General features: G+C 37.7%; 1 protein-coding gene across 1 annotated transcript; it reads left to right on the plus strand.

Moving 5' to 3' along the window:
- Positions 1–18264: 18264 nt before the first annotated feature.
- Positions 18265–53296, plus strand: MACC1 (MET transcriptional regulator MACC1). The gene is made up of 5 exons (XM_064675551.1): positions 18265–18389; positions 39574–39688; positions 40581–42619; positions 45045–45233; positions 49178–53296. Exons 1-5 carry the CDS (start codon positions 18387–18389, stop codon positions 49391–49393), a joined length of 2562 nt encoding a protein of 853 aa, XP_064531621.1. The 5' UTR covers positions 18265–18386; the 3' UTR covers positions 49394–53296.
- The last annotated feature ends 18793 nt before the right edge of the window (positions 53297–72089 follow it).

Here is a 72089-nt window from a genome sequence, read left to right on the forward strand (position 1 = left end):
CCCCATCCTAAAGCTTCCTCAGGTCTTACACACACTATTTTTCACATGTTTATGTTTGAGTCTGTTACAAAGAAAAACTGACTTTGCATTTTTTCTTTCTTAAGTTCAAATCAAACATAGGAAACAACAAACATAAATGTTGAATTCAAGGTTTTGCAAATGCAAAAGTTTAGACATAAAGCTAAATAGTAGCAATATTTTTACAGTAATCTTAATAACTACTGAGAAGTTCAGTCTGTTTTTTGTATGAGAGGCTGATATATTGATGGTAGGCCAAAGCACAAAGCTTAATATGCAGGGAATTTGTAGTCTCTTGTTCTAGGGCTAAAAATTACACAAGAGTCTTGGGTATTCTGCACATTACCTGTATGGCAAATGCTAATTCACCAGGTAAATAGTATGTTCACTTTATATTCTGTTCTAACCTAATAAAATTCTCAATATACAAGATTATGTTTCTAAACAATAACTGTGATTTTGTTATAAAACATGCGCCTTTAAACCTTATGAGAGATTATTATCACTTCTGAATCTGCTGAGCTAAAGGAGCAGCAGGGGTCGTGCAATGTGCAAAGCCGTGTACAAATGACTGGGACATCTTTCACTTTCCTTTTATATCATTTATTTCATTTTGGAGGGACAGTCTGTGAATTGTACATTGCATTGACAGACACTATGACTGTAAACTATCACTAATATGTATTCTCATGATTATAATGCACTTTTCTTCTTGCCCCATGTTACAGGCTGAGTAGTCATCCAGGTGACTGGGAATGACTGCTCCTCTTTTGTACACTTAGGGAAGCCTGAGCATCAAAAGCTTCTCTCCAAGGTAAAGCCACTCTGCATTATTTTGCACTCCACTGACAAAAGTAACCTGGAATTTAATTTCTCTTTGAAAACCCATTTTGTATATTACTTCCTTTGATGCAGTCTTGAAAAGGAAAGTAAGAATCTTAGTCAAAGTGGGTTTACAGAATCACAAAATATTCTGAGTTGGAAGGGACCCACAAGGATTATCAAATCCAACTCCTAAGTGGACGACCCATACAGGAGATTGAATCCATGGCCTTGGTGTTATTAGAATCAAGTTTTAACCAACTGAGCTAATCTCAGGGTCTATAGCAAGTTTACTTTTATGCGTGGTCTGATTCTAAACAGTAAAAAGTGTAACACAGTCGCCCTCATGCAAAACAGTGATATTATACTTCAATCAGAGATCTGCCTTCAAAACCTTTAGCAGCTCTAACTGACAACTGAATTTTTGGGGCTGAGATTTCTGGATAAAAAAGGAAATAGCAGGATGAAAAACTGCAAATGAAGACTAGGAGTGGAATAATTTTCCTGTAAATGGAGATGTTTCCAAGTGTTAATTATACTGCACATTTTAATTGTACACCTGACTTGTTACCATCAGCTCTCAAGACCAACACTTCCTATTTCTAAGTGACAAACTGTCCTTACAGAGCACACAGTAACCAGGTGGAGTTTTTTGTGTTTTTATTTGTTTGTTTGTTCTAATAAAAATCAAACCCATTTTTTTTACTGCCAATAATGATGAGAGACATTCCAGTTTTACTGTTCTTTTTAATTTTGCCAGTATTTTAAAGCACAGATTCCAGAACTATGGCTACAGACTACTGGTGGCCAATAGCTGTCCATACTGAACACTGAAATATAGATACAAGTCACATTTTGGTGCTAAGACTGCTGATTTTCCATGAGAGACTTGCCAGACTGACAGCAGTCACTTGTCCTGAACAGCACTTGAAAGCTCTATTTACCCAGAGCGGTGGAGGATAAACAGAATAACCAAGAACCAAGGCCATCTTAACTATTTTCCTGAGAACTTTAATGTAACCTGAAAGGGATGCTTTCCTCTCCAGGGTCACTAGCACAAGGAAAAGGTGCTACAATTCACATCCCATAGAGACCTGGCAAATACCTCATTAGAACTGTGTTGCCTCCACCTAATTAAGACCATTTGTGTGCATGCTCAGTCACTGTAACCCCAAATATTTGTAGGTTTTTCTGGAACAACACTTTCAGATTTTTGCAGTGTATCTGGCAATGATCAAGTGTGAACCCTTGAGTTTTATCTTCAGTCAATATTATGAAAAGAAATCACAGAAAAGCTGCTCTGGAACAAGAAGAAAGATTTTCTTTCTCCCTTAAGACAAAATATGCAGTCTGAACATCAAAGACAACTACTCAAAAAGAAGCAAAAGATGCATAAACTCTGCTAACTTATAGATGTTTAGCAACATTACACTTGGATAATTGGGTGATGTCATTAGCAAAACCCACAGATCATTTCCATTTAATAGGAAGAGAGTACTATGGCAACAGAGCTTCAGCTCTTGTTGTCCTTGGCTCCTGAAGCTGGTGAGGTTACTTCAGCCAGTCAGCCCTGCCACAAGACCCTGGACCACACCTCTTTGCCCATGCCAGTGTCATGACTTCTGCAAAAACCTTCTCGTGTGCCTTCTGTGTTCACCCTCTTTGGTAACGAATGATATACGTGGGAGCTAGTGATAAATTATACTCAGGATGATAGTGATGCAAAAAAATCAGCCTTCAAATATTTGTTGGAGTTGTGTATTGTTCTCTGCAGACCAACAGGATTTAAAGTGGGTCCCCAGGCCCTTTTAAATAGGAAAAAAAATAAAATTAAAAATCTGCCTTATTATTAATCACTGCATGAAAATTGTGTTATCAAGAGAAGTCTCCATAACAAGCCTTTTCTTGATGCATCTCACTCAGTTAAAGTTATCACGTAGCCCTAACAGGGCTTTCTACATCTTTCATCCCATTAAAAATTCTTTCAGCCCTTTCTCCCAAACTGTTCAGCTGTGTTAACACAGCATTACAAACCATCTCTGGCCTGCTCTTTGTAGTATATAAGGCCATTCTTGGCTCTATACATTTTCTTCATAGGCTTGCCATATCTTTGTCTCAATACTTTTCAGAAGTTTATTGGATCCTTCATTTTTCATGGATCATAAAGGTAGAATGGACTGTTGAGGTCATTTGTTTTGCCCTCCCAGGTAAAACATTCCACATAATTTCTCTGAAAAGGATTGCACTTAGATGGAGCTGCCCCAGGCCTATCTCACAGCTGTAGGTAGGTTTCCTGTCCAGAAATGCCAGGCAAATATTTTGATAGAATACTTTCACTTTCTGGGCTCTTGTCTGCTGGCACTGTTTCTGATAAAATCTCAGTAGTACAGATCTGTGTAGAAAATTGCAGGGTTTCTCAATGGTGGCAGGGTGCCAGGACTGCTGGGTGCTCTGAAGGTCATCACCTGCAAGCAATTGTAGCATGCAGCATGTCTGTGCACTCTTAAAAAGCTTTGTTCCTGGAACAAAAGCTGGAAGGCACAAACATGCCTGATTTACATTTGCTTTCTTAATTTTGTGTCTACAAATAAATTGGAATGTGTAAGCCAGAGACAGATTGATTGTGGGTTTTTTAGTACATTAATAGGTGAGCTTTAAAAGAATTTTATGTAAACTAAATCAAAGCTTCATTAGGTTTTGAAAATTTTAAGGTTTTTTAGAATATGCTTTATAAACTTCTTTTACTTCTGTTTTCTTCAATAGTATTTAATTCTATATCTAATGATAAGCACAACATTTTTATTTAAAATATGAATTCATTGACCAAAATAGAAATAAAAGCAAAATATATTTTTAGTTCTCATTGCATTATCCTTTTACAAGGAGGCTCCATGGAAGTACACATGCTTTTCTGGTGATTTAGTACACTGTTTCCAGCCTTGTATTTCATGGGGAAAGCTCTGCTGTTTCCATAGGGGAAAAAAAATAAGAGAAGCTGGCAAAAGAACATGTTCTGGAATAGAATTATTCCACTATCAAACTAATGTGAGTTTCCAACCATTTTTGTGTGTGCGTGTGGAATGGAGCCCTGTTATAGCAGCTTTTTTATTGCAAAGCTTTTAAAATATGACTCATGAGTGTTTTGTCAGTGGAAATGTTTGTAAAAGATGTTAAGAGCATTATTTGTTTTCAAATTTTCGGTTAACTCTGATTTTAAATGTTTATATACGGATCACATTCAATAATCTCTTGATTCAAATCATCTGAACATAAGTTAGTGTGGATAAAAATCACTTCATCATATCTTTTGTGCATTTTTCCATACAATATCTGTTAAAGAATAGAGTTTGTTTCTTAAAATGATGTGTGTTACTGTATAAATTGGACTAAAACCACTTTTTTTTGTTTAAATATCCAACATCAGAAAAGCACTTCAATTGAATAGAAACATTTAATGTTAAATATATAATCAAGAACTTTTATGCCCAAAGGGTAAATTAATAATAAAGCTATCAGTACTGCTGTGAATTCAATGACTAATTGGAATAAAATGTCCATAGAAAAAATAACAACCAAAAAATTTATAATATTAAGAACATCATTAAGGTATACATAAAGTCATTATGCATGCTGAAATAAGCATTTGTTTTATTACTAAACATGACAGTAACATTGAAATACTCATAATCAAAACCTAAATCTCTATTAACTCCTGAACTTATAAGACAATGTAAAGGTTTTTTTATCTTTTACAAGTGTATTACTGCTGGTCTTCATGGTGAACATTGACTGAGGAAAGGATACTTGAAAAATAAATCAAAAGGAGAAGGAAAGGGACAGGGAGGAAAGTATGGAAATCTTTTTTGTAGTCCTCTGATATGGCAAAATAATGTTTTATCTCTAGCAAAATATTCAGTTGAAGACACAAAAATATTCTGTTGAAACTATGTTTTGGCAGCATACTTCTATCTTACTTCTGTCTCTCTGATTCATCAGTGTTTTGCTGATGTTTAGAGCCACAAAGACATATTTCACTTCTGGTGATATTGCTCTTTGTCATGAAAATAGACCTGAGGTATTTGGTAGGATGTGTCCAAAAGTACATAAATAGTAAGGAGGTTTGTTTGGAAATTTTTACCAGATATAGCTCTTTTCCTGGTTTCCTGTTTTTCAAAAATCCAATAAAAAGTAAGAGCAAGTGGCATTAGCAGGAAGGCTGGTACTTAGTGGGAGTTTGTCCTATGTCATATGGGAACTTCATATGAAGCACTGAAGTAAAGGTGAATCTTGTGGTGGGGTTCGACTACGAGTAAAAAATCTGTATCACTTTCCCAAAAATCTGTGTGTGATTTTAGGATGTTTCTTAAATGGAAGAAGAGATCAAACTTTTTAAGTCAAAATCTCTACCTAATTTTTTTTGCTATTGAAAATACTTCTAAATACAAGTATTTTTATGAAGTTCACAGTCCTTTTAAGAAAAAAAGGATTTACTGGAAATGTTTTTAACCTTTTTTTTCTTTATCTAAAGTTCTGTTTTGACAAAGTGTTCGCAAATAGTTACTTCAGAACCGGTCAGAACCAGGAAAAGGCACTTCTTCTGTAGACAAGTATGAAGCTAACTTTTTGACTCTCCCTTCAACATTCTGTTCTGCCTCAGATTACTTTCTGAAGAATAGTTAACAAATAAATCCAAATTCAACTAGACAATTTCATATGTCAGGAGACCTATATATTTTAAGAAATGTAATAAATACTTATTGAAAAAAATAATGACAAAGTTTAATGTTTTTCTGAAGATAAAATGAAATACATATAAAATAGAATTTGTTTTAAACACCTTAATTGAAAAATGGAATTATATTTCTGACAAAAAGTGAACCTTTTTTATTGGTGTAGTAATTGCCTGTACTAATCAGCCCCTGAAAAAGGGGGCTGAAACAAGGAAAAATGTGTGTTATCCCAGGAAAACAGTTGAAACATTTCATCAGAGACCACTAAAGTCTTTCCTTCTGTGCATCTCTGGGAAATAAAACCCTTTCTCTGCTCACTGTAATTTGAATGTTTTCAGGGTTTCTATTTCAAAGTCTGTAAACACGCACTCCATTTCTCTGGTCATGTAGCTTTTAATTGAGAATAACTTCTGATTAACTACTGAGATGAAATATTTTTTTAATAATGGTCCCCTAATCAGAAAAGAAGTTTGATGCACCAAAGCTCTTACTCTTCAAGCAACCACAAAGAATACCACTGACTTGGTAAGCTTTCAGTATTCACAGGGTAATGAAGGAAAAAGGAAAATCATAACAAAATTCTAAGTTGTATTAATCATCCTGTAATACAAAGATTTTCATTGCAAGATCACTGTACCGAGTAAGCTGAAGACATGCCTACCCCTCAGAAGCCAAGTACAACTTGTTACAACTGCTTTTTGCAAGCATATGTGATACTGGTACTTTACAACTGGAAAAGAGTCAAAACAAATGCACAACTCCAGTAACTCAAAATGAGATAAGAGAAGTCATGGATCTTAAGTCTGTTCTCACAGTGGTTTCTTGTAAACAATATCCAGTGGTTGATGATACACCAAAATTCCCCAAGAAAAAGTAATTGACTTTATTGAAGCACACATGGATAATGCCAAAAGGTTCATATAGAGTCCACAAGATTACTCAATGTGGAGAAGTTGTAGTGATAAATTTACAATATTTTATTTGGTCCTGAGGCTCAGCATTTGTCATGGAAACTTCTGTTGGGATTCCAATGCTACGGAGAGCTTAATACCCTGGGTAGAAAAATGGAGAGCAAGAGCTCTGTTTACTCATTGTAATGCCCATACTTGGAATGTGGCATGGCTTCAGACTGTAATAATATTGTATGTGATAACTGTAGTTGTTTACCAAACTATAAAACTTAACTCAAATACACAAATGAGATGTTATTTTTCAGGCCAAATAAAAAAAGTCACGATGTCATCATAAGGATTTTGACCAAAAGGATAGCATATGCATGGAGGAGCACTGATTTTAATTTCTGAACTGACTAGAACATGTTACAATAGGAAAACTGGGAGACATACAAAGAACGAATTTAAAATGATTGTTTGAACTGATTGCAAAGTGTTGTGAGCCTTAGAAATCCCCCTCTTTCATGCTATTTATATGGAAGAATTCCAGAGAGGGTAAATCTTTCCAATTCACGTTGCAGCAAAAGAAGACAAATCTTTCTCTCCACTCACACTGCTGAAATCTAGAAATAAAATATCAAGCAAAGCTTAGCACCTTGTAATTCAAATGGCAGAATGGAGCTGCAGGTTTTTCAAAGTACAGTTTCAGATTATGTATGCAATGAGAAGCACTCATTTGATATGTTATGCTAGGAGAGCTCTAGCTACAGAATCCTTGGCAGAGAAGCAAGGATAAAAATCTGTGAAGGGTGTAATTTCTGAACTGTCACAGACATTTTGGCAGGAATGATTTGTCAAGGGCAAATCCACCAAAAAGTTGTGAAGTTAGAAATTCTTGAAGGTGCCTGAGGTTCCAAGGAAGAAGAGAGTTCCAAGGAAAGTGTGGTTAACAAAACTAGACACTCAAACTCATGAAAGTATTTTATGATATTTTTAATTGGCTCCTAAATACATTTCACAATGTCCAGCACTCAGTCAAACTTTGAACGGAAGATGCACCAATATAGAAGATCTGATCATTTGTATGACCTTAATAGAAACATGCATGCAGACATGCTTTGGGTGAATGGTTTTAAATACAACTATGATTGACAGATTTTACAACTTTATTAGTATATTTCCTGTCAAGATTCGTCTGCTTCAATGCATGAAAAAGATTCTGCATAATGGAAAGGGGGAAGTGAGACAGATCTGAGTTGAAGGGGCTGACATGGAAGTAGCACTGTATTGACCAGAGAAATGAGTCCTGGAAGAAATTGTTTCACAGGGGCAACCCAGCACACTCCTCTATTATGCAATCAAATACTCTAGGTGCAGTTGATCAGCAAATAAACATTGGTAAAGAAACCAGAGTGAAGGCAATGCACTGCCAGTGCGTGAGATGTGGCCCAAGCTACAGGGGAGCAGGAGCCTGGAGTCACACACATGAGCCTCAACCTCTCAGCGTGGGAGGCTTGACAGGTCATACCTGTTGCAAGATAGTGTCAGGTAACAACAAGATTGTTAATGTTAGATCAGAAATATGTATATTTGTTCAATCAAACTGTAACAGTGTCTGTATTTAAAAACAGTAAAGGCAGTAACAACAGGCCTGGTGGCACAGGTAATTAATGCTCTTTGTGGGCATATTTAAATGCTCTTCATTATAACAAACTGTGGCTTTGATCCACAATTTAAAAATCATGACTGAACTTGTATACAATTTTATATGTTTATGAGGGGAAAAAAATTATGACTTACAGCTTCCAGATGTTCTTGAGGAATCCATTTCAAGACACTCATCTTAAGACTAGTCTCTGAACGTTTTTCAGATTTATAAGTTGTTCTTTTCCCTTATATTTAAAAGATTAATGTTTGTATTTTGCTATTATTAAATTTTTCCTCTATTAATAGTGAGATAATGATTCCCTATTCCAAAAAGTACTTTTTAATATAGAAATTAAGTCCAGTGCCAGTAAACTAACCAAGTGAAAGGAGTAGCTAATAATTTAAAAGCAAAAATGTAGGAGTTTATATGTGTGAGTACTTGTGAGCACTTCTTATGTGTTTATACATTTGCATGACTATAGTCTGGATGTTTTGCTGAAGTGTACCAGCATCACTGCTCAATTTATGTATGTCTTTGATCTTGGCCTTCAGCAAGAAATGGATGCAAAGGGAATCTCCACGGATCCTCTGTGACCCAGTTGCTCAAAACATCTTAGACCAACTAACTTTGGTATGTGTGTTTGCTGAAACATAACTTTTATTTTTTGTTGCCATTTCGAGACGGCTTTTTATTCATTTTTCCTGCATGAAGTTCCAGCCACAAGGCAGTACTACTGCTGGTCTAAACTCAGAATTGTCTGAAGTCATCAAAGTCACAGCTGCTAACACCACAATCAGCAGAACCGCAATTTGAATGCCTCTGAATAATCACGGCTTCCTCACTGCATTGGATTTAAAAACCAAAGAGAAATGTGTGGGACACTGGAAGATACCAGATTAAGCATCGGTTGTATTATTTGGCTGGAAAATGTTTACTGAAACCACTCATGTCATTTAAAGAAGTTTAAAGCAGTTCATTATTTGATCTTATCTGCTCCTGTACATGTCAACAAAGATAAATCATTGCATTCAAAATAAAGGCAAGAGGAACGAACCCTGCAAGATTTTTGAGTGAGCACTCCCTCGAGCCAGTCAGTGCTGAAAATATTCAGTGCATTGCAGGGACCTGCCTTCCAGAACAGGTCTCATAAAGACCTCTAAACCAAATACGCTCCTATTTCCACAGCTTTCATTTAACAGGGGCCTAGTGTACTGAAGTGATGTTCCATGTTTAACAGTTTGATACATATCAGATCCTCAGAAGATGTGAACTGGAACCACTCCTTTTGCTTCAGCAGAGTTGCTCTGATTACTAACAGCTGAAGAACTAGCATTATTACTTTTTTATAACTGCATTCTCAACATACGCTGTACTTAAGTCATACTGTTTATTGCACCTTGCAGGTTTTCTCTAAGCTGGGAAGCCATCTTTAGTCAGAACCTTTGAAAGCCCAAAAAGATAAAACTTAAAAGCAAAAAGAAAAATGATATTAGCAGAAGACGAAATCAGAATATTGTTGTCTTGCATTACCATTTCTCCCACATTAGCAGCCTCAGTGCAAAAAATGTCAGTAAACACAGGGAGTGCTCAGCTGCCACCACCTCGTAAGCTGCAGGAGGTGCCAGCCATGGGTGGAGGGCTGCTGTACCAGCACACACTGCTCTGGTGGTGTAGGCATTAATTACAGTCATTATGGTAATCAGAGGCAACAGGAGGTATTGGTGAATAAGAGGTTCTCTTTTAAGTACCAGGGGCCCAGAGGTAACAGCAGCTCTGTCCAGAGCTGGCCAGGTCTGGGAGTGGCTTTTCAGCTGAAACACTCTTGGGTTCCAGCTCTATTACTCCTAAGGCAGCCAGAAATGATCCTCCTTTTTGGTAGGCACATTAAAGACCATCTCCAGGCCTTCGTGTGTGCTTCAGATTAGTCACGTGAGGTCACCTGGGAGTTAAAGCTGGGTCCTGTTTTTCAGTTGTAAGGATGATAATGTCAGGCCTTTTCTGAAAGGGTTGAGGTCACTCTACCTTAGGAGTAATTTTAATGGGTTTATAGTGCATCAAAATGTCTTGTTATAGGAGAGGGAGATTTCAGTTGCAGAAACAGTGTTTTGCAGATCAGGTGGTTGTTTGTAGAGCTTTTGGAAAATTACATTTCGGTTATTAAAACGTGAGACAATATTATCAGGATGGTAATAGCATCTGGTTAGTACCAGTTGCTTGTGGAGCTGAGAGGTATGTACTCCAGAGCTTAGATTCGGGTGCAGAAAAAAACATATACATATGCAATGTAAGCGTGATAATACTATTCCTAAAGAACAAAACACCAAAATACATTGTTAAATACTCATCTGAATTATGTCAACAACAACAAGATTAACTGATATTTTGCTGACTCAGAAACCCAACTGAACACCTGAGTGATTACATAACTGAATAGTTTCTTCATCAGTGGTGTGGGTATTTTTCTTTGCATTGTTACAAGGTTTTTCCTTTGCTTGATATAGCTGATGATGAGAAACAGAGTGGTTTTTTCCAGGTAAGGAATACACAGACAGTAAGAGCTCAGATCCACATTTCTGTACCGCAAATATATGACAAAGGCATAGTAGAACTTAACTAATTTGTGTCATTATAAAAATAATTATGAGCAAATTATCTAACTAGAATAGATAAAAATGCAATCAAAACCTGTACTTTTTTAATCTCCAAATATGATATGTAAGTAATTGATAAATAAAATGTGATCAATCCAGTCATCTCATACAGTTCTATCATAGTTGTAAAGACAAATTGTTTTTCATGCTACAGACGTTATTGAAACCCTGACTCCTAGTTGTAGGCAACACTTAAAAGGTAACTTTTACACTTCTTTATCTACTATACCACACAGTAAATATGAGTAATTAATACTTTAGGTATTAGACATAATGTACTGGGTATGATAGGTGACAAAGGTAGTGAGCTTAGACTATTGCTTCAGTTACTGCAGAAATATGCAGTCACCTGGCTTAATAGACCACATTTCAGGGATACATCACAGTGAGTGCCATCGTGCTGTTGGATTAAGGAGGCCAGGTGATTGTGAGAAGGGATAAGAAACTGGCCTTTCACAGCTTCACTGCTCACTTCTTATTTAGCTCCTTTTCAGACCACAATTTAGAAAATCAGTCACATTTAGGTTTATTATTAATACAGGCTAAGGTGTTGTTAAATTTAAAACAGGACAAATGTTTTCTACTAAACTGAGGAAATGTTCTCAACTGGAGGAATAAAACCCAAAAACTAACTCTCAATTCATAACAAAGAAGAAATGAATTTGTGGTTCTAGCTTTTCAGGGCTTATTAGCTCCTGTGTTACTGGAAATACAATCTATCTTAAAGGGATGAATAACTTGTTTTAAAGTAAAAGTTATATTTAAGCTGTAATTGATAGATATATTTAGTAAGTAATTGTTCAAGTCAGTAAGAAAAATTTAATTTCTTTGAGCCTTTTCAAAATTGCATTTTTATCAACCCAAAGTAAAAAGAAGAAACCCCAGCTAGCAAATACTTACTTTCAGCTTTAAATGGCACAAAGAACATGAAATTCTTGCTATTTATGTCATTTTTCGAACCCTGTCTAACATGGAGACAATCAGTTTTAGGTTTGTAATGGTGCTATAAAGTATTTTTCAGGTCTTACCTGGTGCCTCAAATCTGATTTTTAGAAGCATCTGCTTTCCATATGGGTACCTAAACAAAGGCTTGTCTTTCAAGAGCGTCTGGTATCTCCTGACTCCCAGTGAGGCACCAGTGGCCAGATTTTCAAGTTCTTTACATAGTCAATGCTGAAGAACAGGTCCATGTTGACAAACTATATGGTCAAATCTAGCCACCTACTACTTAATTCACCAAAGCTGCTTGGGATCTACAATGAGATCAGATTCTGATTCTTGATGTGTATGTTTTTGTATGAAATAGAGGAGCTTTTGGATTTCAATTTCTCATAACTTTCTGGTTTGAACTGGATTTTTACCTGTTAAAAAAAGAAACCTTCTCTAGATTTTGTGCTTTGATATCAGTCCCTCTTTCATTTGCTGTTTTCGCTGTGATTTTCTGCGGTCTAATAATATGGTAACCTTTCCTCCACAGAGGTCCTCAGCTTTCTTTTTCACTTGGATGAGCCTTTTCATGAAACTTGCAGCATTCTACCCAGTCTGAGTTCTCTGTCCCTTCATTAAGCTGAACTGGCTCATGGATTCACAAACTAGTGGTAGTGAGGATCAATTGGAGTCTTAGACACAGCACAATCATGTAGACCTTGTTTCCTGAGGAAATCAGGCTAAAAATAGCAACAAAAGAATCTTATTTGCTGCTTCTTTAGTAACCAATTATTTTCTACCACAGTGTGGCTGAGTACAATGTGCTAATAATTTCTTGAAATATAATATAATAAAATCTGAGATAGAACAGTATTTTTCTTGCCTCACTGCTCATTACTCTTCAAGATATGGACTTTTTGGCCTGGACCCCATTATTCTACCTTGCTCCTCCCGCCTGCAGAAATTTTTTTTTACTGTCACATGGAACATTGTCCTTGGTGACATGCAATATAAGCGAAGCAGGATTTAATGAGGAACTAGGACCAAAATAGGGTTTTACTAACCTGAAAGATGTTATTCTTTTGCCAAGTCTAATGTACATGGATCTGTAGGCATCACTGCAAGGACTGCAGGATTAGTCTCTGCAAAACACTGCTTGGGCCATGGCGGTCTTTGCATGTGTCTTACTCACTGAGGTAGTAGGCTTGTATGCTCAAGCCAAATTTGTTTTTCTTCTTTTGAGGTCTCGTTGTACCTTTTCTCTGTGGGAATGGAGTAAGTGTTCCTTCCCTGCAGAGCACAGCAGATTCAGCTGTGGGAGAGAGAAGTTTGCTAGCGACAGATTAAAAATCATGTAAACACAAAAATAAATAGTCTGTTTAATGAACACTCTTTGCACAAAGTAATCTAGCAACTAACCAAACTATCAGCCTTAGTTACAGAGAGGAAACAAATGTTTTCATAGTACAAAAGACAACTTGTGAGTCTTTCCCTAGGGTACAAGTTCCAACCTACTTTTCTTTTCAAGAGAGAAAGAGATCTTTCTCTACCACTTTCAGAGCTCTTTCTCCAATTCCCTTTTGGCAACCATATGCTCACTATTCAGGAACGTTCCTCCCCTGATATTCTTCAGTCCTGTTTGCCAGGTACCTATTCATCTAATGTTTTGCTTAAATGATCCTCTTTAAAATTTTCATTACAAAACAAAATGCTCTCTATTTAATATTACTTCATGTTCAATCAACATAGAGGCATGGTATACTCATTTCTTCACTAAGATAAGTACTAGAGGAAAACAATGATTTTCCTTGAGTTGTTGATATATGAAAATCAGAAAAACTTTTTTCTTTAGGACTTTCTGAGTGTTTTGTTTGTTTGGTTGGTTGATTGGTTTGGTTTGTTGGTTTGGTTTGGTTTTGGTGGTGGTTTTGGTTTTTTTTAACAAAACAAAACCACATTTCAGTTCTTGGTCCAGCTTACCATGGAGAAATTATTTCTCCCCCTCCGAGCAGAAACAGATCTAGTAAGTCCAAATATAGCTTCTGCTGCTCAGTATAGCATCTTCCTTACAAACTTAATTGCTGGACAGTATTCTTTCAGTTTGGTCTGCTGCCTTCAGCAGTTTAAGTACACACTTGTGCTTTGGCTGTAGTTTCTCTTACTGCATAATGCTGTGGTACTGTGGTACTCATGGCACAAGTTCCATGTATTCGTTAAAATGTGATGCTGCATTTCTTATACCAATTCTTCACCTTGACTAAAGTCTAAGAAACAGCCTACTTTGAGAGCTGTTTTTCTGGTGTTTAACGTTGCCCAGAACTGTATCCTTCCCTCCAGAAACCAGGTTAAAGCTTTCTGATTGCTTTGGTTCACTATGTATCAGGAAAAGTGGCTTTTACTGCCTGGGTGGAGTATTCATTAGTGTTTGTAAAGCCTGCTTTGTTTTAGAAATGTTTGTTATCATAAGTAATATCTCTTCAAAATGTGATTTTTGGCCATGTTTTATACTGGCAACAGCCCTAATGTGACACAAAACTGGCAGAAGTGCTTTTGCTGGTATAGATTATACTCATGGTCCTGGAAGCAGTAAGAACAGCCAAAACCATTTTTGCCAGCATAACCATACTATTAAACATTTTCTATCATAGACCTGTCAGAGGAACAGTTTTCACCCCCACACCTTTATTAATTGTTATTTCATTGGGAGTTCTACCTAAGCTGCTGCCTCATGTGTAAACATCTTTGGCCTGAATATTCTCTGCCATGGAAGTTTTTCTTCCACTGGTGGGGACTGGCAGGGGAAGAATAATATAGTTGACCATGTCTGAGTGGACTCTTTGTATTCAGAATACCCTGACATCATACCTTTGTTTTCTCTCCTACATGCATGTATAAATCATGGTGCAGTGACCACAGCTAATTTGCATTGGAAATAATTATACAGGTAACTGTCACGTAGCCTAAAGTTAATGGTGGCCCTCTTTTAAAGGCTTGATGGTCAAGGGGTTCATATTTGTTATCTCATAAGTTTTAGCAATGACTGGAACAAATGGGATGAGAATAGTATGTAATGTACAGTGAAGCCTTGGTGTTCTCCATTCTTCTGATGAGAACTGCAGCAAAAAGATATGCATGTCCAAGAGTATATGCTACTTTCTGCCACAGCTATTCCATCCGTTGGAAGCAAATAAAATATTTTTACACGCAGAAACTAAGTGTGCCCTTTGACCCTGCAGTCACTACTAGGTTTAGCCATCAAAATGCATAGGTATTTAAACAAGCAAACAAAAGTAAAAAATCAGGAAAAGGGAAAGCACATACTGTAATCAGTCGAAAACTGAAGACGTGGCTGCCACTTACCATGTATGTTATGTTATCTCAAGCCAGCATGTGACTGCTTATGCTCCCAAACTTTCCATGATCTCCTCTGCTCTTGCCACACTAGTTGCTGTGCTAATGTGGGCTGATCCATCATGTCTGGCTTTAATCCACATCTTCCCATAAGCAAGTGCTCCCATATTCCAAACTTTCCACTTCAGAATTAACCTCATTGGTCCCCCTGCTGTTCCATAAGGTTCCTCCCTAAATTCCATTGATTTCAATAATATATATTTCAGAAATATATCTGAGAAGTGGATTGAGCTTAGCAAACAAACAAACAAAAAAAGTGAAAAATATATTGTCAAGTGAGTCTGTGAGGATCTGATATAGTTTTTGTTTGTGTGTACAGCATGTGGGTTTCCCTTGTACACAAAAAGTGCAGTTAATTAAACACACTAAATTGCTTAACTGTCCACAAACTACCTAGCATTCCTAAGGCCTAGGAATCTAAATCTGATTTCTAGAAGACTTTGAAAATGAGTCAAACTGTAGAAAACCACAGTTTCTCATCAAATGGTGTTCAAAGAAAAGCTGTTGAGGAATCTGGGTTTCAGTGGAGTCTGGAAATGGAAACTGACTGATCAGAACTTTCTGGAGAGGTAATAGAGTATGTAGCACTGTCTTTTAAACATCTGGTTTAGATGCCTTTAAGGTAAACTTCATTGTGCAACAAGGCAGAAGTGGCAGACTTTAATAAATATGTGTGAACTAATAATTGGTCACCCTTGTACAGAAAACCTGGACAGACTATGTTAATGCTTGAGCCCTTTTGTAGGTAGGATCCTTCCAGTACCTAAATGGCTGCTACAAGAAAGATGGAGAGGGGCTTTTTACAAGGACATGCAGAGATAGGACAAGAGAAGATGGCTTAAGACTGAAAGAGGATAAGTTTTGATTAGATATTAGAAAGAAATTCCTTAATGAAAGGGTGGTGAGGCACTGCAACAGGTTGCGTAGAGAAGCTGTGAATGTCCCATCCCCAGAAGTGTTCAAGTCCAGGTTGGATGGGCCTTTGAGCAACCTGATCTAGTGCAAAGATGTCCAACCCAAAGCATGCTATGTTCCTATGGCCCAGAGGTGAACTGAAATCCTGTAGATGCTTTATGTGGATCACTAGGGTTCCAACTGCAGAATTATGGGTACATTGTATACTCATTTTCTACCTGAGAAACAGTTGAGAGGCATGTCGTATTAATTGAGTTTTGATTCATCTCTATAAAAAGAGATGTTAAAAATCATCAGCTTAAACATTAAGTCTTTCTGTTTAAGATAAAATCCCACTAATATTTTTTAAAATATTGTTTTAACCAAAAGAATGGATTATCAAAAACATCTGGCTCTGAAAACACTTCTGCTGGGAACCAACATTCCTGTTATGAGGATATGGTCCATTCAGAGAAATGAAGCCTGGGGAAGAGTATCTTATCTAACCAGAAATTTTAAGTTGATATGACAGAAAAGGGATTGAAATTTAGAGTTTAGGATACCAAGATCTTAATTTAGTATTTGATTATATTAGTATAACAGTAAGTTTCAATTGATTTGGTGTGTTGTCATTCATATTAGACACACATGATAGGAAGTACCTACCTCAAAAAAAAAATGCAAAGAAAATCCAAAAACCAGAAAATGAAACATATAAAAAAAATTAAATACTTGCTTTCTTAGTAGCTCTGAATAAGCCACTAAATGTCACTGGAAATGTTTCCCTTCTTCTTCTGGTGTCTGACAGGACTTATCTGTCCCAAATTTTCTATTTCCAGATCTCGAATTTCAAAACTAAACCTTTACAGAAGCAGTGGTATTAGAAATCACCCAATATTTCTATAACTAGTAGTTTCAGTACATAGTGAATACCCTGCTGTGTTACTCTAACATTCTGCTTCTGACAGCAGGACAGAGCTCTCTTAACAATCTATGTCTATCATCATCATCATAGCTAGGCTTCGCGAACAAAGATTTAGGAAGGCTCTATCCACGTTTGTTACAGTGGATACAGTTGTTAAGCAACAATCTACTGGGTTGCTTAAAGCATTTAGAGATGGGGCATCTCTTTTTTCCTCTTTGTTACATATGGCAAGGTGGGAAAGGCTGTTTTCTGGATTGAGTGGGGGGTGGGAAAGTGTTCAGTTCTCTGAAGGAACTGAATGGTGCTGTAATGCATTGACCATTTTTTTCCAGATGAAACTATTTGATGAGTTTCACCTCATTTTGCTACCAGCCCTGGTCAGACAGAACTTGTTTCAGCAGGTTGCTTATTTGGTGGAAATTACCCACCAGTATTGACACTATCTTGTCCATAAACAACCTGGATTCTGCCTTTCTCCATTTTTTTATCCTATCTGATTTATACTTCAGCTATTTGGAGGCAGGATTAGAAAGCCTGTGAACCCTCTTTTCGTGAAAGGAGGGTTTCAATTGTGAGTCCTAAGTGCCTTAAAACCACAGGTAGCAAATAATAACAGAATAGGCAAATCATCCCTTCTCCAACTCCCTGTGACATTACTAGCACAAAGACCATTTTTCTTACCTCTCTGTACCTGTAATCTTTGTCCTTCTAAACCTTATTCTGCAAAATTCTGAAATTACTGAGAAAAATACCTGCAATATAATGTATTTCCTCAAGGACATGGGGTAAAAGGGAACCCTTTCTTCCTGACGCTCCCAAATATCTTTGCATTCCCTCCTCTGTAGATATCCCACGCCACTGCCACCCCTCCTTCCCTTGCTTCCTTATACCCAGTTGTCTGATTCTCTCACATGCCTAAACCGGTCATACAGGTTCACGAGATTTCGGTCATTGTACTCATTGCCTGTAAATCTAATTATTTCTAACTTAACCTTTATCAAAAGGCCACTTGTTGAGCCTCTCCCAGCAATTCAATATATCTGCAACATGGTATGTGAAAGTAGAAAACCCTAATTCTGTTCCAGTGGCACACAAGGAGCACATGCTTCCTCCTTCTCTCCTCTGCATGTCTATCTCTCCTCCCTAAGGCGAAACTCCCACACCACCTCTCCTGGTTTCAGGTGTAATCATAAACCAGCAGAAGGCAATTATGGGTAATGTAGTCCCATCGCTCACTCCTGTCTATTCAAACAAGTGGTGCCAGGTACCTGCTAGACTGCACATTCCAGCAGGCATTGCACAGCACCCTGAAGAGGGAGGCTCGCCAGGCGTACTCCAGCACCTACCTGAACCCTCAGCACGCCGGAGTTTTTCAAAGCTGGAGCAAGAATAAGTATTCCTTCAACAATGCTGATGTCTTGGACAAAAGCATAATTTGGATCTAGGAAAAAACTCTTAGTTTCCAGAATGGTGAGTTTGCTTTTTTCTTTCAAGTGTCTTTTGCTGATTATGTTTAAAATATATTGAAGGATCTGAAATATCAGAGTAGTTTTTTACCTTGTACTATTGCGTCTGCCCAACACTATCTTTTTGGCCATTGTTAGTTCTAGGTGCCTCTGGAGAAGGTGCAGAAATCATGTACATTTTGAATTACATGATATTGTACCCTAGGGTGATTTGGGATGTGTAGAGAAAGACACTTGCTAGGTGTTGGTGATTGCCTTTCCTGAGAGCTTAAATAATAGCGAGCCTCTTACAATTTTTAATCAATCAATATTAAACTGGTCTTCCCTGTCTTTTTACTTTGAAAGGAGCAGCTGTAGATGTGTGTGTGTGTGTGTGTGTGTGTATGCATGCGCATGCACACCTTTATGGGGTGTGATTTTTTGTTGGTTGATTGGTTGGTTTGGTTTTATTGAAGCACTGTATGAATTAAAACACTCCACACATGCAGCAGTTGGATTGGCCCCTGGCTTTGTGAGTTGGGGCCAGGATACTGAACACTGCATAACAATTCTCCCTGTGAACAAGGCAGCTACTAGAAATCAGAAAAATAGAGTTTAAAGAGCACTTCTGAACTCTAAAGTATTCATTTGCTATTAAAAGAAACCTTGAATGGTAATACCTCCAGCCTAAATGGAGGCAAGACCTATCATGCTGACAGACCTTGAACCAACTCCCTCTACAGCTAAAAAATGACAAGCAGAGCTGGCCGGTCTGCTTAAAAATAGACACGTTTAAATGAAAGACAAGAAAGAAACAGTTCTTGTTATTTTCCCACCTGTTATTATCACAGCTAATAACAGCTTTTCTTTCACAAGGATTTATTTTTTTAAGGAGAGAGATCAAAATTTTAACAGCTTGGCAGTAGCTTTTGACTGGCTTTATAATGGAAGGGAAACAGGCATACTCCTGACGGAGGGAGGGAAAGGGGGAGGGGATCATTCATATGGTAATATTGTACTGGTTAGGTCTTGGGAGGTGCAAATTGCCACACTGGTAACACTTTCCCTAGCCCAAAACTACGTATTTGACAGTAATGCAGCAGTTAATACGAAATTCTCCAACACTAAACTTAGACACTGGAAACAGTTGCAGTGTCTGTGTTGGGTGGGACGTACACAATGGAATTAACAACATAAGTTCAAACTGGTTATTGTCAAGCTAGAAGCCAGAGAATAGTGTTTGCCTTGAGTACATTAAAACCAAGGAATACCTACATTCATATTCACTAAACTACATAGTACAACAATATCCTGTGGGAATGTGTTCAACAGGCTAATTATACAGTCATAGAATCAAAGAATCACTTAGGTTGGAAAGACCTCTAAGAACACAAAGTCCAGCCATTAACCCAGAGCTGCCACATCCACCACTCAACCACGTCTGTAAGAGCCACAGCTTCACAGCTTTTAAATACCTCCAGGGATGGTGACTCCGCTACTTCACTGGGCAGCCTATTCCAGTGCTTGACAAGTCTTTTGGTGAAGGATTTTTTCCTAATATCCAATCTAAGCCTCCCCTGGAGCAACTTGAGAACATTTCCTCTTGTCCTATTGCTTGTTACCTGGGAGAAGAGACTGACCCCACCAGCCTACAACCTTCTTTCAGGTAGTTGTAGAGAACAATAAGGTCCCCCATGAGCCTCCTTTTCTCCAGACTAAGCAACCCCAGCTCCCTCAGCCGCTGCCCATAATACCTGTGTTGTGGATCCTTCACCAACTTTGTTACCCTTCTTCACACTTGTTACAGCAATACCTTGCAATACAGGGTTTATCGAGCATTTAAATATTTGGCTTAAAGTTTTGTGCTGTCTCTCTTCCTCCTTTTTCTCCCCTTATTATGAGAATAGTTAATTGGGTTCAATCACACACTTCTTTGTGTTACTAAAGTTCTTGTAACTCTTTTTCATAGTGATTTCCCCACTGTGGCCCAGGAATATTTGTATTTGGTGGATTATCTGTGAGAGGTTTCTATGGAAGGTATCCAAGGAAAGAAAAGACTTTAAAATTCACTATCACTGAAGTTGGATCTATTCCTGTCTATTTTCCACAACAGATAAACTCAAGCTCCTTGAGTAACTACATGTCTTTAAGCTGCTGTAAACTTTGGCATAAGTCCCTGCAGGGAAGTCCATCACATTGCTGTAAAAGTCAAAAGGCTGGCTTTCTTTGGACAGAACAGCCAGTTAGTCAACCTAATCTGATGATCTCTAAAGGATGTTCTCTTGTCTGAAAAGCTGAGCTATGCAGTAGCAGCAGCTGCAGTACATCACGTTTCTACGCTACAGACATGGTGCATACTTGTAACAAAATTTGGAAAAGAATAAGTATAGTTCTGTCTGGAACTACAGGCTCTCCTGTCCTTTCTCCTACTGCATAGGATTCTCAGCTACATCACAGATACAACAATGGGAAATGAAACATGATTGGATAGGATAAAAAGAGCTACTTCAATATCATACCTTTCTTGATGTCCCATACCCTGCTGCTGCCACAAAAATGTTTAGTCTAATTTTACCTTCAATTTTTTTAACTGTTTTTTTTATGGAAGCCTTTTCCTTTCATCTCTTGCCCTCTTTCTTGAATTATTTTCAATTCATCTCCAACTCTGTAATTTCAGAAAATAGCAGAAAATAGGATTTATTTTCCAGAAACTGAAGTCCAGAGTAAAAGTGATGTCATATACTCATGGAAAATATATATCCCTATTCACTCTGCAACATTTTATCACATTTTCATCTGCTTCTCAGTACAGACCAGTATCTTATTTGTATTTCTGCACACGCTTTTTAAACTGCCAAAGATCATGCTTAAACTTTTCCTAAGAACCTTCAACTAGTTTAGAAATCGATGTGTATGAGTAAATTTAAATTGTTCTTCTGAAAGCACCTCTTATCTACAGCAAACCTAATCTTACACTGTCTGATTTATTAGGCTTTCCCGTAGTTCTTCATAGTCTGCTCTAGCGTTAATAATCTCATTAATTTTGGTTTGTGAGCAAACACTGTCATACCACTTTTCACTGACCTTCCCTTTCGACCCTCCAGAATTTACTCAAAGCACCTACTGTGTTCTTCGATACATGGAGGCACTGCAGCATGTCCCTACCAAGAAGCAGGATGAAGCTGAATCAGGGCTTCGATCCACTGCGAACTTCAGAAAACTGAAACAATTTTATACCTTGAGGCAAGGGCTGTTTTGGGCTCTGGTTTGGTGTCCTGGTGATGAGCAAAAGCTTTTAGGTTTAGATGTACCTGGAATTTTATAGGAGGCATATACTGATCAATTACTATAGCAGTAAGAGTCCTTCCTTGCACAGCTGAACTTCACCTTGTAAGCCACCCTGATCAGGAAAAAGTTGATTATTTAGCTGAAAGCTACCTTATTACCCCCAAATGCTGCCTCCTCCTTGCTGTGTGCATGACTCTGTAGGCTGAAATGCTCTGGAAACCCAATTAATATCCTGGCAGCCCAGAAGTGAGTCTCTGAGGTCTTCTGCTTAAGATATGTATTTATAAAAGATTCTAGATGATGATTATTTGAGTCCAATATGTAAACGGCCATTTTCTTCAGCTTTCTCAATGGGAAAAGGATCTTTTTGAATTATTAGAGAAGGTCTGCCTTCACTGGAGGCTCAGAGTACTTATAAATCTTTGTGTTCCTCTGCTACATACCTGTGAGATGGAGAGCTCCACTTTACTTTGGGTATGTTCCTGCACTCCATTTAAGCTGCTGTAATGGCTACCTGCTGCTGGATGGGGTAGTCCCATTTTTCATACCTTGCCATTACTTCCCACAGGCCAGCATAGGTGAACACTGAGTCACTATGCCTGGGCTGGCTCCTTGTGAGACCAGATAAGTGCCAGTGTTGATGCAAAGGAGATGTAGGACTGCTGTTTTCTGGAGCAGCCAGCCAGCCAGTCAGATGGCATCCCCAAGAGCAGGCTTAGCCTCAAGCACAATGCCACATGAGCTCATCTCTTTTCACAATACTTAAAAAACTTGGGAGACTTGACCCTGCTTCTATTTCAGGCTTGCTCCAAATTAATTCTTTAATTTCTTTCACTCTCTCCATGGAGGCATATAGTATTTCCTGCATTAAATGGGGGCTTACAAGGATTTAAATTGATTATAAAACATATTGGCTCATACTTCAATCTGCACTGATCTCTAGCTAGATATAATGGTATTATTTCAGGTTGCACCTTTACCTACTAGTAAGAACTGCCAATAACCTCACTTGCCCATTGTGCCAGTCATCCTGCAACCGTGCCAAAGCAAGCAGTTCCTTTCCCCATGGCTGAATAGGCTGTATCGCAAAACATTCATGTAACAACTTGACAAGGAGTTGTTCAAGTTCCCTCCTGAGCCTACATCTGTAAAAAAATCCAAAAGTTTGAGTATACTCAGAGCTTGTGACCCATCAGTGGCAAATTATACAGCCTCATTTTTGTCCTGTGATCCTAAATGGAAGCAAACTTGGGATATGTATTTACATGGAGAACAAACTGTTTTTCTACATGTATTAAGCTGCGTAATTAAAAGGAAATGACTTTGTCTGAGATAAATTGGGGGAGGGACTGCTGACAAGACTTTGAAGTGGTTTGTTTTTATTCATACATGATCTCATGCAATACCTACTCTGAGCCCTGAAGTAAAGCTATGATGTGATGATAACCCTCTTGAGTTCACTCTGATCCACTAGCCTTAACAGGATCTCTGTAAAGGTGGGAGGGGTGAGACACGGCAGAGATACAAGAATTATCAATTTATTCATAGTACTGCCCTAATTCCTGCAGCACTAATTGTCACCTGTTGCTCTGTATGAAATTATAGTGCCTTGAACATGAGTAATGCCAGTTTGTTCTGGTCTGTGATTTTTTCTCCTCCCCTCCCCTCCCCTCCCCTCCCCTCCCCTCCCCTCCCCTCCCCTCCCCTCCCCTCCCCTCCCCTCCCCTCCCCTCCCCTCCCCTCCCCTCCCCTCCCCTCCCCTCCCCTCCCCTCCTCTTCTCTCCCCTCCCCTCCCCTCCCCTCCTCTCTTTTCTTTGCTTCTTATTTGAAATTGGTCTGTTCTTTAGTGTGGACACTAGTTCTTCAGCTCTGGACTGAAACTGTTAACATGCTTCCAATGCATTGTATACAACCATCAAGTGAAATTAATAACATCACAAACATCTTTGTAAAATCTCCTTAGTTTTGCAAGGAAACATTTAAAAGCTCTCAGCAGAAACGTTTTTTGATTGAAATGTTCATAATACCTGCCTTAAGGGGTGAGAAGAGGAAAGCTAAACTTAAACCAGGACCCTCACTTTCCGTATATAAGACAAACTGATAAGGAGCAAAGTTTTCTAGACCTACAGCTAGATAGCATATAGGATGTGCATTGCACTGACTCAACCAAGCACAAAAGCCTCCAAGCTAAATTCTGTGTAGTTTTGAGGAGACTGTGGGAAACTAGTGTTTCTTCCTCAGTGAGAGAATTGGATTTTTTTTGAGAATACAGAAGTATTTGAACTCTGAGGTACATGTGTGATTCTAATTGCAAGAGCTTAATGCATGCATTATCCTAACATAAATAACTTAATTTCTTTATCTCACCAGTGGAGAACAAGAGGTGCATTTAATAACTTTCAGAGTTACTATTTTGTCTGCCACAGCACAGGTACTTAGGCTCTGCTAGCTGGATCCCACCCACAGTTACTTGCCTGGCTTGCACTGCCAGGTGGATACTAATATGGCTGAGTAGAAAAGTGCTACTAATCAGGAAAATATGTAGAAGGGCCCCTTGCACCTTGGAATTCCCTGATAATTATTGTACTCTAGTCACAAATCACATAGCAGAAGGTATTATATGAACTACTCATGTGCTCCCCAGATAAGTAAGAATTTCACTAGACTTTTCCTTGTCTCCTGTAGTAAATAGCAGAAACAGAAGGACAATTTGCTTGAAGTCTGAATATAACGGAAGTTTCATTTTCCACCAATCCAAATATTTTTTTTAAATAACAAATGATATCAGACTTTTAAATTTGGCTACTAGTAAGTTGTTTTACTGGATAAATGAAAACATAGGAGAGTGTAGACACTGTAAGGTGTGTGTGTATACATCAGTAATTTTCTGCTACCCATTGTACATAGCTACAGCTTACTTGTATCTGACTTTGATATGTGATTTCTGCTCATAGCTGAAAAGGGAGGCTGTTAGGAGGTGTTACGAATACCTGCCTTGCTCTCCAGTTAATTCCCTTTTCAGGGTGTGAACACTTGGGGATAGAGAAGGACTCTTGTGATATTTATGCAGTTACTTTCAACACCCTACTCTTGGTGACAATTCTCTTCCCATGGCCCTTGCACGTCCTATGCTCATTCACTGATTTCCTAAGTAGTCTGGGACAAGTTTTTTGGAGATGGATTTTTAAGGGGTTAGCACATATTTACACAAATCTTACAGTAGGGTTGAAAGACACTGGACTGTGATTATCGGTTTCTTTGTGGTTTAGTCTTTCCATCTTGGGTTGAGGGTTGGGCTAGATGACCTTCAAAAGATTCTTCCAAACCAAACTATTCTATACTTTATGATCTGCAAACTTGTCTATCTCCATTTTCCCCCATCCCCGCCCTTTGTCTTGTGCATTAAACATTCAGTGCCCTGTTACAAGGCACTGCTTGTTATGTATTTGTACAAAGCTTTGCAGAGGGATGCTATTCCAGCTAGTTCTGCCAAGATATAAATGAAAAAGTAAAAGAAAGCCCTGGTTTGGGTCCCAACAGAATATAAACATAAGGGGCTCAGAATTGGATTTTTTTTAAAAAAAATTTCAGTTCAACGAAAAATGTGACAATAACACAGCTTGTCACAATAAGAGCTAGGTAAAAGTCTGTGGCCTTAATTCTGCTTAGGAAGAGTAAAGATGATTACTTTGTTGGGGTTTTTCAATTTGAAATCTACAAATAAATCAAATTTGGTCATTATGAAAGAGTCTGACAACGACAGGATTTGCCAGGTTTTGAGCTGTCACGCCTCTGGTACCAAAAACTGTGTCTTGGTACAGGCAGATCTGAGAGGCTGAAAAACCTGCACATTTCTTAAGTGACTAATCACATCTCTCCTAATACGGAGAAGGTGGAGCAAAACCTCACCCTTTTACCCTGTAGGCAAAAAGTTCACATATGGATTATGGGTTCAGCCTTAGGGTTTTTTAATGCTAGTCTCTAAAGAACTTTAAAATAAAATTACTTTTGTGGATGCTAGTGAATCATCATACTGAATGATGATGACAATGACCTACCATTCATTGTAAAATGTTACTAAAATCAGCAACGTGAGATGAATCTGCACTGTAAAATATAATGATCTAAATTAACTTCCACAACAGAGAAAACTGTTTAGCTATATCTGCCAAGACATATGCTTTAGCATAACATCATTTCTGCTTGGGGAAGTCTCCTGAATTGAGTGGAATCTCCTGAAGTTCTGACGATTAGAATTTACACCAAATTAGAAAAATATTTTCCATATTCTTACTGATGATCTGCTACCTGATACTTTTCACTTCTGATGGATATGACATAGCTATACAATAGCTATAAGAAAAACACTGCATTAAAGCTACTACTTTCTTAGATCGTGATGATTCAAAATTTGAGCAAAGTTGTACATATTTCTCTTTATTACAGATGAAGCAACCTATACAAATATAATCCTGGGCTGTGATCTGACAGGAGCTGACTTAAACTAACCTCATGTTGATCAGCATTTGGAATACGCACCTCCAAGAATACTTGCCAAATTAAAGTTTAGATGAAGCTTTGGAAGCAGAACATATTTAATTTGAGTATTGATTTACATACTTCAGGCTTTATTTTCCTTTTTTGAACTAGACAACTCTTTGTTGGAGAATCCTGTGTTCTGCAAATATCTGCCTGTCATCATCAATGACCTGAAACATAGAAGAATAATTGCCATAAAAGGGAAACTCAGATTCACATCCAATAAATTGCACAACCAGGCTTACATGTGTCTGTAGGATAGAAATAAAACAAGAGTCTCCTGTCTCATCACAGCCAAGGAGAAATGCCTTAAACAAAGTTACTTGCCATCACACATCAAGGTGCACATCAAAGTATGTTTGATTTGATGTTTGTAAGTTAAATGTTAAAGGAATATTTATGATATTTAGGACATTATGACACTTGTATACTTTAATCAAGGAACCCCTGACAGTGATAGCAATAATACATGTGTAATGGTAGGATCGAGCTGATTGACCTAAACAATCTTTCAGCTACACTGTAAACGTGTTGTATATGTTGGTCTCTATAGAAAAAAAAACAACATAAAATAACAAATTTGGTTAGGAAAAAAACAAACAGTGGAATTTTGCATATATGATTCTGCAGTATATCACGTAACAAAACACACATCTTGAACCTTATTATCTTGAGAGGTAGGAGCTGCTCAAATGTGTAAAACTCAAACCTTGCTGCCAAGGAGGTGAGATGGGTAAGGAAATGCTTTGATCATCAAAGTCACTGACCTTTTGGAAAAGCAGTGAATTCTTCCTCCCACATTTTGGTACAAATGGAGCAAGGACAGTAAACTTATGAAGGTGAGACCAGAAAAACTGTTTCTTTAGGGCTGGCATTTAGAAGGTGTTGCTGAATAGGCTGAATACTCCAAGCTAACACATGGCAGATGCCTTCAAGTTCCTAATTAGGAAAATCAAAGAACTCAAGAGCTGTTGTAAGTGTGGTCCAGATTTCAGTTTATTTCACTTGTAACCTTGTATTTGGTTCCCTTCTGTCTGAGGCAAAGGTTGCTCAGCTGTTACTGATCAGACTAAAACCTACCAGCTAGAGGAACTCCAACTTCACAGAGGCATTTATCCCAAAAGAAATAGTCTGTGCTGATACCTATAAGGACTTTTGCCCTGGAGATGGTTGTCTGTTCCTTTCAATGTGCTGTAGCCAATGTATGGGACACTGTTGATAGTTCATTCCAGCAGGGAGAGATTATCCTTCACTCCTGCAAGACAGGCTTCCAGAAAAACCTCAACTCTAGGCATTGAATAAAAATTTCATTTCCAAGTAATACTTGTGAAATTAATGTGATTTTCCATTACATTTAAATATCCTAATGGTCTCAGATCCATTAATTTTCTGTTACATCTGTAGTCTGACAATAGCCTTTACAGCAGTTTCACTCTGTGTACCAGGTGATTATTCTCTCTAGTCAATGGAGAATCACATGTCTGCAGAGGTGGTTTTGAATGACGAATGACACCCTGGGTTTCTCTATGTAGGAAGCCAGTGAGATCATGGAACTGCAGCTTCTTCAGATACTAAATAGTATAAAATATTGAAATTGCTCAGTCTGTATAAAATTGGAAGGTGAGCATGATCAGTATTTGTGAAGGGTGAGGCAAAAGAAAGAATTGACACTAGGATTGTCACAAGGCTTGAGAATGGCCAGGTCTTGCAGAGACTGCCACAGCAGTGAAAATGAATTTGCTGCTTATAAAAGTTCTTGAAGGAGTGCAGGAGTGATTGGGATTGTAGGTTTGTTTTGGTTTTGGGCGTTTTGGGAGGGGAAGAGGGGAAGGGAACAGGGAGGAGCTAAACATAACATTGAAATACTGTGATTCTATCTAAAAGCTACTGATCTGCAGTCCTCCACTTCTGCTTGAAAGGCAGGAACTTCAGCTGTGGTGAAAAATAGTAAAGATTGCTGAGACAGAAGAATTGGAATAGAAGACTGGGCACATACTTTGAACTGAGAGAGTATAACCCACAACATTTCTGAATATTTTTCCTTAAGATTTTCTTCAGAGTTGTCTGAGAGACACTCTTTGGAAATTTGATAAGTTTGGTTTCAGTCCAACTTTCTGAGCAATTTGTAACTTTATCACTCTATCCAGTATTTTTATTTGAATTTAGCAGCCAAATTTTTTGGAACAGATGAAAATTTTTATTCAGCTACACTGACTATTTTTTTATATAAAAGAATGAAATTGATGATAATTTAGGAGTTGATTTTAATTTTTTTCCCCTTTGACATGTGGATGGAGTGGGGAGTCTTCTTTATTATAGAGCTTGAGCCATTGACCCCTCATTTTCTGTCCTATGCTAATTTCCTCAAAATCTCTAACACAGTCTCATAGCCAGTGCACCTGGGTGGAGATAGGAAAGAAAAAAGAAAGAAGGAAACAACAGCTTTATGCCTTCTTTCCCTTCTCACCACTGCCGTATAAAATGCAAAGAAGAATTAACATCAAGTGCTTTCTTCATGGCAAATGATATGGAAAGATGTTATAGAGCTGAGTGGGATAGATTTCTTGTGTGATTAGGCATCCATCAGTGTATAGTGCCTGCTCATGCTGTGCCTGAGCAATTACATCTCTTTCAGCTGCTTCATCAAATTTTGCCCTCAGTGGTGTTGGCTCAGAAGGAAGAGCAAGTACCAGTGGGAAGGTAGGATGCCTGTAGCAGCCTGAGTGGCAGAGCTGTTAGGAAAAGCAAGCTGAAGCTCTGCTGTTGCTTTTGTGGTCAGTTGAGACAATGGGAGATAAAAGTCAGCATAGAAATACCTGGGCTAATGGGGAGGACTTCTCCAATTTGTTGTATATTGATTTTGGATATCAGCCACTGATCTGGTGATAACCTTAGGAATGGTTTCTGCCTCTAGGCCTTCAGGGAGCCAGAACAAGGGAATACACAGCCTTAAGATGCTTCCAGTGGGTAATATTATCCATCACAATATAATAGTGATTTTCCTGGATAGGAAAACTAGCTTTCCACTGAGGTATTGCATCTAAGCTAATGGTATGCATCACCAAAGGGAGAACTGCTGCTGAAAACACGGATACTGTGGTGCAATGGAGAAAATGAAGGTGGTTAAATAATATAAACAATTCTTTCTTTCACTTCTGAAGAGAAAATCTTTGAAGAGTGACTGAAACTGCTGCATAAAAATGGATGAGTTTGCACATGTTATTCTGTTTATCATACAAAACAGTAAGGACCAAAAGTATAGATGCCCTCCTCTTAACAGGTAGGAATAGACAGTTCAATCGACGAGTCTCTAAGGCAGCTAGATTTAAAAACTAAATTTAGACACATAAAGGCATGCAATTTGTTGGGAATCTTCTTGAACTTTACTGTTCCTCAAGAAGATCCACAGTGATAATATAGACTGGTGTATTTAATTTATTTATTTGTTTTTAAGATAGAACCACTCACATTTTGGTTTTGAAACTACCAGCAGTACTGGAAGTAGCTCTTCCTAATTTTCATAGGTAGGACTTCTTCCTCGGAAATGTGCAGTCTTTTGTGATTAGAGATAGATAGAAATGGTAGTTTATCTTCCTCTGACTTCATTTTTTGTTGCTGGATCTTTGTCATTTTAGAGTCGATCTGGCAGTCATATTATTTCTGTAAAAGTATTAAGTATTCAGTTAACGACACTATTAAAGTAGTAGTTAGGAGTATACTTCAGAGACTCAAATGTCCTTCATTAGTAGAGAAACTATCCATCTAAACTTGTATGCCACTTGATAGAAATAAGTGAGTCTTTTGCTTGTCAGGAGCGTGTGTGATTGTTATGTAAAGGGAGAGACTGCACTATAATGAGAGGTACTGTTTTTGGCTTACAGAGAACAAAATGCATTTTTATGAACTCCCCTCCCTTCTTCCTTCAAAATTACAGTGTCAAAAATAACTTTAAAATATTGGCAGATGTAACTTAATGGACAGCTTAGACTATTATTAACAACACAAGCACAAATGTTTTAAATGCAATGATGTCTCACTTCTGGAGAAGAGATCCAACCAAACTTTGGGAACTGTAATTGCCATAAAAAGCAACAAAGAAAAAGTGCACTTTTTGCAGTATATCTTGAAATTTGTCTCTGTGATTAAGACTCTCTCTCTGATGCTCTCTTTGCAACGTTCTTAAACTGTCAAGGATTATTGAACAAGTCCTTCTGTCAAAACAGATCAATACACAAAAAATAGGTAACAGTCTTTCCTTGTGAATATTATCAAAATCTATCAAACATACTATTGTTTCTGGTACATGTTCCCTGTGTCTGTTATATAGTCAGTCAAGTAGAGCAAAATGTAATTTGTGAATGCGCTGAAGAATGATTATGCTTACAGTTATTGGCTCTCTGAACTAACCTCTAAATACAACCAGAGAAGTCCTTGACAAGTGGATTTACTTTCTTATATTTAGTGTAAAGTTTTCCCCAAAACAGTTGGTTGCCTGTTTTATTAATTTTTTTCCATATTGAACTGATTATGTGTCACCCATCTTCCATTGTTTCTGCCATCTCGGTGTTGATCTGCCTTTATATTTCCCAGGAGAAATGGAACAAGTGACTGACATGATTCCTCCCCCTTAATCCCGCCATTCTTGTACCACTGGGGTATCTTCTTGCCTAGTTTATACATTTTGAAAGCTTGCCTGACATAGTTTAAACATTGCAAAACAAATTCTCCATGTCTATTACTGTGTTAATTCATTTTTTGGTCAGTGGGTGTTTTTTGTTTGGTTGGTTGGTTGTTGGTTGTTTTTTTCCTTGTCCTCCCCAAGTTAGCTAATACCAAACCAAAGTGGTTCCATATAAAAAGGTCCACTTGACAGTATGGGATTTCAGACATCTTTTTCCTTTCTATTGAAGCAAAATGCTGTCATGCTTATGGAAAGATGGTTTTCTAGTACCTTATCTCATCAAAGGCACAGCACATGGTAGTGTCCCCCTACATCCTTCACTCACAGGTTCACACACAGAATCGACCAGGTTTGAAAAGACCTCCAAGATCATCAAGTCCAACCCTTGATCCAACACCGCCATGGTTATTAGACCACGGCACTAAGTGCCACACCCAGTCTCATTTTAAAAACCTCCAGGGACGGTGACTCCACCACCTCCCTGGGCAGTCCATTCCAATGTCTGATCACTGTCTTGGTAATATCCAACCTAAACTTCCCCTGGCACAGCTTAAGACCATGCCCTCTTGTCCTACTGCTGGTTGCCTGGGAGAAGAGACTGACGTCCACCTGGCTACAACCTCCTTTCAGGTACTTGTAGAGAGTGATGAGGTCTCCCCTGAAACTCCTCTTCTCCAGGCTGAACAACCCCAGCTCCCTCAGCCTCTCCTCATAGGACTTGTGCTTGAGTCCCTTCACCAGCCTCGTTGCTCTTCTCTGGACCTGCTCCAGCACCTCAATATCCTTCCTGAACTGAGGGGCTCAGAACTGGACACAGTACTCAAGGTGTGGCCTCACCAGCACTGAGTACAGATGAAGAATCACTTCCCTGGTCATGCTGGCCACACTGCTCCTGATCCAGGCCAGGATGCCATTGGCCTTCTTGGCCACCTGGGCACACTGATGGCTCATGTTCAGCTTCCTGCAATCCAAATTCCCAGGTCCCTTTCTGCCTGGCTGCTCTCCAGCCACTCTGTGCCCAGCCTGTAGTGCTGCAGGGGGTTGTTGTGGCCAAAGTGCAGGACCTGGCACTTGGCCTTGTTGGACCTCATCTCTTTGGAATCAGACCATCTCTCCAGCTCGTCCAGGTCCCTCTGAAGAGCTCTTCTGCCTTCCAGCAGATCAACACTCCCCCCCAGCTTGGTGTCATCTGCAAATTTGCTGATGATGGACTCAATCCCCTCATCTAAATCATCAATAAAGATATTAAACAGAACTAGGCCCAACAATGATCCCTGGGGGACACCACTAGTGACTGGCCGCCTACTGGATGCAGCCCCATTCACCACCACTCTCTGGGCCCAGCCCTCCAGCCAGTTCCTAACCCAGCAGAGAGTGCCCCTGTCCAAGCCATACTTTCTAGAGTATGCTATGGGAGATGGTGTCAAAGGCTTTGCTGAAGTCCAGATAGACTCACCTCAGTTTGCTAAAATCAGAACACCACAAGCTTAAAGACACCTTTTATATGCCTGGATATCATGTTCAATTTCCTTCAAGGTTCTCATTGCATATTTTGCTAATGCATCTTTAATCCACACCTGTCCAAAATAAAGCATTGCTATTCAGGCAGAACACTGACAGGCAATCTAGTTCCACAGCTGGATATTCAAGACTGGATCCTGACATAGGGTCAGACACATACTTTATTACATCATTCTTAGCTTGAAATAGCAAAAAAGCCATCCTACACATTTGCAACATATCCAGCTGATACAGGTGCTCAAAATCTGTTATTATTAATTGCAGTTATAATTTCAAGTACTTTAAGAGATGTGAGCATGTAAAACACTTGCCTTTCTCTGCAGGTGGGTTTTACTCGGATTCTATTTTACCAAGATGCTGTGAAGAGAGCACAGCTCTTGTAGGATTTTTTAATCACATCACTGGGTCAGATGAGACATTTAAATGTTGAAAGTCATGAGGAAATTTTTCCCCACCTGTGCTCAGCCTTTAAATTTAAAAGTAATTATTTCTATGAAACATGTAACTCATAAGTGCCTAATTGTCAGTTTCTACTTCGCTACTTGTTTCACTGGGTTTGATTGTCTGGAAACTGGATCTTTTGCTTTCTTTCTGGGTAGATAGTAGGTGTGCTGTTTTCTATATATAACTGTAAAAGCTGGAAGAGTGTTGCCAGTACCAAGTCTTTGGGACAGAGGACACTTTTTTTTTTCCTTTTTGGTCATGCCCCGGTGACTCTGAGGCATACAAAGGATTTCTTTTAACACTACTGCTATTCTGTCCCCCACCACTGCTTCCTGCCCTCAAAGACCACAGCTCATATCTATCCTGCTCAAAGCTGACTTGTGGCATTAGCAGGCTCAGACATGAGTTTTTCCCAAGGAAGGATATAATAAATACTATGCAGGGTTGGGAGTGCTCTCTAAGCCAAGCTAGTAAGCAAATGTCTCAGCCTTTATATCCACTTGCCACTGACAAGCAAGCTCCTCAGTTAAAAGGCCAGTGTAATTCCTGCATACAGTCTGGATGTGAGAAAAAGTCTAATTTAGTGGAAAGAGAAGAAGAAATCAGGACAACAAAATAATATACAGAGTATTTTGGAGGTGACGTGTTTATAAACCCATGATCACAACTATAGTTCACAGGGATATAAATGACTAACAGAGATTTTGAGTAGCTCCCACTCCTCTAGGTTGACCAAAAAATGTTGACAGTTGAGGCTTTTGTTTCATCCTAGCAAACATCAAATGTACCTAAGGATGAGCAGCAGGGCTTTAGTTTACATGCAGAACATGGTACATGCAGGTTTTGCCTTGCTTTGCAGTGTTGCATGCATTATGCTGGCACTGAAACACTTCCGACAGCTAGAAAAGAGTTTTATTTTGTAAGGAAATTTATAAACAGAAGGTGTTCCTTACAAAGTGCTTTCAATATTCACTTTAAAGGAATAGCTCTGTTGGCATCAGTCAGTAGAAACCTGTAGAATTGTCATTTCAGTGAGGGAACCAGAAGTGCTCTTATAGAACTTCCGAAAGTGAGGAAACCAGCTGTCCTTCCAAAGTATGTACAAGTAGACGCAATAAGTAAGATTCCAGTGATTTTTAACTATTGTTTTTAGAGGTGTAAGGAAACAAGTCCATAGAAGAATTAAGGTAGTAAACTTACAAAGTTTTCTCTGTTCCGCAAAAAGAAGAAATATTACATTTTAACAGTGCAAAGTTGGTTCCTTTAATTCATTTGTTACTGACACCTTTGCATTCTATTTCCCATTTTTTAAAAAGTTACTTAGTAAAGTAAGTAGAAGGTAACATGTTTCTTTTTTACTGAGGCTGAAGGGAAACTGTGGTATATTTCAGAGTGGTAACTGCGACCCAAAAGACAACATCAAGACTCAACAACATTTTCTTGAGGCTTCTGGAAAGCAATATTCACAAATGTAAAGTTTATAATTGAAAATAAATGCCTTACCACTTATGCTTACAACAAGCAATTTTAGAAGTATAGATGTGTGTAGTGGAAGGAAGGATACTTGTCTTATGGAGGGAGAGTCTATGGTATAGTCATTTTTGCTTGCATAGTGTTCCTCAGACAGGCTGTAAAGCAATCAGGTCTGGGTTGTGCAGAGCTGAGCAGAGGCTATAAAAACCCACTTGTGAAGTAGTGGAAATCTACTGAGAGGGTGACCCACTTCAATTTCCATTTTTGTTGTGCTAGAGTACTAGCTCTACCCTTTAGCACCGTCTCAGATGAAGTATTACGAGCAGCGATTACATCAGGCCCAAGCAGCAGTGCAGACATATGTTGGGTCTGCAGAAAATCTAAGCCCAGTGTTCATTGTGAATGGCTCTGCAGTTTCCACAGGGTGATACGTTTTCAAAACATTGAAAAAGCAAGTACCAAACTTGGCAACAGAGTAAACTAGTAGATATATCAATTGAAAATTCTTTTCTATAATTATAAGCAAAGCAGCAAGTAAAAGGGCCACACTAAAGCATTTATGTTGTGCCAAGTATTATTACGTTAAGGGTTGAGAACTTTCGAGGTTGAATGTTAAAAGTCAATTTTGGCCCTGTTCAAAGTGAGGTACAGATGCTTTTCCTTGACTGCCTCGCATACATCAGACTAAAATGAGTCAAAGACTTCAACTGAATGTTTCTTCACTTCAACTGTTTGCTATCCTGTACTACCATTAGCTATAGACCACAGTTCAGTCCTGTATTTAAAGGTTAATAACTTGGATCCAAGTGCCTCTCACCGAACTCCGAGCTGTGTAAAGCTGGTCCAGGCCACAAGAACCAAGGGGCTGTTAAAATATGACCTGTTACTGTAACAAATGTTTAGCTAGAAACATGTTAGTCTGCTGAGAATGGACAGTGTTTTAGATTTGTTCGTGATGTGTGGTGTCTTCTGAAAAAATCTCTCTTCTGTATATTGCTGTCTTTTTAGAATTCCTTTTCTTCTCTCTATATAATACAATTTAAATAATTCAGTATACTCAGTATTTGTTCAGATCAGAAACACTTTATTTAACCTTCTGGTGCATTTACCTTGATCCTCTTCTTTCAGAAAGAAACTTGTAAAGTCTAACAATTCAAGCTATATAACTAATCATTTTACCCCATGTCATCTAAAAGTGAGCCTGAGGAATGAGACATGTCTCCATCACCTGTTCCTACTGATTTTCCTGTCTGTGCTAATGCTAAACTTTGTCCTCTGGATACAAAGACCATGAGTCTTTGTGAGTAATGATATGGACGAGTAGCACTGTCTGTGTGGGGAGCATGTAGGAGTCCATAGGGAGACATGGCCACAGGAGAGCTCTGTTCTTAACATAACCTGCTTTTGAAGGGAGACATGGCCACAGGAGAGCTCTGTTCTTAACATAACCTGCTTTTGAAGGATTAAGGTGGAACAAAAAGCAAATTGCTAATGTTTTGCTCTGGGATGCTGATACTTTAAAAACACAAAGGAAAGTGTTCTCTGTCATTTTTGAGGGCAAAGGCAGTGGGGAAGTGTTTGCCTTTGATTTGTTTGTTTGTTTGTTTGTTTTATTTTCTTCATTACCACTATTTTAAACACAGCAGGATATACTTTCTTTAGTAGAGAGACTGGAAAGGAAAAAAAAGGTGCACCTGAATTTTGAAGACCTGGAAGAGATTTCTGGAGGCATTATATGCAGCAAAAATGCCATTTACAGCAAATCTCTTTCCTGACTTCTGTGAAACTGAACTTTCTACCTGAGACTTTCTTCTTCCTCTAATGCATTTTTTTTCCCCCTGTAACAGTGATGTCATATGCCTAGCACCAGTGCTCTGAGTTCTGAGTCCCCTGCTCTTACAGGTCAAGCAATCCACAGCCAAGTCCACCCTGCTATTTCTTGCCCTCTTACAGAAAAATGCCACATCTCAGCAGTCACTCAGGTTCACTCACTGGTTGTCTCTACAGCTGATCTCTTTCCAACCTCTTCACTTCTTCATTCGCTGCTCGATCCCCACTGTGAGCTGACATACTATCAGTCAAATAATTCCTTGCACCATAAAGCAGTTGTCAGTTTACATCTTCCTTACTCAGTAGCTACAGCAAATGAAAAGCTTAGTCTCTGGTTCTTCCTTTACCTGATACCCTCTTTTTGCAGCAAAACGTTTTCATACCTTTCCCTTTTACCACTGATCAACATGACTGTATATCCCACATGCATTGATGTCTCTTCTCCTGTAAATGATTATCCTTCTTAATTTGTTCAGGTAAGTTCCTAATTAATAGGGCTATGCTATCAAGAGTTTAATTTTATCACAGTATGTATCCATGGAAAAGGGTGAGCAATAGGTTTTCTTGTTTTCTTCGTCTCATAAAAAGGCACTGGGGCTTTAGGCATTCCCAGCACTAAGGCTGGAACACAGGAGAGATGGGATGCAACCCTGGTGTCAGATCATGTAACCCTGTGCAGGAGGCACACTGCCCAGTACGCAGTGGTGTGCGTACAGCTTGTCCCCAGTGTTTCCCACATCCCCTGCACACTGACCAAATGTGGTCATCTTTTGCCCAGGAATGCTTATATATCCCCCCTTCTCTCATCCTCTTCTTGGCTGGCCTGAAGACATGTCTCAATCACAAGGGCTCCCTCATCATGCTCTCATACCAAGGAATGCTTTCAAGGGGGTGGAGGTTTATTTTTGAAAGTGGTTTTCCTTTTCAGTATCTGCCTTTTCTGTCTCTATGCCAGGCTAGTGGTGAACATTTTGAGGAGTTCCCAGAGGGAACTTTTAGGAAATTGCTTATTCTATTTGTAGAATTCCTTAGTGTTTATAAAACTTCCATATGCAATCTTGTTGTCATGTCTCTGTCAGAATACTCCCACCGTGTAAAAAGATTGTTTTTCTTTCTCTTTCTCTCTTCCTCCTCCTTCCCCAAGGGTTTCCTGTTTTAGCCCTTGTGCATATATTTGGACCCTTGTGCCCTTTCCTCATCCTTACTTACTGCCTCTCGCTTTATACAGCTACTGAAATAATTGTGGGTGTTTTAACCATTTAAAGAACTGTTCTGAAATTCATTTGTCAATTGATCAGTAAGTCATCAGTCAGAGATTAGTGCTGGTAACAAGTACACTGGCAATGTATAAAGTAAATTTACTTTGTGTAAACTTATTGAGGTTTTAGACTATGGATATCTTATGCTGGTGTTACTAAACATCCCCAGTGTCTAAGTAGAAGCTTGAGATAAAAATGTTGCATGTTTATATAACGCTTTCAGTCTGTCAACATTCTGGGATGCAGCAGCAAAGCAAAATTTATTTCCATTGAAGGAGTTTGTACACATTATTCACAGGTGTGGAATGTCAGGTCTCAGAATTATGGTATTGGGATTAAGTAGGCATTTTAGTTTCCGGTTTGGTTTTGGTGGGGTATTAGTAACAGGAGCCAAGAAAGTATTGGTCTTGGAGGCTAGCTTACACTACCAGCTGAAATCAGGACTTCAAAGGCCAAATAACAGAGATCTCTGGTAAAAGAAGAACCTGAAAGTCCATACAGCTCTCTGAGCAGCTGAGTGACAGCTGAGCTTAGCCTGACCTCAGACTTGCACCCTGCCTGTGTACAAAATAACACCCGAACAGAGTGCCATTAGCTGAAGGTACATCTTGTGGGAAAACAAAACGTACCTATTTATATTTGCAGTGAGAAAAAGAGAAGTTCTAAACCATGGTGTTGTGCAATGAAAACAGACAGCTGGATTCCACTTTTAATGTGGTAGTGATTGGATATGAGATATGCTTCCTTTTCACATAATTCTCCTACTAGAACTGTAACTGAAAATTCCTTTTTCTTACAGCCACAGCAAAACCAGGCTGAACCTTTTTTTTTTTGGGGGGTCCATTTTAAGCATGATAAAACAATATCTGCTTAGGCTGCAATTGCTGTTGCAGAAGTAGCAGGCTACAATATTTCAGACTCCTGAACAAAGCAGACTATTGAATTCCATGTATGGACTAAAAAAACTTCTGGATTTTTACCTTCTCTCTTTTTTTTCCACTTGAGTTTTTGGTTTGTTTGTTTGTTTTGTCTGTTTGTCTTGTTTTTTAACTATATATCTTAATGTACCTATTGGTCATCAGAATTTATACCTCTCTATATACAGGATCTGTGAAAGGATTCTGGGAGAGTCATTAATTTATCTTTTGGCTTATAACACTAACTTAAAGAGCTTTGCTGAACAAAAGATCTCTAATATTTTATTTCCTCAAGCTTCTCTTTCTGGGATACAGTAATTTCAGCATGTAGGTTACCAAATACTCCTTTGAAACTCGTCCAACTCCTCTGTCTTTAGGAGACATGACAGCTGCTTTCTTTAACATTAGGCAATGTACCTTTAGAGGTTCATCCTTCTGTTGCCTTTTAGGAAATTCCTTATTCTATTTGTAGAATTCCTTAGCGTTTATAAAACTTCCATATGCAAGTCCCTCAAAGGGACATCCAGTCTGTCCTGCCTTTGCAATAGGTTTGCTGTTGACTCTCTCTCTTTCAACCACAACATCTAGTTTACAGCTCTTGTGTTGCCCAGTCCACATGCAAACAGCGTCAAAATGGAGCTTCTTGTAGCCAGAACAAGGAAGAGGAGAGACCTGAATATCCTCTCTAGGGCTGTTGCTGTCCTGGTGTGGGCCCTAGGGAAGGGTATGTGAAGTCCTTCTTGGACAGACTAAAAGGAAAAATCTGACCTGATCTTCTTTCAAGGAAAAGCATAAGAAGAATAATAAAACAGAATGGGACAAAAATACTTTATATTGTCAAAGAAAGTAAAAGATCTAGGTCTTCCCCTTTAATGATTCTAGTCAAACTTACCTGAAAACAGGAATTAGGAAGTTTATTTTTTTTGACAAAAATATTTTACTCAAGACTTTCTGAATGGAAGGTATTGTACAGTTGGCTCAGTTCCAATTTCAAGACACTTAATGATGTGTTATTGGACTTCACTATGGACTTCACTATTGGACTTCACTACTGTACTGCAGCTGTAGCATCTGGTGGGTTTGATGTACGTTAGATAGTAAGACTCACTCAGGACTGAGATGCTCTTGGCATCATAAACCATAAATTCACTTTTTTTTCATGTCACACCACTGGATCAAAGCTCAGTTATTCTTCCAAGTTTCCCCTTTTCCAAATTGCATAATTGCTGATGTTTTATATGCTTAACTGTTTTTTAGGATGAAAGTTCTTCCAGTAGTGGAACAGATTCCCTAACCAGTGGAGAGATTCCACGAAGCAGGTCAGAGGGGACTTTGCTTGATGTAGACAACGGGACACCCTCAGACAGCTACAGTACGTGTCTTCTGCAACTTTCTGTACTAAGGCTCTCTGTCTAAAGTCTTTATTTCTGGAAAATATCTGGATCAGGCTGGTTGGGAGGAAGAGTTGAAATCTTTAACCTTACATTAACAAGTGCTGTTTAGGGTATGTTTACTGGGAAAGAGAAAAGGGAGTTGTTAATAATGAGTATTTTTATTAGAAAATTTATTTATATATCCCCTTAAAAACCCCTATTTGTCTATCGAAATGCAGTCTCAGAAAAATCAGCAGCTGCACAAATATTTCTCTCCGAACTTCAAATTGCACAAGACCTCATAAATTATATCAATGACTTTTTTCTAATGGGAAGCTAGTATAACAAATTCCACACACAAGGAGAGAAATTGTACATGTTCTGTTATCAACTAAATGCATGTGCACTAGCATGAAAAAGAATCTTGAGTAATGCCTTTATCTCTACAGTGTTTGAAAAAATGAAATAGTATTTCTTTAATCTTTGCAAAGAGTTCCACACAAAGGAAAGAACTCCATGTCACTTTGTAAGAGACCAAATATTACTCGAATATAATGATTTGAACCTTATGGAACCTTATCATATTCAATGCTAATTAATAATCGTAGGAGTTGATAATGATCTGCACATCAAAGAAGATGCTTTACATCCTTCAGAACTAATCTATTATTCAGCACTAATTTAGTAGCGCTCTTCTATTAAGAAAGATTCTTAATTAAATAAATATTGATAGTATTTAAAAAACTGAAGAAAAATTATAGAAATTATCTATACGTATTTCAGGAGGATAAAATTAGTCACCTCTTAGTTTAACAGACTATCAGTTGGACATGAATGGAATGTCTCAAGTCTCTGTGCTTTAGGATATGCTTCTTTTTTTCTTTTAAACAGATGCCAGTGAAAGTAAACTGGATTTGGATATTGACTGGTCTGGTGTATTCAAACATGCCCAAACTGTTTCCAAGACTAATCCTTTCTGGAATGAACTGTCAGGCTCCAACCCTTTCATACATGACATAGCTGCTTCAAATAGAAATAAAAATGATAAATACCTTTCTATCTTAAAAGAAAATCCTTATTTGTTCTCTAAAGTTTCTAGCAATAGAGACTCTTTGGATTCCTCAGGTGATGAGCTAGATATTGATTGTCTCCTAAGAAAGACTTCAGCAAGAAGATCTGGACGATCCAAGAGTGTCTCTGACTTCCTGGATATTGTTGATAACCAAAGATTTAATCCTCACAAGACAGCACCTCAAAAAACTACAACTTCAGACATGACATGGCTTCAAAATGACCGCGAAGCCTACAAGATGGCCTGGTTGAGTCACCGACAACTCACCCGGTCTTGCCTAGATTTAGAAGCCATGAGCCACAGTCCTGGATGGGCACAAACACAAGCTACAGACATTCATGTAGTTTGTAAACTGAATCATGAAGGGGGTTCAGTACAACTACCTGACTCAGATATCAACATTCATGTCCCTGTGGGTCATGTATTACCAGGGGAATTCCAAGAAGTTGGTTTAAAGGCTATTCTTAACCCTCCATTGTCATGTAACAATGAGCTGTCTAGCACCGTAAGTCCTCTGATAGAACTTACGCTGAGCAACCTCAACACAAGCAAAGCCATTTTCCTAGAGGTGAAAGTTGCAGCTAAAGTGAAGAATGATCCACTCAGCCAAGCTATGAGTGATATTGTGTGTTTTTTTAGTTTGAATAAAGAAGGGCCTTTTAAGAAGCTAGAGAATTGCTACACTTATCAGGATACCATACAAGTGAAGCTAACGGACTTAAGTCATGTGATGTATGCAGTGATTGCCATACAAGCAAACAAAATCCAGCCTCCAGCAACTAATGTCTGGGACTATGTTCATAGAAGAGTCTCAGTTGGAATTTATGGTCCCAAATATATTCATCCATCTTTTACAGCAGTTTTTACAGTCTTTGGTCATAACTACATTCCAGGAAAACTCACAATTTTTGATATAAGAAAAGGGGGTAAAAATATGCCTCCTGTGGTGTTTCAGCTGTGGGGAAAACATACATTTCTGCTTGAAAAATCGCAAGATCTAAACATTTCTTTAGTATCCTGTGATCCAGATTTTGAAGTAAAGATGGAAGACCAAAGTAAAAATATTAAAGAGGAGGAGTTGAAAACTGGTAAAATGGTCCACCAACAATTCCTATTCTCCCTGCTTGGATGTAGGGAGATGCATTTCTTTGTTTTCCTTGTTCAGATTAAATTCTTAAAAAGTAACCAAGTAACACAGTTCCATGTTACGACTCCTGATCCAGCTCCAAAATTAAGTGGGATTATCAGTAGACCAAGGCGTCTACAAAACCGCAAGGAAATCAAGTCCGCGCCTTGGCTTTTGATACCAACAGTAAAATATCCAAAGTTTCAAGATAAAGCTTTGAGCGTTAATACTTATGGAGTGGCTTTGAAAACTGTGTTACGTCAAAATAAGATTGACTATTTGCTGGAATATTTTAAAGGGGATACAATAGCGCTTCTTGGTGAAGATAAAGTTAAAGCCATTGGACAAACTAAAATAAAAGAGTGGTATGTAGGAGTTCTCAGAAGAAAGATTGGCCTTGTACATTGCAAAAACATAAAAGTTATTTCCAAAGAACAAGCTATGGACACTGCTGATAGTGAGCTAACAACCAGGAATCTTGTTGAACAAATTGCATTGCCATTCAAAAAACTGACTTACATCTACTCAGTAGTTCTGTCAACAGTATCAGAGAGTGTTTACGACTGGAGAGCTTTAGCTGAGGTGCTAGGATATTCACATATGTCTTTGGATGACTTTAATGAGGCACATATCAATAAAGAATCAGAGAGAGTTGCGCATGTTGTGAAGAGGATGAAGCAAGACTGCCATGCTAACAAAAAAAAAAGACTATTTCTTTATGAACTCATTATTGTAAGTATTGCATGAACTAACTTGCTTATTGGGAATGCATTGTCAAGAAACTGCTCAGTAGCAATGTATGAACAAGAAAACTTGATTCTGCATTCTTGCAGGAATTTTTACAAACCTGAATATATTACTAAAAGTTGTAGACACCTATAGACAGGAAATGCACCCAGATTCTCATGAAGAATAATACTTTGGCCAATTAATTCTAAAAAGTCTTCTACTAATATTCCAGGAACCTTGCTCATTTAGTAGGTTGACTGAGTTGACTTTTTTGCTTTTTAAAGAGCCATGATTGAAAAGTTTTGTCTTTTGTCATGGTAAATTGCTCCCCTGAGCAATTCACATTCCTGTTGGGAAGTAATAAGTAACCTTATAGTGTGGAAACTCCATTATATATATTTTTTTCTATGCTAAGATGTATGTCTAACTTAGCTTCATATGTTTAAAATTGAAATCCTGATCCACCTGTTGAAGGTAGGATTTTCTGTCCACACATGACAACTTCATAGTCAATGTTGTAGCAGCCTATGAACAATATTGCAAATATTTCAGTATGTATTTTCATAGTCCTCATTTGTAAGCTGCTGGACAACTTCTATGTGACTAAATGCTCTTATATGTGAATTAAAAGTGGGTTTATTCTAAATTCTTCCAGGTAATAAGTTGCACTGTTAACCATACTAATTTACTTACTGACCTGTGTTCAAATTAATTTGGAATTAATGACTACTTAATACTGTCTTTGACTCTGACTGAAAAGTCAACCAGCCTATTAAGGGACAGAAAATAATTAAATTTCTGATACGAAAATAAAGTATTATAAAAATGTATGTTTAAAAATTCATATTGTAGCTATACATCTAAAGCATATTGATTATCCTGAATTGTAAACCTTAACAGAGTTTACTTCTCATAACTAGTCTATCCCCTGGCTTGACAGCAATTTCAGCAGGATCCAGAAAATTTTGGTAGCAGTGGCCACTTAAAAATCTTAAAAGCATATTAAACTGTGTGGAACAGAACTTAGCCAGCATGAAATACAGCAAAGTCTCCCATGTCTCTGTACAAAAAGGAGAGGGGAATCTAAAGGTGAAAATTATCCAAACTTTTAATTGAATACAGTGAAACAGAGTTCATTACAGAACAGGCAAAAAGTGGGGAACAGTTAGATTAAGATAGAATCATATAATGGTTTCCACTGGAATGGACCTTAAACATCATTTCATTCCATCACCCTTGTCATTGACAGGGATACATTTCCCTAGACCAGGATACTTAATGTCCTGTTTTGTGAGATTTATATAATTTTGAGCTATGAAGTTCCAATGAAAATCCCTGTCCTTGCAAAGCTAGACTTAAAACTAGAAATAATTTGTGTAATTTCTGGGTAGAATTTACTAGTTACTTCTTTAAGTAATCTCCTTTTTTATGTTATATAGTGTTTTTGCTAATCAGAATATAGCAATTTGAACAACTTTGTCTTCACTTTGCCAAAATACAGGGGAATTTGGTACAGTACACTGTAGTCAGCTACTCATTACTGTGCCTACTAAAGTTCTGCTGTTTCCTATGAGGATTTTTACTGTAAAATATTAACAATTAAATCATACACTGACTTCTGCAGAAATGCTTGATATTTCAGTAAAAATCAATATCTCAAAACCAAGGAAAATATCTGGATTTTTTTTCTTGATCTTTCACTGAAAAACTCAACATTTTCAGTGGAATATTTAGCTGTTAATTCGAGGAGAAGAAAAAAACAAGACTTATTTTTCTCATTAGGGCTTATACAAAGAAAGAAAGAAAGAAAGAAAGGAGAATGCAACATATTTGCACTTCAGGATTTCACTCCTGCAACCATTTTAATTCATCATAAAATTTTGTCATTAAATGCTCATTTGGCACAGGGGAGGGAGGAGTTTTGTGCTTACATTTCTGCTTGATGGTCAGCAAATTATTAGTTCTGTGGGAGGAGTAATTGAAAAGGTGCTGGCCAATGTGATCAGTGATTTTCCAGAAATGCTGTAGACAAAGGACAACACCTTAGTATAGTAGTGCTCTAACTTAATTTTCAAGTTTCTTGTCATACTTCTAAGAAGCTAAATTTGATGTCACAAATATTTCTGTCAGAGAAGTTTATTTTTCCTTCAGGATCCATAAGCTTGGCAGGATCCATTTGACACTGGAATGCTGAAGCAGCTGAATGCTAGCTTAATTTTTTTCTTAAGCTTGTGGGCAGTTTTCCTGTGAGACTGTTGGCAACCCCATTTTGTGGGAAAAAAATTTACATATTCTTAAGAACACAAAATTAAAAAAAAAAAACACTTTCCTGTCTGTGTAAAAATTCAGAATAGTGCTATAAAAACAAATTAAAATGTTCTGTTTGTAATTACTGGTGAAAGATCACTAATGAAAACTATTGTTGCAGGCACTTTTGAAAATAGATTGCCAGGGATTAGTGGCACGTCTTACCCAGGACACCATCATTTTGACTTCAGCTGTCAAGCTTGGCAAAAACTGGCGGGAGCTTGCAGAGAAGCTAGCCCGACTCACAAAGCAGCAAATAGAGGCTTATGAAGTGCCCCACCAAGGGAAAAATGGAGCAGTAGCTCTGGAGGTAAGGGTCTGGTGTAACACTGCATGCACATTTGCTCCTCTGCGCAAATACAGCCAGGGACCTTTCTTCTTCCTTGCTTTGAGTGCTTCTTTCCTTTTGCACTTTCCTGTGGAGGTCCCAATCTCTTGTCTTGAGCTTCAGGGACATGTTCAATCCCTTCTTATTGTCCTGTCCACTTGTTAACCTTCCTCGCTCCTCTGCTATCAACTCAGACACAGAGAAGAAGAGCACCCAGTCCTTGCAGGAGCCACTTCAAATCATCCTTAGTACAACTTTTACTCTTTCCACCAAAAGGAAGCTGACTTCCATCATTAATACTTTTCTGTGTCAGTGTAATAGTTGATATCATTTACCTTAAGTAGAATGAGATCAGAAATTCTGACACCAATCACACTTCTGTTCTGTAGCATGAACACGGCAAATCTATGCTTTGAGTTCATAATTTGCCAGGTAAGTCATGCTTTTTATTTTCCTTTGTAAAGCACTCTTCTTATACAGAAGTATGAGTTCTAAAGAAGAGTTAATTTGTCCTCTCATATGTATTTTAGTGCATACACATCTAAGGAGCAATTTAGGTGCCTAATTAGATACCTAGTGTCATTTGAGGTGCCCAGAGGTACTCATGGCATGAAATACCAGATATGTCACAAGACTTAAGGTGGATCCTTGTGCAGGCTGCTGAGCCTAAGGTCAGCCTGTGCTCCTGGCATACCTTTTTCTGGGCAACCAAGTTACTTTCTCCGTTGCTCCACTCTAACTCCAAAGCATGGTCCACTCTTTCCCACAGTTATGTACCAATAACTTCTAGGTCCCAGACTGGGTTTTACTCTGAAAATCCTCTTTTATAAGCATTGCTGAATGATGCTCAAGCTCACCTTTCTGACCTGAGTGCTTATATTCAGGCTCCACTCTCTCTCTGCCTGTACCATCATGCTTGGTCATGCACATGATCCAGACTGAATTCCTTCTCTCTCACCTCTAAGTACAAAAGGAATTGCTATTTCCCATTCATAGGTTCACGACTACTCGGGATAATGTTTTCTTCCTTTTTCTTTCACTGTAGTTGATTCTTCCTGTTTCCCACAAAAAATATTCTCCTTTACACAATCTGAGTCCAGTGAATCTGTCATCTCAGTTTTATCTGCCTCGTGATAACTATCTAGATATTTCTCCTCTAGTCATGAACCACCAACTCTTATTTCCTTTGAATGCTCTGCCCTACCTCTCAGATCAATATGGGATCAAAATTCCACATGTTTACTCTTGTGATTCTTCACTTTTCTACAAAATTATCTCCATTATTGTTGTTTGCAAGCACCGCCTCCTTGTCTGATCTTGCTTTCCTCTTAGAGCTATTTTGTGTATTTTTTTTACTTGTTCTGTGTACTTATGTCTGGATGCTCCTTCGTCAAATTTTTTCTCTTAAAATTCTCCTTCTTACCAATCCCATATCTACTCTCTGTTTTTTTAATGTGAAAAAAAAAAATCTTAGGTTTTGTATTGTCTTAATCTAAAATACTAAAATTGTACAGAATATGAGGAATATAAGGAAAGGAAGCAAGAGACACAGAAAAGGCAGCATATGTAGCCAGCAGCATAAATTCAGGAAATCCCAGCTTCTCTTGTTGGCTACCTTGGTTGTCAAGCTAAAAATAGGAATACAGAAACTTTCTGGTCTCAGCATAAATACAAGAGTGATGAACTGCTTTATTTCATTAAAATATGTTGTAACATCTGTTATTTACAGTAGTATATTAAAACATTATTTTCGAAGTTAGCCTCTCTAAAAAACCAAGGAAATAATTAATCAATCTCCTTCTTCCCACCTACAATCAAACTACTTTTCTTGCCTCCTTTTGTAAGTTTATGGTTATGACTTAAGATAGACTTGCTTAAAGCAAAAAATAGGTACCATTCATTTGGGTAAATGATGACACTTTTCCCTCCTGTAGACTTAAAATGAGAAACTTCGCTGAAAGCATAGGTTTTTTTTTTGTGGCTTAAACTCAAGGCAGAAGCTAGACTAATCAGACTGTGGAACGGGCTATAGGGGATGTGAGTTTAATGGGTTTTTCCATTTGTGTCTGGGGCAGAAAGGCAGCAGAAGTTGACGGAGATGTTTACAGAAACTATAATAGAATCAGTCTTGGGTAAGTTGAAAGTTCTGAGCCCAAATGTGAAGAAAAGCTCAGAATTATGAGCAAAGAAATTCTCCTGGTACTCAGTTCCTCAAGGGATCAAGTAAATAAAGCTTAAATCAAGGAAGTAGAGCTTTATGCTTTGCACTGTTTGTAAATTAATAGGATTATACTGAGGACATAACAAATTTTCTTCAGAATTATGCTTCAGAACCCTAAAAGCTGCTTTTCTAATAAAAAAGATGCTAAAAATATCCCAACCTCTTGATCAGTTTTGTATATATGTATAAAAATGTGCATGCATCAATCTATATGCTTTTACTATGATGCATAAGTGCACTAATGTTAAAAGAGTAAATCCCTTTTAGGAAAGGGATGGGTTTTTTTGTGGCTCTGTGTATTATCCCTGAAATCTTTAACTCAATTGCTTTTTGCAAAACCTTATTTACCAATGAGGAGGGGGAAACTAAATAGCTGATTGCCATGTGGAAAAGCAGCAGCTGGAAAAACAATTATTTTGTTTGTTAACTGAGCAAATTTACTCAGCACTTTGAAAGATATAAGTCCAGCTTGGTATCTGAATGATGCTGCCATAACTTAATTAATGTCACCAGAGCAATGACAAATTACACCTGTTAAGGATCTGCTCCAATTTTTTGGTGACTTATCTTTTCATTTCCTTTGTTTCTTGCAGGACAATTTTTAAATTGTATGTCCTGATTTAAAAAAGTTATAAACATTTTTGACTTTCCTGCTTTTGGAGTGTTTGGGCTTTTTTTTTTTTCTTTCTTTTTTTAAACAGATTTTATGGGTAAATCATGTTAGAATCGTAGAATCATTTAGGTTGGAAAAGACCTCTAAGATCGGCTAGTCAGGTTATCTAAATCAACTGTTAACCCAGCACTGCCAAATTACCACTAAACCATGTCCCTAAGAGCCACATCTACATGTCTTTTAAATATCTCCAGGGATCGCAACTCAACCGCTTCCCTGGGAAGCTTATTTCAATGCCCAACAACCCTTTCAGTGAAGAATTTTTTTCCTAATATCCAATCTAAATTAATTAAGGGGGCTTCGTTCTACTTTTCATGCCTGTTTTCCAGCTCAGGGGGCTGGGTACCCAGGGTAAAAATGGTCTTGCTATTAAATATTGAGGCAAAGAAGGCATTAACTGCCTCAACCTTTCCCTCATCCTTTGTCACCGTGTTCTCTCCTTTTGCTGCTGATGTCTTTATAGAAACATTTTTTATTGTCTTTTATGACAGTAGTCAGATTAAGTTCTAGTTGGGCTTTGGCCCAGCTTCCTTTTGCTGTCATTAGAAAACATTTCTAAAAGGTAAGAAGCATGTTTAAAATTTCCAGACTAAGTAGAGGGAGAGTAGAATGTTACTTAATGAGGCAGTAACCCTCAAAAGCACAACCAAATAGGGAAACTCTTTCTAGTTGTATGCACTGCAAAAACATGATCAAAGGGAAAAGGGTTTTTCTTCCATTCCTGTTCTTTCAATTATACTTGCAGACAAGGATATATTTTGACTTGGTCATAATCATCCGAATGAAGACTTTATGTTTCTATTATTTATCCCTCTAAGAATTTGAGAGTTTCATAGAAATGAACTACATAAGGTTATTGGAGGTTTCATATCAACAAGCCTTTTGTGATAAAACATTTCAGCATGGCTAGGGATCAAACACTTCTTTTCTCTTTTCTTTTCTGTGGCTTTTCTACCATTCAACTTTTTTTTTTTCCTTCAATAATTCAATTTCTGTGAGAAAACCTTTTAATTTTTTCCCCTTTATTTTCAGATGATGTGGAAACCTGCATATGACTTTCTCTACACATGGGCTGCTCATTATGGAGACGGTTACAGGGATGTCTTACAAGATCTGCAATCAGCCTTGGACAAAATGAAAAACCCAGTAACAAAACAGTGGCGAGAGTTAACAGGAACACTCATTCTTGTGAACTGCATGGAGGTGTTAAGGGCAAGTGCTTTCTCCAAAATGGAGGAAGAAGAGTAGACAACCTAGATATGTTTTTGGAAAATCTCTTGGAAAACTGTACTGCTGATATTTGTGTTTTAGTGATGCTTGCAGAGCACGATGGAATGAAGTTTGTTTTAACTGAGTTGATGTTGGGCATGTGGTTCTCAACTACAGATTGCCAGAGCTTGCTAATGGCTCCTGAGTAAATAAGAAAAGAATAGGGGGTTAAACTAATGAGGTCAACAAAAATGACTTGAATTCTATAGGGTATTTCCTAGAAGGAGCTATTTCTGCTTGCACTGACTTCTAGCTGGAGATCAGTTTTAAAAACAGACCTATAGATGAGTTCAGCCTGTGGGGCTTAGGTTTACATTGTTTTCAGTGAAGTGTTAAAATCTGAATATTTAATACATTATTTTATTTGGTGCTCAAACCCATCAAGTCTAAGTCAATGGGTGCAGGCTAGCCTAGAAAAAAACTTTAAGATTTCTTTCATCCTCAACTGGGAGAAAATTAATCTAATTGTCTCACAAAATAGGAACTCAACAGCTCCTGGAAAAATAGGTGTGTGCTGCACAGTCCTTCCAAAATAGCTTCTGGTGTCTGTTTTGAAGACTGGAAGAGAGACAGAAGATATAATGTCAAAAGTGTTTGGTTTTGATCTATTTGTTAATGTAACTAAACAGGGTCATCTCTCTTTTTGTTTGTTTGTTTATATTTAAGCATTTTTTCTATATTTTGCTGAGTGGAAATTCCAGAAAATTTGGGAAGCCCTGTTTGTGTACACTGTCCATCCCTCTGATTATTTGCTTGTTCCTTCTCTGTTGCTATTAAATGAGTATGTAGGGAAGAGAGACTTTGTAGGTTCAAAGGCTGTAAAAAATTCATACCCACTTCTGTTGATCATTTTCTTCTACCTTACAAGAGAAAGAATATGGGTGATGACTACTATTTTCTCAAAAAAAGTTAACAGTGGGATGCTTTTTAGATTAATTTATTTATGGAAAAATTAATTATCATTAGTCATATGTTCTAAAAAGAATTATACTTAGATGCCATCAGTAAAAATCTTTCAATTACTGAGTAGCTTATTGTAAGTACAGAAATTACAGGTTGAATAATAGTTACGGGCTAAAAAATTTTTTAACACTTTTTTTTACGTAAGATTTTAAATATATTTTTAGTTAAGTGGTAGATCTAAAAGGTTAAAGCCCTTTTGAGCACATTTGATCAACATTCATGCAGAAACATCAGCAAAAACTCATGACAACCAGTTGAAAAGAAAATTGGCATTCTGCCATCACTTGCGGTTCACAAGACAAAGCCAAAATCTTTCAGAAGTACCACAAAGTTGAAGCATTTCAGTTCAGAATCTGTTCTTCCACTGTTTTCTTAGTTCATCTCTGCTAAGAAGGGAGATTTTGTGGTTCTAAAAAACCCCGGTATATTTAAATGTTTTTCTTTCCCTCTCCTTTCCTCTAACCTGCTTTCTTCTCTACTTGCATTAAGCTTTCCCAAAGCATCCATAGCCCAGGAAGGAGGCTGAGGAAAGAACACTTGCTCTTTTGCTAGGAAAGTTCACTCACCAGAAGGCCCTTTAGTATCAGGGCATGACTGAGTTAACATGTGTACAAGTTATCTGGCTTCAGTGGACTTGCCCTTGATTTGCAAGAGAATGAGGAATTCAGCCCACAGAACAGTAATTGTTTTTGCTGATCAAGGAAAGGTGGAAAAAAAAGAGTCCAATTATCAAAGTTCCCTGTTGTTTCAGGTGCCAGCACCAATTTTATATCTTACCCCATGCAGTTTTAAAAAAGCTGTAGAGAAAATATGAAATAATATTCTCTTGTGATCTGCACTTCAGTGCAGAGACCAGCTTGTCCTTCCTTCTTGCAGGTAGTGAAGCCCCCAAAAGGTGAGAAAGTATCTGCTGTCTTACTCTTTTGTTCTAGTAGGTAAGGAAAAGATGCATACTGGTTCCTTTTAAAATTGACTTCTTTAAAGGTAAAATGATACATTCAAATATTAAAATAATAAATATTAAAAACTGCTGCAAACTGCCAGGGAAATTTTTTTATATTTCCTAGACTGCTTCTGCTTTCACCTTAGACCCTGCTCATAGCAAACTGTCAAGCCTGAACAGGATTTTGTTGTGGTGCAACGTCACACACTATCTCTCTAGTTAAAACCTCAGGGAAATACATATTTTGCTCCCTCAGAGCTGAAATACAAGAGGACATCACAGATGAAATCTTTCAGCTTCTTTCAGCTTTCTCACTAGCTGATTTTCATACTTCCCAGCAGGCCATATTCCCTTGGTTAAAGCCCTGCTAAGTCACTTTTTTAAGCTTTTTTTTTTTTTGTTAACCTGTCTGCAACAGCTAAGCAGCTCAGCTTAGATCTGTTTCCGAAGATGGATCTTGGTTTCCATCCTTTTTTTTCACATCTTAATTTCTTATCTTTAGCAAATGTGCATTTACTCTCTTTTTCAACAAGACATAGTAATTTCTTAGTTCAGTCCTGTATTTTCCTGTTATTAATACAAGTCAAAAGACAGGCAGAAGCTACCAGAAGCATGAATTCCTAATTGTGTGAGTCTACCACACCCCAAATATGAAGGACAGGCTGCCCAAAGTCTTTGAGGCTGAAGAATAATCCATTCTGAGAAGGTAGTCAGGGATCAGGGACTCAGAAAGAGAAGTGTTTAGGGACCAGAGGCTGCTGCCTGTGACACTCATGGCCGGTCCTTTTCACTGCTCTGAAACAAAGTTGTTTCTGTCTTGAACAAGAGTTGAATTTGGCCCAGTAAATTTAGCAAATATTGACTCAGTGAGTCAGTGTTCTCCTTAGCTTGCAGAATTATGCAACTGGTCCTCACAGTATATTTCTTTAAAAGGAAATTTATATCTGTCTGTAGTTGTGCCATATTCTAGGGTCTTTGCTTTTTGGGTTGCTAATTGTGCTCCTGTTTTTGCTTTGAGCTTCTGCTCATATGAATGAAATGTGCACTCGTGCAATATTCTGTTTACTTTAGCAGCCCACACTGGATATATTAAAAAAAAAGTATTAAAACCCCATATTTTATTTAGTGGTCTAGTATTCAAAACCACAAAATGCCAGCTGAGAGTGGAAGCAGCTGCACTCAGCAGAAACACACAGCTAGAAGCACATGGCTTAGGTAAACACACTCTGTTCTTGACCTTTTCTCCTTTCCTCCCACCCTGTCAAGAGAGAACAGCTTTCCCATGGGCCTGCACACATACTTTCTTGGGTTTCTTCAAAGTGAGATGAGATTAACAACTACTCAGGAGGAGACAAGGAAAAATACCAGCCGCTGGTCTTTGCCTTAAATGACCCTCTGTTTCCAAGTTTCCTAATTTCTTTGTGTAGAAAAGAGCTGCGTCAGCTAGTTCCATTTCCCTTTGAATGTGTAGGCAGAAAAAAACCCCACCTTTCACCATCCTTTTATCCTCTGAATAGGTGTTTCTTAAGTAAACGAGCAAATAGAAAGTTGTGAGTGCATCTGTTGCTTTATGATTCCACCTACCTGTAAAAGCTGGAAAAATGGTTCCCTTGGCTGAGTCTGCTCCTGACTGGGACAGACACCTTCCACAATGGGCAGCAGCAAGGAAGACCTAGCTGTCACTCATACTAGAAATGCTGGTTTTCAGTGAAGTTGGAAGCCATTCCTGTTACAGTTAAGAGGCATCTGAGCTCCATGCCATTTAATGACACTGTGCAATGATATATATCTGAATTAATAATAGTCAAGATTGGAGAGAAAAGGCAAATTATTTCTCCCTTCAGAAGTTCCAGTCCTTCAGTTGGCTTTGGGGAAGGGTTGAGTTCCTTAGGTTTTACTTGCTTCTTTTGGAAAGCACAAGTTTAGAAAAGGAAAAGAAAGTTTCTTTTAAAGTTTAAGTAAAGGGCAACTCCCCAAGCCAGGGGAGGAGGTATCAGGCATCCTTCTTCCTACTGAGAACAGAAAAATGGGGAGAAATATGCGAGTGTTTATTAAGTAATGTTTTTGTAAAAAAGACTGGTTTTCACAAATCCTTCCTGTAAACCTAAGCTCTGTGGAAAACAAACATTAAGCAGCTCCAAAGAAGCAACTTAATTTTGTTGTGTGGAGCTGACTCTAAAGACCTACTCCTAAAGTATCTCCGGACTCATTAAGTGATCCAGCTGACAATGACCTACCGAATAATAAAGGCAATTGTTTAGAACTGCAGATGGCAATGCTGTGTTCCCAGCTAAACCCAGTGATCCTGCTTTTTCATCATCTAGTCGCTTGTTCAGCTACGGACAGCTGTACCAAATAGGAATATAAAGCTATGCTGTTTTTTTTGTTTGTGTCATAGATACAAAAAATGCCTGTGAAAAGACAATGAAATAGAGTGGTTGTATTTCCCACCACCTCCAGGAATAGAATGTTGTGAATTGTATTCTGTACATTAGTTGAGACCAACCATTAAATTCTCTGTCAAGGTCCTAGAACAATTGTAAATATGTAAAACAAATGTTAGTCTAGTGTGGGTGATAATCACTGTTCTTGATAGTTCTGCTGCCAATAAGTATCTACTGACACTATGGGATATTCAAATAACCTGTGATTATTCTTAGTGAAAAAAGTGACATTCTCTATTTCTTGCCAATGTGTATATATATAATTATCTATTTTTTTAGCTTACAGTATATATTTTTAAACAAAATTAAAAAAAATTATATTGTCCACTGGAATCCTTCATGAATTTTAATTTGGTTTTGTAAGGCTAAGAAGAGAAGAGGAAGATGACCATGGGGGGGGGAGGGGGAGGGGAAATTGTGGTTCTGTAAATACCAGGAAATAAGCAATGTCTTTGCACACATTTCTCTTCATTTAAAAATCCTGTATGTTAAAAAGGTGAATGTACACTCCTTTTAGCATGTTCATAAGCAAAAGTAATTTGCTTATATTGGTTCCAAAACCAGAATGAATTCATTCATGAGAAGAGGGTGGTCTGTGGACCTTGCTGAGGAAGCCAGGCCTCCTCACAAAAATATGCTCTCAAAGTTTCTCTTTTTTGTTGGAGAATTGTGACGGTAAGTTCAAAAAGACAAATCCTCATTTGAAAAGGCCAGTCAGGACTAACACAAACTTCTGAACCTTCAGGAGAAAGAAATAATCGTGCCGATTGGCTTTTAATTGAATGTTTAATTCAGTTTTCTCAGATCAAATTGTTACTTACTGTAACTGATCCTTTCTGTATAAATTTGACAGGAATACAGTCTATATTTTAAATCCTAAATCTATGGTTAGGATTTAAATTTAAAACTAGGCAGCAGGCGTTATGATATGAACTGGAAGGTTAATTTACATATCAATTCTAAATTCCAGGTTTTAAAATGTAAATGAAGTGGCCTGCCAGGAATAGGGATGGCAGCACAATAGTCCCAGGAGAGCAGATGAAGATGAAGTGCATCCAGCTTCACTTCATAACATCACAGCTTTAAACATTACATTTGTGTTAAATTCAGAACAAGATCTAAAATACAGCCTTGTCAAATACAATACCCCGAGAACAATAGAAATCAGGAGTGACAGGGAGGAAGTGAATAAGCAACTGACTTCTCAGCCTGTCTCATAACAACGAAGTTATCAGGCAATGGGTTTAAAAATAAACAAAAGTACCTTTTCACAGAGTGAGGAATTGGGGAATGTGTTGTTACAGGATATTTTCCAAGACAAAAGCATACACAGGTACAAAAGAAAAATAGTCAAATTTATGGAAAAAACATGCCTTGTGGATGTGGTGGTTTGTTTATAGCCACCGGGTCCGTATAACACAGAATAAGATACTGAAAATGCAGCAAGGAGAAATACAATCCTGCACTCGCTTTGTTTCTCACCATCTCCTCTGGAGACTCTGAGTATGAAGTGGGCAGGTGCCTGCTGTCACCCAGCCCTCCAAGCACTCTTACAAACATGAGACTCACAAGGTCCTCACACAGCCCAGCAAGCTCCTTTGACATTGGCCTGCCCTCTGCCACAGCCCAGGCAGTACTTCCTCAATTTATTCAGCAACAACCATTTCCCCACTCCTTCTTTGTGGCCTCAAGTTCCAAGAACAGCTGATTGGACTGAGCCGTGATCCTCTGACCTGCTGCCTCTGGCAACGGGGTTGCTGATGGGGGAGCACGATCCTCAACCTTAGGCAAGGATACATCAGCCTAGCCAGAGCCCTCAGGAGTGGCCCTGCCCCACGACCTTTCTTCTTTCTCAGGATCCAGCGTAGTCTTATTTTATGCATCTGAGGGAAAAAAATACGAAGAGGAGAAAGGATGAGGGGGGAAAAGGAGTGGCAGATTTTAAACAAAATCTTAGATGACAAAGCTCATTTCTTAATTCTACTTACAAGCATGAAAAGCTATTATTAGAGTCTGAAACCATTTCATGTAATACCACTCTTTATTCTTCATGCAAAAGCCTTTATTGCTATTAATAATGGCATTTTAAAAAAAACCAAACAGCTAATGGATGATTTAATAATGCTGCTATAAAACTAATTGTGTGTAACTGAAAAGCTCTCCCTGGGGTCCCATTTGCAGGAGGGTTAAACAGGATTATCAAATCTAAAAAAATAGATGAAAAAATCCCAAAGCTCTGAAGCCCCAGAAAGAAGGAGTTGGGACATTTTGTTGAATAAATTACAGACCTCAGTCATTAATGCCAGGGGATTATCTCATAGAAACAGAAATCTGAATTGGCTGCATATGCCTGTAAGCATCATTAAGGGCTTTAGGTCAGAAGCTCCATTTTCATACATCCAAACACGTCCCTTCACCTGGAGGCCTCCAACCAGCAAGAACAATGTTCATGGACTATTACATTCCTGTGGAAATTTGTGTCAGGTCAGTTCACCAGAGAAGGAAAATATAACAAAATACAGGATGTGGAAGACACAGAAATTAAAACAGCTACAAGATATTAACAGCCAATAAACACATTTCAAGCCATCTTCAGTTTATTTTTCTCTAATTTAAAGTATGTCTGGAGAGGAGAGGAAGGTAAAAGAGGAGAGAGAGGAAAAAGAGAGGTTATTTTTACTCAGATGATTATTATTTTTATCTATTTGTACAACATCAGTGACTGGTTCTGAAGATTTATTGTGCAGCAATCTCCAACAATGGATAGTGAGAAAAAGCACAAGAAACAAAGTGAAGCTAGAAAAGCCTTTTTTCAAAGTCACTCAAAGGCTATGTCCAGGATTTTTCTAAACCTTTGTTTAGAACACCTAACCCAACTATGGGCATCCTCTGCACATAGGATCTATGCATCTCACTGCACTGGAGAAAGTACAATACACCTGACTGGTGGTGCACTCACAGGAGAGGTCGTTGATACCCCACCATATGCAGATGTGGGATGAACCTTTAGAAGAGAGGAGCTAGGCTGTATGGCAACTGCAGGCCATAAAGTGTGATCAGCTGTAAGATTACCTATGTAAGAAATGTTTTTATTTATATAACAGCATACCCCTAAGACAAGATGTTTTTGTAGAAACCCTGACTGCTTTAATTCTTTTATTTCAGCCTTTGCAATGTTAAGTGTGGCCAGTAAAAATAAAATCTGGGAAATATCTCTAGCAGACAAAGACACTAATAGAGGAGTCCCTCTGTCTGTGTGTAATAGCCACTAACTGTAATAGCAAGTAACACGTGAGACAGTGTAATAACAAATCAGCAAGTTTGTCTTGAGAAAAGACAAAATAATCCAAGAGTCTTTTCCACATAATGTCAAGTACATCTCCAGAATGGGCAGCAGTGAGATTTTTGACCACTCTTGATTAAAATATAATTTCATATTTTACCATTCCCAAAATGAACAGCTTTCTTGTAACTGTATTATTTCAGATGAGCTCTCTATAGGAGAGTGGTTCTTTCAAAACTCATATCACTGAGTATAGGCAAATAGCACTCCAGGCTATATAATCTAAATGAGAATGTGAACACACCCACAAGTCTCCAAATAAGGTACTGGCTTTGCATTATTTTTTCCCTCAAGTCCAATTATTTTTGTCCTCAGGGATACCCATTAACTTAGAATAGTGTTGCTAGGTCTCTCTTTTTCTGACTAAGGCAGAAGTAACTCATTAAAAGATGTTTATAAGCTAAGGGTGCTCTGGCTCTTCATTACGTGCAGCAATAATAGTTTTCACTGTACCTATTAAAATATCTTAGCTATATAGCCACAGTCACCTGTATTCTGATCATTTTATGTCACCAAGCATTACACTTTTAGGACTGTAGTCTTGCAAACTGCTAAATTACCCCTCCAAACCCCACACTATTTCCCTGTACTTACCTATACAAAATGGCCTATACCACAAATCAGCAGGAACTTAGAATTCTAAATTTTATCTTCCCTCCTATTCCCCCTCTTTTTCTGTGCATCACAAGGGTGCAGCACTTGGTATACATTACAAAGAAACATTTTTGTGGGAGGTGGTTATTGAAATACTGGCAGCACGTGACTAAGATTATAACAGGCACAAAAGTGCTTACACAAATGCTAAGAGGAAGCCAGCACAGTACAGAGTAACAGGCAGAGAAATAATTGCTGAGGTTAGTTAGAGAGTATGATGTCATTAGTTATGGCTTACCAAAATTTTGCAAAACAACATGACTTAAAAGGAAATAAACATTGATGTCAGCCATTGTCTCAAGTCGCAGACTAATAAAAACCAGAGTGATTCTTCATCAGTCTGGAGTTATTTCTCATTTCTGTGTTTCATTTAGTGGAAGAAGCCTCAAAGTTTCCCTACGTGAATGCAATAATAGAAAAATGTGGATTCCTTTTTCTACCCTAGTTTGATTCATACACAGTTCTGGAAAATATTCCTTTGTAGCTAGTACTCTCCTCAGAAAAATCAATCATTTCTTAGCAGAATACAGTCATCATAGTCTAGCTTGCATAGTACTTGCCTGTACTTCTATTTTTAATTAGCTTAATTAATGTAGGAAAGGATCATAGGAAAGTTTAAAAGTTTTAAGCAGCTACAGAAATTAAAGTGTTCGAACATTCAAATGACATTAATGGGATTAATATGTCATTCAAAGTCTCAGTCTTCAAAATTCTATCCCTTTTTTTCTATTCTGATCATTGAGTGATTTTCTTGTTTGTTTGTTAGCTTTTGGTTGGTTGGCTTGGTTGGTTTTGTTTTGTTTACAGACTGGTTTACTTTTCCCCCTTTCACTGTCCTATTAACATCAAGAGCCATTAAGATTACTTTGAAGGCAACATGCAATAACCCTGTCTTTGTCTTTCATTACTCTTCTGTTACATCTGCACCTCCTTCTACCTCTTTGAGACATCTTGGTATTGATGTAAATAGTGAAAAAGCTGTACTGTGGAGATCTGTAGTCTGATGCTGACAGGGTATAGCTGAAGGTCAGGAGATAATTTACACCAATGTATTTAAGGGGTTTTATTACTGTGCTATTTGTAGTAACTGATCCAGAAACAGGCAGCATCAGTATTGTTATGGTAAGCATTGCATGAAGTCAGAGCAAAAAGCAGTTGTCAAGATCTCCTTGAAGTAACCACAGAATTCAACTGTAAAGGGCACAGAGATGCTTTTCATCTATCCTGAAAGGTCACAGATGTCCACTAATTTACAACTGTCATAGTCGCTTTGATCATGACTGTTTTAATGCCATTAGCCATCTGATTCTGCAGCAGCAGTTTGAGAACCATGGACTTAGTTCTCTTGCAAACAAGGACTGTACACACATGAATATTCATGATTGACTGCACCAGACAAGTGAAGGGAAATAACATGAAATAAGGAACTGAAACTCATGTGTTCTAGCCCCAGTCATTGCACCAGCTATTTATTACATTGGCTCCTCCTATGATGTTGCACAGAGTAGTCAATATTTTCCTGAGTCGAGGCCTAGTTTTGAGCACTATCAGTGTGTCTGCTCCCATTACTTACTTGTCAGAGCTCATATAACTGGCAATATAAACTATCAGGATTACCAAATTCAAGCTCCTTCCAGAGCTGCCTGTTTCACCAAGAGCTGTGAGTTATTTCTGGAGGAGACCTGAAGTCCAAACGTGCATCTTACTGTCTTGCTACAAGCTGAATTATTGTTGTGGTCACCACCTTCTATTGCAAAAACTTCTTTCAGACAACTGTGGTACCAGATCTTTAACTGGCCCATGCAGCTGGAATAGCGCTCTCACTTTACAGATCCTCTGGAGGGACCCAGGGTGTCCAGCACTGTTACATAGAGAATGCTCTCCTGCTGTTTACTTACCAGGAAGTTGCACTTCATTCAAGGCAATTCAAGGTCAAATTCAAATGAAAGCACACATTCATGGAACTCCAAACTAGACAACACAGTTATTCATAAAAGACAGCTGCAAATTTGAAAAAAAAAAAAACAACCAAACTACTCCAAACAAAAAAAGACTAAACCCAGTGTGCTTAACGGACTTAAGAAATCAGAAATGTTGCTCTTTCTATACTGCTTATAAACCTGGCCTGCTGTTGCATCTTACCAAGGTGCCCCAAATTCCTACTGTTAGAGTCAATTGTTAGACAGATCTCATTAGTGAACACAGTGTCAGTGGGGTATGTTGACTTTTACTGCCAGTCTCCTCTTCAATGCCTTTCAAGGGATTTGGATAGATTTAACTTTAATCTTTAAAACTCAAGGAGATTTCCAGCTGACCAGTTGTTCCTTAAAGGGCTAAATGGTTTCTCTCGCCTTCGCAATTCTCTGACAAACATCTGAAATTTACTGACCTGAAAGAAAACCAATCCCCTGTTTTCCGAAATTAGTTTTCTACTGATTCAGTGAGTTGAAGTGGCTGCTTTCATTGTCAGAGCATGGCTTAGCTGTCTTGTGAAATCCCACCTTGAATTTGCTTCTTGACCAGAGATGTCTTGCCATTCTGAATTAAAATAATCATGGTGTCATTTTCTTGGAGAAAATATGTTGTGTCCAAGAAATGACACTTGGAGAAAGTGACGATGGAAAAGAGAAAAAGAAAAGGGGTTAGGATGATCAACACTCTTTCTTTTAAGGGTGCTAGTATAGGTATTATGGCATGTAATGACAAACACTCAACTGGAAAACCTTGGCTGGGCTGCCTATAGGTGAGCACCCTGCCACCATTTCTGGGTTTAAAGCAGCAGAAGCAATTTTTCACCAAGCATCTCAGCATCACAGGACACAAAGTGTGCACACTGAATTGGGAAGGGTAAGGAAGGAGCTACAGCCCCTCTAGAATAGCACCATGTATCTGTGGGTTATTCATTCAACATCAGAGGCTACCTTCAAAATCTTCCACTTAAACTTTCTGCCTATAAAACAGATATACAACTCACATGACTATTAATTATAGACCAGATGCACAGAATCTCTGTATATCAATCCAGTATCACTGGTTTAAGCATACGCTAAGTGAGGTTTGGATCCAAAGGTTATAAATTGGCAATAAATATATATAGATTATATAATATAACACACACACGCACACAATTTTTAAAATAATTTTTAAAATCCTATTGCAAGTGTGCTTCAATTACAATAGTGACAGAAAAGAGCTAGTCACCCTTTTTGCCATCCAAACAAGAAGCAGGCTCTGCAGCTCTCTGGGAGCTATGGTGATTGCAACTGGAATTTTACTACAAAAGCCAGCAGGTATTTGGAGATACTTGATAAATGGCTTGATGGTTTTACTAGTCTGCTGTTATGTGGTTAGCTTCTTCTGGGACATATATACCTATGAGACAGCCCAGGTAACTAGCCATAAAATATCCATTTGATGTCAGCAGCAGAATGCCAAGAGCCAGGTAAATTGGGTAAGGTTTAAAAGCAATGCCCCAAAGGGCAAAGCACACTAATTATTTTTCACTAACTCTATTTGTTTGACCATGAACACTTTTCTTTCCAAAATAGTCACTGATCATAACCTTGAAGTGCTGAGATCTTTTTCACTCCTTTTATGTTTATTTGCAAAATTAGCTAAAAATATATCTAAAATAGTAATTAAAAAAATGGTGTTTACATAACTGCCTGAAGTATAGAATATGGTTCTCATGAAAGATAAAACGAAGTCCAGTGTGGAGTCTGAGCAGAAAATAATGGCTCCTCTTGTGCTCTTGGCACCTGGGGCTGAGACTTTATCTTTTGCACACAGCTGTCTTACACCTTGGGTGTTCACATCTTTAGGTGTTTAATTCACTCTCTGTATTGGCATTTGCCAGTTACTGAATAAGAGGAAGAAACACTTTTTCTCTCTTCAAACATGTGCCTTCACAGAGAGAAAAAAAGTGAGAAACACAGAACAATTTGCAGACATCGAATTTGGCATAATTTTAATATCCTTGTTTAGGAAGAATAACATCTATCCCTTTAAGGACTTTGAATGGTTTTACACCATACTAGACCATAACAGTAACAGTTGTTCATTCTCAGTCAGCTGAGAGATCCCTAACTGTGCACATGCCATATGGACCCAGTAAGGCTTTCTAGCCTAATTCAAAAGAAAAGCAAGAGAGAACATATTGTTTGTATTTTATTTATTCTAAACAGGGTTTTAAAGTTATTTAGACACAGATTAGAGATTTTCTAAGCACTCTAGGCTATATTACTTTATGTTTTAACTAAGCCAAATGACCTCACTAGAGTTTTCACTGTTCATATCTGTAATGAACTTGACACTCTTGGGCAAGTGTCTTTTTTTCCATCTTTTGATGAAAACCACAAGTAATCTAAGTCAAATGACTGAGCCAGATTCCACTTCTTGGAGTACTGACTTACCATTTACTGTTGTTAATTGAGCAACATAGATATAAAATTCTATGACCTCTTAATATTAGTATTTTATTCTCAGAGACTACTTTGAAAGTTGTAAGACACCTTAAACTACACCTGCATCACCTGTGGTCATTAAACCTTTCAGCTACCCTTGTAAGTACTCCCTGAGGAGCAGCTCCGCCCAGCCTAAGATCTTTTGCTTTGCATGTTAAAAGTGTCTCCATCACTCCTCTGTTTCTAAAAAGAATTCTGCTTTGCCACATAAGCAAAGTAGGGCTCCTGTGGTAAGAAGATCTTCATGCCCACCTTCAAAACACACAATGAGAAATGCATAATTAAGAAGATGAATACCACAGACTTCTACAGTAAGGAGGCAGAGTCATGGCATCACATCCAGATTCAGCTAAAACAATTCAGAATTCCGGTAACAGCTACTCAGTTCAGCATGATGTTGACTTTTTCAAAAAGAATCATGTGCCATGTGTTTTCTTATGGATAAGTTTATATTTCTATCCTTTCTTTCATACAAAGAAGTAGATCATCCTAACTAAACTAGCATGAACTTGTCTAGAGGTGGGAGGGAGACCTCATCACTCTTTAAAACTACCTGAAAGGAGGTTGTAGCCAGGTGGGGGTTGATCTCTTCTCCCAGGCAGCCAGCAGTAGGACAACAAGGCATGGTCTTAAGCTGTGCCAGGGGAGGTTTAGGTTGGATATTAGGAAGAAATTTTTTACAGAGAGAGTAATCAGACATTGGAATGGGCTGCCCAGGGAGGTGGTGGAGTCACCGTCTCTGGAGGTTTTTAAGATGAGACTGGGTGTGGCACTCAATGCCATGGTCTAGTAACCATGGTGGTATTGGATCAAGGGTTGGACCTGATGATCTCAGAGGTCTTTTCAAACCCACCTGATTTTATGATCCTATAATTCTATAATTCTATATTCTGTGATTCTGTGAAGTCTCCAATCTAAAGGTTTATAGGCAGATCTTGGCAGTAACAGTTGCTTTTCCTATTAACTGGGGAGAGCCTAAGGCACAGTTATCAACTCCTGCAGTCTTAATCTTCTTTAAACCCCCAGATTCTAGAAGTCTATTGTTTAGAAAATCTCAGTTTGCGTTTTCTCTTAGGAACCAAGTAGTTGCAAAGGAAAGGGTACAAAATGTATCTGAAGTACATATCTAAAACCAAAAGGCCACAGGGTAAGGACAAAGGATATAAAGTGTATTTTACAACCTCATTTTCCCAATGTTTCTTTTTAAATTATGAAACTCTTGTGATAGACTAGTGTTGGTATAGAAAACTATTGGCACTCCTGCTATCCTCTTAAATAATTTATGTTTCTGCTGAATGCTGAGAAAAGATAATGAAGAAGCTACATAATTGTTAAATAATTTTGATGAACTTTCAGCTGCAATTTTGAATAGGTGAGATTTGCCTAGAAGCCATGGAAAATAATTTCTCAGGCGGAGACTATTAATCAGAAATTTTAAAAAAAGTTGTAAGAATACTGTCTGCAATGAGAGTAATGTCGCAAATGAGAGATTTGTTTCTAGCAAAAACAGTCACTTTGGCAGCTATACAGAAAGACAGATTTGAATTTAGCATTGACTCACTGGAGTGTATCAGTTCAAGCGCAGAAGTGTATGTGTAAGCAGAAAGATGAAGAGTTTTAATAAACTAATCCTTATAATAACAGGCAAATTTTCTGTAGTAAGTTTAAAGACAGAAGAGAGAATCTCCGGGCAAAAACAGAAGCTTAATTTTAGAATCCATATTAAAGGTGCCTATTGGTAGAATTATCAAAAGTTACAATAAATTACAGTGATTTAAAATATGATTCCTTAATGCTTATTGATACTGTTTTATTAGATTACTATTATTTCCTTACTGATATTTAAAATACTTCATTACATTATATGGAGCTTTTTGTTATCTTTAGAAAAATAATTCTGACTCGGCAAATTGAAAATCAGAATAATGGTTTCCATACTTATCAGAGTTGAGGTTTCATACTAATCTTTAAAATCATGGATCATCTTTTTCTAGTTTCATTATGACACTTAAAATAATCTGGCTGCCATGCAATACACCTCTATGTTTTAATGAAATGAAGTGGAAAACAACAGACTAGGTTCATGTGACAAAAGAAAAAGCTCTTCTTTACCATCCTTCATCCTCCCTAGTCTTGTTCTGATGAGCAAAGCTTTACAGATAAGAAATGATCCCATTCCAGTTGCCTAATTCAGTCTTTGAGCTCCTTGGCAAGGCTGCCAACAATGGAATCAGTTTTGACAGTGATTTTTTGCTTAACAGTGATGTTAAGCTGATTATAATTCAAAAGACTGGACTGAACACACAAGTGTATTTTAAATGGACCATTGAATAGAGCTAGGCACAACTTTAAGATGGGTGGTTTACTTAATAAAATCTTTTTGAAGGGAAAACTTCACTTTCCTCAATTATTCAGAATTTTTGGATAAGATAAAGAAAAATTTAGGAGGCCTTTATGAAAAACAAAAGTGAGATGTAAAAAAAACCTCCTGAAGTATCAGAATATTTTTTGACATTTTCTAAATAGAAAAAAATGGCTAATTTAGACATTCATTTAGATATTCATTAAAGAAACATGACTTTCAGAAGTGGAAAATAATGAATATGGCATGCAGGTTTTTGGGGGGTTTTTTGGTGTTTTTTTTTTAAAGTTATTAGGTTTTGCTAGAAACAAAAATCTTTTGAGTCCACCTAACAATTCTGTTTGATCAGTCACTGATCTGCAATAAGCCAAACCACAGAATTATTTGTACAACTTTGCTGGAAAAATCCTGGAATCTCAGATCCAAAAGGCAGTCTATTGCATTCTGCATCAAGTGTGTAGATCTGGTCCTACTTTCAGGCTTCTAAACTTGCCAGGAGATTGCAAAAGTGAGAGTTTTATCAATACAGCATCAGAATACAGCTGGCATAGCTAATGCAAGATCTCTTTCTCACCCAATGCATTTAGAAGGAATGGATAAGATTCTTCTCTGATCATCCCTTTCCAGCATCTTTCCTTTCCAAAAGCCAGACCCAAGATAACCACTGCACCTCATTTCTATTTTTAAATTCTTTCCTGTAATGGTAAAAACAGGATTCACACAATATGCTGCAGCATGCAGTAAGTGCTCAGGAAGGGTGATGCTCTCTCAGCTCAAAGGTCTGTATTACAGTATTGATTCAATTGCACAAGGTTAACACTGAGCCAGCCCTTCTATTCTGTACTCATTTTTCAGATCTTTAACTGTACCAGAATTTGTGTCTAAGCTGAAACCTATCACTACAACTTGTGTAGAAATTGCTTGCATTAGCTATCACATCCCTTGCTTCTGAAGGAGAGTTTATAAAGAGCTTTTTGAATGCAATGGATTAATCAAAACACAGTGATCTGTGCTGAAGTCAAGACTGAAATTTTCAAGATGTACTAATTACTCAAACTGTCTGTTTTTAAATCATCATTTTAAAACAAATTTAAAGGATTTTGTTTCAGAAAATATTCTTTTCAAATTGGGCAATTTAAATCTTTAGTATGCTAAAAGCTTGATCAGAATCTATGGTTTGGGCCACTCTGGAAACATTATATTGGTGACATGAAGTCATTTATTGTTCTTCAGTGGATTAAATTGCAATAAAAATTTTTTCTTTCCATTTTTAACATATTCCTTCCCTTAAAGATCTAACCAACAATGTATTTTAGGAATGTTTTCAGATAGGTTAAATTATCATCCAGTATTAAGTTTCTAGAAGGCATCATACTGAATATCTTGTTGAAGACTTTCAGATCACCAGTATAGTCTTTCTTGAGCATCTAATACATAATGCATCTTTTCACAACACTTCAAGGAATGGGGAGTTAGATCCACCTTTGTTTTACAGCTGGAAAACTGATTTACCTGAGGCAAAACAGGAACTCTGAAGCAGAGGAGTGCACTGAATTTGTCTCTCCCATTTCTATGTCAGCCTAAAGACTGGGATAGTCATTGTTTATCTATTTTGCCCTTACATTACTGGGAAGAGGATGACACTGTTTCATTATTTCAAGTTACCAGACATACAGGCTGAATACCAAGAGTTTGACAGTTTGGATGTAGTGGGTTTCTTTCCCTTCAGCAGCTGTTTCCTTTATGCTACAGAAGTAGTATAGTGACGGTAGAAAGATGTAGTAGGCCAACTATTTACCTTTGCTCTTGACAAACTGAGTTAGGCTAAATGGCAGGTTTTATTTTCATCTCTGCAGAATGGTTATTAACCAAACTACAAGTGTGTTAAGACTCAGAGTGCAGTTCAACTTCCACTCAAATCAAACATTTTTATGCTCATGCTTGAAATGCTTTGCTACAGCATTTACCATCAGATCTGTAATATTCACTACAATGAAGTATTTCTATAGTACTGTATATGAATCTTAAATTTTCATGTTTCTAAATAATTTATTTAATAAATGAATGTATAAAAATGAGTGCATAAAAATTCGATTCCTGAAGAAGAATTTACACTGGGTTCAGAAAAAGAATCAGAGATTAAATATTTGAGCACTATATAAAAACCATTTTGCCTGATAAAAATCACTAGTTGTCCAACTAGTATGTTTCACTAAGCTTTACAGCCTTCACTTCAGTATAAAATTTTGTAGAGTTGCTTTCAAAAACTACAAAAAAGATTCTGTCTAGTTTGATTTGATACAATTCTAATTGGATACTTGGAATGTTCTGTTTTGGGGGAAGATATGACTATTACCAATAACAATTATTTTAGAAAACTAATTCTGCATGATTACTTAAAAAATAAAGTACTGCGATTATCTGAAGTATCACAGAATCAGAAGAAACCATTAAGTGCTACATTTTCTTTTTCCCTGATCTATTTTTAATTGCACCTCAATTAAAAAATTATGTTAATTTAAAGGATACTGTCAGTCTCCTCACTTTTTGTTTGCATCAGTGTTCCTACCAGCAAAAATATGAACTGTGTTAAAAGAGAACATCATTACAAAGTTGATGTACCTCCTACTGATCATGGATCATTTTCATTGTAATACCTTGTGCCAAAATACATTACTAAGGCAGGAGCAGTCAGAACACCTGGATGAGCTTGACTTGCAGGAGAAATTGTGAGGGTTCATTATCAGGAGTAACCTACCAGTAAGGACGGACCCACTGCTGAGGAGGCTGTGCAATCTCCACTTTTAAAATGTCACACACCTGGCTGGTCCTACCCTCAAGCAGAGGAATAGCGTTGATAACATTTTCTGACCTCTTCCAACCCTGTTTTTCCATAATCTTATGATTTTGTGATATATGAATCTGTAAAACATATTGACTGGCCTTTTAGATTATTTAAGATCAGCAAAGACACTCTGGACTGAATCCACTGGCCTCTAGTCCAAGAATTAAATTTTTGTTTTCCAAAACTGTACTCATTATATGAGCAGGCAATTGGAGTGGTTTGGAAAAGGTTTTTCCAAACCACTACCCCAGCTAACTCAAAAGAAAAGCAGCAGTTTAGACAGGGAGGGGAAAGATTATTTCTGTAACATCATTTCAAAAGAACTTTCCAGATTTGATATTAAGAAAAAGGAATCAGGTACCATAATACCCTCTTTCTGCTAGCACATTGGCTGGCATTTTTGACAAGTGAGAGATTACATCTGACTATTCCCTTGGACAGCTCTCTTAAAACACATACCTCTGCTGTCTCTTAGATGTCTAATTGTTACATTGTTACCTCCTCTGGGACAAGAATATATTCTTTTTATAAATATGAAGTATCTGATATAGTATTTGATTGCTTTTAGGGATCCGTAGCTAGATTTCCTAGATGTCACAAAGAACACCAACAATAAGATACAAGGAAGACTAGTTCCTCAGTAATGCATCTGGTAAGTGAAGGTAAAACGTGGAGTTTTCACATTTCAAGTTTCCTAATCTCTGCCTAATTTTCATATTCAGTACTTTCTTTGATCATTGCATTGCACATCTTTTTAATCTTTTTATAGATCAGATAATCTTTATGTAGTGAAACTCCTTCAAGAGTGCTAGCATGTCATGGTACAATTATGGAGTGTCTTATGACAACAACTGGTGTGGACAGACAAACACAAAGAGCTTCAAAAGCTCTATTGCATTCCTTACTCACATTTTGCTCCCATGTCAGATTTCTTATATATGTATTTTGATCAATCAGTAATTTTTTTAGAACTGTCACATGATTCTATAAGCCAGTAATAGCATTTCAACAGTAGCAGCAGTAAAAGTAAAGCTGGGAACACAAAAAACTTGGCAATGCAAGATTCAGATCTGCATGATGTACCTGCCTTCCACTGTGTGATGCTGAACTTCTTGGACAAGACTTTTTAATGCAAACCCCAACTGCAGCATTTGCAGTATGCTGCAGACCAGGTGATGGCCTCTGGCACATCATGTATTGACGACAATTTGCCTGTGCTTTTGTGACAAATGCCAAATTCTTCTGTATTCTTCAAGTTTGTTGTCTGTGGTAAATTATTTTTCCCATCAGATTACCAAAGACACTGGATAAAGCAATATGTTATTTTAATGGATTCTGCACCACATTAATGATAACTCTTCAGCTGCATATAGAAGTTGTTCTGTGCCAGTGTTCTAACTTGTTAAATTTGTCATTTTATAACTACAATAAATCACAAAGGCAGGCCTCAAATTTTATTTTTTTTTCAGATACTCTATGAACGATTACCCTGGAGTAAATAGTTTGCAGTGATGAAATTAAAGCCATCATTGTTTTTAGCATGTAGGCTGGTTTCTGAGAGTACTAGCCATGAGTGTAGACTCTAGATGAAAGACTTGAATAGTTTCAAATCATGTGGGTATGTTGCATCTCATGCTTAAAAATAAACTGAATGCTTTGAAGCTAACATTTTGTTCCTGAAATCTCACTGACACAGCTTCTCTCAAATTTTCATGGTTTCTGAGCCATTAGAGGAAAAAATAAAATTGATACAGAGAAAGTCATTCCCCTCCCCCCAGAGCATACACCCATAACCATAGGTTACTTGGCAGCTAAAATTAGTATGGCCCTAACTAAGCAAAATTTGAACACCTAAACTCTGGAAAAAAAAAATCTGAATAAACTACTGTTTTGCAAGCATCCTAACATCACTGAATTCTGGGAAATCAGGAACCTCTTTGTGCTTAAAAATCAAAGATGTGGTACTTTAACTTGAACATAGCATAGAAACATCTTGAAAGAAATGTCAGCAATATGAAAAGAAAGTTATTAACTATTTCTACCATTTAGGTGAAAAAATCCTAACAAAATTTCTGTGATGGAGTGTGCAACAATATATATTGCGATGATAAAAGACAGCAGACTGATCTCAAGTGGCCCTAAGTGTGCAAGGTGAAAAAACTGGTAATTTTATTTTGCTTGCTTGGCTTCTTCAGTAAAGCTAGAAAAGTCTATCTCTCCAGGAATGATGAGTAAAGTCTATCTCTTCAGAAATGATGAGAAGCCAGCTAAACAACAAGGTGACCCTGTATGAACACTCCTTTCATCTCCTTAGTGCTACAATGAAAGACATCCTTTAACAGGATGGAGTCGTTCTGTCAGTACCCAGGACCTGACTCTAAGTGTAACAAACACTTCACTGAAGTCTAAATAGATATAAGGCTATACTACACCCCTAGAAAAAGAAATTACTATCTTTCATAATTAAGTGGATCATTTTGGTACTGATTTAAAGAAAAAGCAAATCCATATTAATGAAACAATAGGTCTTCCAAAATAGTAAAAACTTTTCTATGGGGAGTGATGTTCCCTACATGCCCTAGACTTATCATTAGGTTCAGGTATTTTAAATCCTGTGATTTGATAAAGTAACAACATCAAAAATAAAATTTACAAAAGAAAAGTAGATTAAAAAAATCTTGCTAAAAACCCATCCGCACGAAACTGTATGGAAACTCATAAATAAAGCGTTACAATAAGAAGCTGGAAGAGTTGGGGTTATTATACATCCTATATAGCTGTTAGCACTAGCATCTAAAACTAAGTCTAAAAAACGTGTGTGCAACTTGAGTTGATGTTAATATTATTTTTTCCTATAGCTAGTGAACAATCCAGTAACTTTGTTTAGTTTGGCCATAGACTAGATCTAGTAACTGCATTTCACTGATCCTAACTTTGAACAGTATATCTTGCACTGCATCTCAGAAAGTAACTACTGTAGATGAAAATAAACCTTATAATTGAATCATTCCCTTAGAATTTTTTTAAAGGAACAGTCCATTTGTACCTGCCATTCTGTTTGAATTGCTCCACATTTATCCACACAGCTCTGCTCATCAATGCATCATGAAAACAATAGAAATTTGCCCTTTATTAGCATGAAACATGAACAATGTTGAATCTCTACTTTCTTTTGTTGCCTTTTGATCATCACCAGGCTTGTTAACGGTATGTGAGGTAGAGAAACTAAACCTCCTCTACGTTACATTGTGACTAAATACTATAATGAAACCCCAAGATTATTAACATCATGTCTCTATCACTGCTCTTACACTTTTAATTAAAGACAGTTAATTCTGTTCACACAAGTCCTTGAGACTTAAAGAGGAGCCTGTGCACAGAAGTTTGTTTTTCCCCTATCAAATGCGTTTCTGAAAATAGCTAAGCATTTTGCGGCTGCTAAAACAATTAATTCCTAGATTAATCTCCATTTATTTTGAGCACTGCATTTCTTGCTGTGTGTTCATAGTCAGGCAGTTAACTGAATATCTCAATTTCCTTATTTGCAAAATAAGCCTGATATAATGTGACTGATGGGGGTGTCTCAAGGTTACTACAGTGGTCCCAAGTTACAAGGCACTGTAGAAGAACTGTGCTTTGAAGGAGACCAAAATCATGATTTCTCTTGGCTTAAAAGCAATTCCATGAATCAAAGTGCTTTGTGCAATCCTGAAATGAAAAATGTTACACAAAAAAGTTATTATGAGGTTTTACCTCAAAGCTATTAAGAGCTCATGTTTATTTTGGATAGAGGTGGTTATGAGATTTTAGCTATAATGCAAAAGAAAATGCCTTGCACTTTGTTGAGCATAATATCTGTTGGTTGGAATTGGCATAGCTTCTTCATAAACCACAGTGACCTCCAGAAAGATTATTTGGTGAGTGATAAGTTTGAAAGATCTGTGAAGTGACACAAGTAGACTCATATATACCACTCTGGGACTACAGCAACATATACTGACATTTTCCATAGAAAACAAGATAGAACAGAGGCATGTAAGAATTGGACCTTTACCAATACTTCTGAAGTATTATTTCAAGTACTGGTCATAAATCATATGCATTTTGATATTACTGAATTTGTCTATAGGCTCCAAAACCATAGAATTTCACAAGGCCTCCACATTCTAGAAATGTTTGCCAGTGTATAGACCCAGATGAAAACAAATGAACATCACACTGATATTAAGCTCACATTGATTTTGACATGTTATTTTAGTCCCACTAATTTTGGCCAGAAAGCTTATTGGAACAGACTCATTTTGCTTAGACGAAACAATAATGTTCACATTTTCCTCCTGGGCCGATTGATATATGAGGTCTCTGAAGTGCTGCTGAGCAAAGTAAAGGTATATTTTCTAAGATGCTATGAAACTGTCAGTTCTGGCTGAGATGTTTCTGACAGTCTGAGTACTGAATGTTAACCTTTCACATACCATCACTGTATTATGCATAATATTACTTGCTTTAATTATCTCACTCTCCAAAGAGCATTACCAATAAAGAAGGTCTAAATAGTCGATTCTTTGCTTTTTAATGGAACACCTCCACTTACATCAATACTTCACGTAGAAAATTACTGTAAACCTTTATGAAATTTATGGTGATTGACTTATTAG

Source organism: Pseudopipra pipra, chromosome 1 (genome assembly GCF_036250125.1).
Source record: "Pseudopipra pipra isolate bDixPip1 chromosome 1, bDixPip1.hap1, whole genome shotgun sequence".
NCBI lineage: Eukaryota > Metazoa > Chordata > Aves > Passeriformes > Pipridae > Pseudopipra > Pseudopipra pipra.

Excerpts from the sequence above, each read along its gene's own strand:
- MACC1 (XM_064675551.1), top strand. Across the intron at positions 42,620-45,044 it reads TTCTTTATGAACTCATTATT|GCACTTTTGAAAATAGATTG; the intron begins GTAAGTATTGCA and ends CTATTGTTGCAG. Across the intron at positions 45,234-49,177 it reads ATGGAGCAGTAGCTCTGGAG|ATGATGTGGAAACCTGCATA; the intron begins GTAAGGGTCTGG and ends CTTTATTTTCAG.